This window comes from Molothrus aeneus, chromosome 2 (genome assembly GCF_037042795.1).
Source record: "Molothrus aeneus isolate 106 chromosome 2, BPBGC_Maene_1.0, whole genome shotgun sequence".
Taxonomy (NCBI): domain Eukaryota; kingdom Metazoa; phylum Chordata; class Aves; order Passeriformes; family Icteridae; genus Molothrus; species Molothrus aeneus.
In genome coordinates, this window is record NC_089647.1 from 69,495,711 (window position 1) to 69,567,799 (window position 72,089).

At 39.8% G+C, this 72,089-nt stretch overlaps 1 protein-coding gene and 1 long non-coding RNA gene across 2 annotated transcripts; one reads left to right on the forward strand and one right to left on the reverse strand.

The window, feature by feature from the left end:
• Positions 1-15,204: 15,204 nt before the first annotated feature.
• On the reverse strand, positions 15,205-21,767 carry SPRY2 (sprouty RTK signaling antagonist 2). Its single transcript, XM_066571520.1, has 2 exons — positions 20,954-21,767; positions 15,205-16,979 (listed from the first exon to the last, which is right to left on the reverse strand). The coding sequence occupies exon 2, from the start codon at positions 16,926-16,928 to the stop codon at positions 15,993-15,995; it is 936 nt and encodes a 311-aa protein (XP_066427617.1). The 5' UTR covers positions 16,929-16,979; positions 20,954-21,767; the 3' UTR covers positions 15,205-15,992.
• Positions 21,768-29,045: 7,278 nt separating this feature from the next.
• On the forward strand, positions 29,046-31,179 carry LOC136571185 (uncharacterized). The gene is made up of 3 exons (XR_010785682.1): positions 29,046-29,156; positions 30,434-30,544; positions 30,699-31,179. It is a non-coding gene; the product is annotated as an uncharacterized lncRNA (long non-coding RNA).
• Positions 31,180-72,089: the final 40,910 nt, after the last annotated feature.

Below are 72,089 nucleotides of genomic sequence, written 5' to 3' on the forward strand. Positions count from 1 at the left end.
AGTAGTCAGGCTTCAAAAACCTTCCAGAACAAAGTGATGGACAGCAGTGACAGCTGAACACAGCCTGTCAATGTCATTATAATGCAGAAGGAAAAAATTTTAGGACCAATTTTCTTTACGGTAACATGAATTTGGATGCTTTTCAACAATCTCACCACAGTAAAAATGAGTTACAGCTTTGTGTTTAATTACATCTTAGAGATCATACATCTATTATGAGATGTTGTGATTAACTAGTTCTTAAAAAGACCCTACAGACAAGAAGTTTTTGTGGCTTTCTTCATTTTACAATTCCTTTGACTTCTTAAGCATATTTTAATGATTTGTCTCTTTCTTATATTAAAAAAAAATCAAACTAATATGCTTAAATTCTGTTGTAGTTGATGGAAATATTAAGAATTATTCAGAACTACTCATTTTCCTTAGCATACCTAAGTAAGTATTTTCAACACTGTGGTTTATTCCGGCTTGAAATTCCCCAGTGAAGTCAATAGGAACTCAACACGTGTATCAGAAGTCAAATTTTGCCTCTTTATGATTTCTAGAGCATTTTAAAAAGTCTCTGAAGGAACAACTATATAAAATACTTTCTGAGGTAAGCCCCATAAGGAGAACAAAAGCAGGTATTATTTAACTGCCTCATCAAAATGCACAGTATCTGGAATAAATCAGGAAGAGTTTGGAATGGATTTATTGGAAGGGTGATGCTTCTGTTTAGCTTTCCATTTTTTACGGGAAGAATTAGAAATGTCATTTGGCAGATGTCTATAATGTTTTTGGAACTGGAAGGAAATTTGGCTTTTCCATTTGGTGTGGGTGGATGTTCCTCTAGGCCACATTTAACATGTAAAATGAGAGAGGTGGGTTTCAAACCCATCTTAAACTGAGACCTGTAGCTGCATGTTTTGCAGACTTACCTTAGAAAATCCTCTGCCAGCGACCTGCATACCTGATCCATATATTAGCCCCAGGGAGATGGCCCTAAGCATCAGTTTCACCCTTTTTGCAGCATAAAGATTCGAGCCAAAAAAATCAAAGTATCAGGATTCAGGGCAACAAAAAATCAATAGACCAGATAAACTGGTTTATCCTACTTGCTGCTGTGCAAAGGAGTTATAAACATGACCTAACCAGCCAGATTCCACCAGTGCATCTAACCTTATCTGTATTTCATGCCACTAAGTACATTTTGGGTTTATGCTTGACATTATATATAATGGGTGTCCTCTCTATCCCTCCTGGAGCAGGATGTAATTCTAATCTTTCTGGATTTAGGAGGGGTGGGAGGGAAGGCTACTGCTGATAATAATAATCCTGATTATAATAACTGACACAGAAACAGTGAAAGCTCTTATACATTGCAAGACACTTCAGGAAGCTTCAAAGAGTACCACACTCTTACTGCTAGATGAAAAAACTGAAAAGATACAAACCTGAAGAAGATACAGAGGGACTTGTACATTTTACCAAACACTGAGAGAAAAATATAAATTTATTATGCCCCAATACTGAGGTATGTTTCCCTCCTCATGAGAAGAAACTCCCAAGGTATAACTCAGCTGCTATTCATACATTTGCCTTACAACAAAACAATGACATTGCTATGATTTTTGTACCCTGCATCTTTCTTGATAATTGTTGCAAGAATTTGAGCTGTGAAGACAAGGGAAGCCATCTGGTAATATTTCTTTTTCATGACTTAACAAAAACATTAGCAACCTAATATATGTCTACAGAAAACAGCGAAGGGGCACTGGAAACATATGCACACAGTTAGATAAATTAGCTTTGTGCTGTACCTGAGGGCTCATACTACAGGTAAAAAGCTGCAATACAATCAAGGAATTATGTATCAAAGTAGAGATCAGTCAGTGTACCTTCAATCCTTATAAAGGTACTGAAGTACATCCATAAAAAACAGTTTGCAAGTAGTTGGGATGAAATAAATCTTACCTTCTTTAGTCAGCTAAAAGCTAGATTTAGAGTACAACAGTGGAACTCCTTGCTCAAGGATATTGCAGGCAAACAGGTTAGAATGGCTTGAGACAGTAGGCTTCAGAAACGAACAGAAAGATCATTAAAAGTCATTAAAACACTAGATTGGATGCAGGAAATTTCTTTGTTGAAGAAATACTTTTTTATTCCTTAAATACTGATATATGATTGGTTATATCTTTTTCTGAATGTTCCAGTGATGACCTCCTGGGCATGAATTTTTGCTAGCATCACCCAGCCAACTTGCTAACTTTGCAGAACCATCCATAAGGTTGGTGTTCACATCTGTGTTGGGCCTCCTGCAGGATACCAGATGCAGTTTCTTGTTGACTTAAATGCTTAAAAAGCTGAATTTTAGTGAAAAATCTTCCCTAAGGTGACTGTAGAAAATTACTTTATCAACATATTTAGCAGAAGAATTTTCATCTTTGCCCAGTGTCAGCTATATCCATTCACATTGGAAAAAAAATTCTTAGATCTAGCACCACTCTATGAGTTTTGCTTTTTTGGGTTTTTTTCATTTCTTCTACACATTTTCTAGGAGAATCCAGATGGAGATGCTGGTAGCCACCTAAGCCTTGATAGGCTGTAGAGGACAGCAGCTGACACACAGGCAGTCACTATAATTCCCTTACACCTGCTTCAGGAAAACCCAAGATAGTTCTGACTTGTTATGCATTTCTGTTTCTCAAAAATGTCGTAAGAACACAGGGACTTTCTATGGCCTCAGAAGAGTTGTTCATATAGCCTAGGATGTATTTTCTGATGATGACAAGAGAGATGCTCTTTAGAGATAATGTGTGACGTGGCCACTGTCTGCAGTCCATCCCCTTCCTAGCCCTCACATCCACCACTGTTGTACTGGGATAGCAGACAGTACACCCAAGCTCCCCACTCATTTTACTTTGTGTTCAAGGATCTATGGTTCATAAAGCACAGTTCACAGATACACTCGAAGTGCACATCTTACTTTTAACACCAAATGTACAGAAGTGAACAAGGTTAAGGCTGCCCAGAAGCAGATTGCTGTTGGGCTGTGGAAGCTGGCTATCATTACAGGTGTTGATGAGACTGTGTCTAATTGTGAAGGCTGTTTGTCCCTGAAGATTGCCTTAAACATCTTCTCAACCAGCTCCTGATTATGGATGCATCTCAGCCTGGCTGCCACTTAGCAAGGGAATACAAAATATTAGTTTATTACAGCCCTTAAAAATGTATAACTCCTGAAAAATCTGTTGTTATAGTTCCTGTAAATTGGTAGGAGTTAAATTCAGCTTTTAACCTTGGTCAAGATTCCATTCTGTGCAGGGCAAACAGGAATCTGAAAGCAAAGATGGCTCTTTCACAATCACTCTAAAAAGTAAGGGGAAAAAAAAGTAATTACCAAAAATATTTACGGTCCTGTGGTAAGACTGCTTGCTTACCAAAAGGATGTGTACTCGTCACATCATTTAGGATGCACAGTGATATATGCTCCCACTATTTCTTCCTCTCTGCCACCTGGAGGGGGAATCTCTGGAAATGCTATGCCTGTCTTTTCTGCTTCTAGACCAAAAATCGAACAGATCCTGCTTGGGCAATGAAGTGGTAAGTACCTGTAAAAACTCCTTGCAGCTGGTCAGGAGGAGAAGAAATATTTAGATTTATAAAAGCAAGGTCTCTTGCATTTTGAGAGAAATGCAAGGTGGTTAGTAACATTTTTGAAGGTGTTAACCAGAAGCTCAGGTCTTATCTTCTCTAGAGAAAATTGGTTGGGCAATGGTACTTAGTTGCTCATGTTTTTTAAACAAACATTTTCGACTTATCAAATGTTAAAATCACAGTGCTAAGAGCATGACTGTAGCTTTTGACATGTATTGCTAGAGATGGTAAACATTTTCTTGGTAGCATGAATGACCAAACCACATGCACTGAAATTCCAGCAGCTGTAACCACATGAACATTTTATCTTGTGCTAATGATCATGTGTGAGCAAGCAGTAAAAAACATACACTTTTTTTTCCTTAAAAGTGTGGACACAAAGACAACAGCTTTTTTCACCTAAGATAAATGAATTGAGTTGACAGAATTAAATTAGGGACTACTTCTTTCTTTTGACCTCTTAAGAAAGTGAAGAAAATGAAAACTTCAGAGGCATCACAAATATGAAGGAAGAACTAATTTCCCTCCATCAAAGAAGTCCACAAATTATTTTGAAATATTTTTAAAGCTGTGGGAATATGGTGACAATCTAAGCAGGGAAGGTCAGTAGCTTCTCTGACTGAAACAGCAAAAACTTGGTGGTGAACAGCAACCAAATCCCATCAATTACCTAAAAGCCCTATATTCTGTGGAAGCCAGGCTCTCAGTCAAGTCTCAGGAGCTATTTCTTGCCCTTTAGCTTTGGGTATGAGCTACAAACTCTTCTGGTTTTTAAACTGTTTTATATCCTTGTATATCATTTATTTTATATATTTATTTTATATAATTTATATTCTTGCTTTTAACTGCACTCTACATTAGGCTTGTTTGCAAAATTATAAATGAAGTAAAAAGGAACTTGGATATTGATTGTCGTTTCTTCATCAAATCTCTAATGTAATTCAAATGTTTTACATAAAAAATTGGGAAGTTTGTGTGTAGGCCAATGGCTTTACATGGGTCTAAGGTTCTCATTCTTCTGCAATGTAGTCCATGGTGGGTGAAGTAGCCCACCCACTGTTATACTGAATAATAGCTTTCATAACTCCACATAAAACTACAGGTTTCACTCAAGAGCTGTAGGTAGCTTTCTAGCACAATTAACTCATTGGCTCTTACCAATCAGAGCTGATATTGCCCAAAATTACAGATCATTTCTGATTCTGAATCTCACAGAAATGGCAGAATTACCCCCAAATAGCCCAGCCCAACAAACAAACGAAGACACATCACACCAAAATGAAAGTTTCCATATCAGCAGGGCAGTCACAGTGGTTGTGTAGTTGTTAAGTCAGAGCCTGCAGAGATGCTGCCTCTCACGGATCACAGCTATGTGAGCCTGCCCACTAACCTCCTTCCAAGGGCCCAGGTTTTTCTGCCTCCTTATTTTTCATTTTGCATTTGTCAACATCCCACTATCCCTATCTAGGAGGTAGAGGAGCTCCCTTTTGTTTGATGTGAGCTGAACGCCTGGGGGCACTGAAGGGGTTAAGTGGAGGAAATTCTTGTCAACTTCAATAGAGAATAAGGCATTTTAAAGGATTTTCTGTAAGAAGAACCCAGTATGTCTGACATCAGAGCAACAGCACATTACAGTGAAGGAGTAAAATTTCTACTTAAAGGGTTTTTTATATTTTCAGAGTGGAAAATATTCATATTGTGGTTTCACACTAAAAATAAATTCTTCCATTCACAGCCAGCAACAGGTAGCTGAGGTTAGATCAAACCACTAGCTTGCTAATGACTATGAATTGCAGTATCTATAGAAATGACCAGAATTCAAGGCAGTCTCTAAAATAACCCAGATGAATCATTCTTGAAAAATATTATTCACTCCATAATAAATAGACCCAGCATAAATGCCCACCACACAAAGCATGCTTTAAGTAATTTTTAAAAACTTAAAACACTGTTGCATGTAAATTAAAATGATCGGTTTTCTACCTTTTGCAGTTCTGCTTTTTCCACAACAAGTCTGGGAACACTGAAGTGATCCCAGGATCCTATAAAGTTAAGTGACTGAATTGAAAGCATTTGTTTTGTGCAAGCATCTTGAATGTAATAAAAAAATAGCTCTTCAAGTATTATAAATAAGGAATCTGAACTGTCTTGAGTTATAGTGAAAACTATTGTTCAACAATGATGCAAAAAGAAACAAAAGCTGATAAAATCTTAAGATTATTATTCTACTGTACACCATGGGGTTTTTTTGGTAGTAAGTTATTGGCCAACACTCTGCTTGTGGAAATCAGCAGGCCATTGCTGTCAGTAGTGGTGCCAGGTTGATTTACCCAACTTGTGAATCTGGGCCCCAGTTAAAACCAAATTAAAAACTATTTTAAAATATTAAAATAGTTTAATATTTTAATATTAAACTATTTTAATATTTTAAAATAGTGTAATATTAAAATATTAATATTAAAAATATTAAAACCCAAAACTATTAAAAACCAAAACCTAAGAATCACAAACTTCCCACAATGCCAGCAACCACTGTCCTTCAATGCTGTTACATAGTTTTAGACAGGGTTATGTTTTCACATTTCATAACCAATGCTTTCTCATTAAGGCAAATGCGTGATCTATGATCATAGGACTGGCAGACCCTAAGAGGCCTGAAGAAGACAAGGACTGTTAGCAAAGAAAGACTAAAACAAACAGTGGATAAAAATCACTACAACCACGACAACTTACCGATCTTGCCAAGTAAGTAAATACCAGAACAGCACAAAACTTTAACTTCAACATTCTTTTGGTCTGTGGCATTTCCTTCTCCCAGTAAACCTCATTGTACCTCTCTGAAATTGTTACCAAGGATGACAGGTTGGTTGTTTTTTTTTTTTTCCTTGCCATGAATGCTGTATCCTAATTCCATATACTAACCAGGAAAAAAAAAAAAAAAAAGACCAAACCAAAACCAACAAAAAACCATTGAAGAAAACTATACCTTTCATGCCCTCAACATGAGATGTCTAAATCACACGTGGACAACAGGGACAAATAGGGCTTAAGTCCCTAAATTTAGAAATTTAGAAGTGAATGTTCTTTGTATCTACTTATTTTCTATACTACTGTGGGACTGAATCTCTCAGTTAAGCCCCACCAACAGTGAACCCTTCAGTCATTATTTCATGGCCACTGCTGTTCATGATTGGTTTCCATAGCACATCATATCTGTGCACTCATCCTTCTCTTTATCACTCATCCTGTGATATCTCCTCCCAAAGTAGTAGTTTTGCATATCTGTGCATCTGCCCAAGAGCTGCCTATCAGCTGCTTCAGGAATTGATGAAGGCTTTGAAAGTTGCCATATTTGTATGCTTAGCAATAAGAAAACCTGTATTTTTACCACTCATTTGTCACTGAAAGTACAAAGTGGAAAAAAGCTGTTCTGTTTACTGGACCATCATGCCACACCTGGGAGATTCAATATACAGAGTACAGGGTAGGTGCACTCCACTCTGCAGATGCTCTCTCTCAGGGGTGGGAGAAAGGAGCACCTTTCAAGGTATTGTTTAAAAACCATGGGAAAATGTTACAGCAAAAGCTGATACTCTGGAAGAGGAATATTTGTAACAGTGAAATATGGTAATTCCTCATTCCCCCTAAGAAAGATTTAATTGTGATGTGCATGTATCTATTTATCTATCTCTCTATATATTTATATCTACAGGTGATATAATGCACAATGTAGATATGTAACTGTGACAATATTTTGCCCATCTTAATGGGCATCTCAGATGAAAGCAATGCTAGTACACAGACACTTCTGTCTGACAGCAACTCACTGTACTTCACTTGAAGCATGTTTTCACTCATGTAACTTCAGGTAGGGCTTAGAGCTGATTTAGTAACAGTCACAAAACATTGTGCAGATACTATTAGTATGAATGAGCCTATTCCAATTAACCAGACTGTCAGCTAAACCAAATACTCTCCCTAGACTCTTTTGCAAGAGCTGAGCTAAACTGAATTAAAACTGTTGCAGTTTCAGTATACAAGAATTGTTTGATAACAGTAAGCTGAAATAAAGGGAGAAAGTCTACACACAAGATTTTTCTGCACAAGTCTGTCAACAAAAAGCCTAACAGGAGTTTACAGCACCCTTAATGGAATTATCCCTTAAAACAGAATCCCTCAGCAAAATATAAAAGATTGATGCCTAAAGGAAGCAACTACAAAAATCCTACAGCAGTGGTAGGAATAAATTATCTTAGTAGTAGAGTAAGTTAAGTAGGATCAGAACGAAGGTTAAAAATCCTAAACTAAGATAGCTACTCCTTCATTCAAAAGTGTGTGTCATGCAATTATAAACTTTTTTTATTCCCCTAGGCAGCTGGGATTTTCCCAGGATATCCATTCAAGTGTATGTTCAATCAGTACATATTCAGGAATTCACCTCTTGTCTATACAAAGTTTCAAGGAGGTCAAGGAGAATTTTGTCATTGCCTCCAGTGAGGCCAGGCATTTCACCCACCAATCTTGCAGCTGAAGTGAGGTCTTTGGATAAAAACTATGTGAAATGTAAACAGCAGAAATCTTGGACACATTTAATAAACTGAACAAGATATCTTTTTGTCTAATATTTTAGTTAGCTTAATTTATCAACTTTTTTTTAAAAAAAGAATTTGATATTGATTCCTTTTTCTAAAGCAGAGACCTTAAGGGGTGAATTGTGACATTTCTCTCCAACCACATCCCTCAGACTGCATGTATGCAGAAATAAATTTTGCACACACTTGAAATATTTTAGTAAGATCTGTCCTCTCAGAGGCTAAGCTCAAGTACAATACTTTACACCAGTTTTTCTCCATGAAAGTCTGCTCAATCACTCAGCAATTGCAAGGTTCCATAAGCCACCCATTCTGTAATCTGGGGGCTAAGTGAGCACAGGGCTGAAAGCAATAAAGAGAGAACACTTTCCATATCTTGGGAAAAGATGAAGTTGTAATGATTACCATGAAAGGAAACAATCTTTTGTGACTGTTTTCTTCAGAGATATATGTCATTTCCAAAAGCAAGAAACACCATCTCAATTCATTCTGAAAAATCAAGTGCTGTGACATACTAAATCATACCTTTTAGTGAAAGAAAATATCTGAAAAAGTCTGTTTTTATGACTTGTCAGTACATACTTAAGAAACAATTAAAAGAAAAAAAAAAAAAGAATGCCATTCTCCCAAACAAACAAAAAAATTACTAGTTCGGGTTAGATACAAAATATCAATATATAGTTTTATGTAACTACACTGGAGCAAGCTTTACAAAATTCTAAAAAGTTACCTTGACAGTTGAGATTAAAAAAATTAAATAAATTGCTTGTGTGCGCAATTAAGTTTCTACTTGAGGATTAGATTGTGTCATCTGAACTCATGAGAATGTCTTTGTGAGTGAATTTCTCTTTCTTGAGATGACACTTGTGGGAGGGATCTCTTTCCTCCTGGACGGCAAATGAATCTGTCCAAGAATGTTCCTGGGCACTGTGTTCCAGCTGGCCCCAAAAGGACAGTGTCCATGCTGGGCTACTCCTTTAAGCTCTAAAAGAAGGAGCTGCTGGCAAGCTGACTTTTGGGAATGGCTCCTGAAATGTGGTAGGGAATAGCTTGGGAGAGTTCTTTTTGGCACATAACATAAATTAAAGTCTTAATGCTTCAGTAGCGTGGGCAATTGCAACCCATCGTCCAGGAACATTTCCACCTACTGTCTGATTTAGAGTACAGAGGTGGCCAGAAACACTCTTGCACACTTTCAGACTTTGTACTGCAGTTGTGTGTGTGCAGGAGAGCATAGGTCAGGCACAGCCCTGATGGAAAGTTCACCTTTTATACCATAACCCATGTCTCCTTCCAACCACACTTATTTCAGAATAACATACACAGTCTTTTTTTTCCACTTGGGATGAAGGGATCTGAGGAGAGCCTTCATACCCAAGAACAGTATTGAGAGTAGTAGGCAGTATACAGTTAAGATAACCTTCACATGTGGCTAGTTTGTTGGGTTTTTTTTAAGTAATGGTATTATGGGATCCTCATGCACTAGTTTTAAAGAATGAACACAATGTTTCTCCAAAAAAGAAAAGACACTGAGGCACAAAAACATATACATGATAAACAACTGCATAATCTCTATCTGCAGAGCAGCAGAGGTAGAAGAGAGTAAATCTAGTGGTGAAAGGTACGATGCATCCAATGAGTTCTGCAAGAAGGCAAGATGCTCCTACTTCACCTTACTATTTAATGCAGCTGCACTTAAAGATTAAGTTCACAAAGTGAATTCTTGGTCCCTTAACTGCTGTACTTATATATTTCATACTGCCATATACTTTGGGGGAGTGACTGTCAGGGGGGTGGGGAGAGAGGGAAGGGAATCACAAAACAGCAATCCATCAAATTAGCACTCTGTCTTCAATAATTAAACAAAATTCATAAATAAAATGACCCAAAGCAAATAAAACTATTTCACAATTTCCTCCTCTTTGCAATGCTTTATGAAAAGGAAATGAGAGGGAAGAAAAACTGTTCACTTCGTGCATTTGACAGTTTGTGATAGACCAACTTTTATATGTGTCTTACAAGAAACAAAACTTTAAGTAAATCAGTAATTAATGAAACTGCATTACAGAGGAAGCTGACAAAGTTTTGAGTTGATTTTGAGACCTAAAGCGGAACTGTGTCTAATTATAGTAACAGTTTTAGCATAACCAATTAGTGCATTTTACTTACAGTGCAACTAATTTCGAAACACAGCTTGCTATAGCCCTGATGTTTGCATTCATTTCTGTGGTAAGTTTGGTCATTTAAAGATTTTCCATTCTGGTGTGGTTTTTTGAAGCACACTTTGAGAGCATCAACACATTCTTTCATCATTAAACAGAAGAACAACAACACGATTTATGACTCATTCATATACACCACTTCTAGATCAAAATAAAGTGACAGTAAAAAAGAAAAAGTAAAAACTCCCCTTGCTCAAGGGGCTCTCTATGTCTGTAAGTTGGTGATTCTTCCTAATACACCCTTGTGTACTTGCTCAGACTCTCCAAATGAAACTTGTGCAACTCCTAAATGGCACCAAGTGCTATCTCTTGTAACATATCTTAGGCGCACCAAGTGGTTTGGTAATTACACAGCAGTCTTTCAGGAAAGCAGAGCTCCTCTGATTATACAGTTCCTTACCTTTTAGAAACAGATTATCTCCCTTGGCAAGACTATTTTAAAATGTAACTTAAACCCCCAAGTATTAAAATATCCATAAATAATCCTACATAATAGCAGACTACATTGTCAAAGCTTCTGATTATTCTTAACTTCTACTGAAATGGGAACCAACCCATTTTAGTCTAGCAATTTGAACATTTTAGCCCTAAGCTTCTGTAATCAGCATTCACATTGAAGTCAGAGAAAAAAAAAACATTTCTTACACCACACATAAAGAGAAACTTGAGATATGTAGCACAGCCTCTGTTGCTTTCTCCCAAGGCTGAAAACACTGAACTCCCACTCTGTTTCAAACAAAATCATTGCTACTCCTGTCCAAAAGCAACTACATTGGCTCTCTACTGAACAATCCCTGTGGCAGAGGAACAGCAGCAGTTCATGCTTTTATGGTAGTAACACCTCTTCCTCTTTAACCTGAAACACAGTGCCAGTGAGTTAAAACAAAGACACATAAAGCCTTCTTGAGTAATAAAATTCATACCAAAACAATGAAAATAAGATTTTTCTGAAATAGTGGATTCAGATGTCACGTGAATGGAAAAAAAACCTTTCATATCACTGAAAATGCAGGAAAAATTACTTGCAGCAAGGTAATCAGTTTTTTGACCTTGTCCTAAACTTTCAGGTACAGAATACTAATGAGAATAGCATGTTTCATCCTCCTCTTTCCCCTTTTGTTCTAAGTGGCAATAATGTATTATGTATTATGACTAGGAAAGGTCAAGGAAAGGGATAGGGACCAGAAAGAATAAATGTGAAGAGAAATAACACATAGAGGTTTCCACAGATTGAAACATGAAATATTTTTGAATTGAAAAGTACTATGCATATCTGCACTTTATATGCGTGTGTTTTTTGAGTCAAACTGTCCTGACTTCAATGAGACATTATTTTTTATTTCTAAGATTCCAGTTTAAAATCAGATTGCATAAAGAGGAAAACACCACAGTATTTTCATTGGTAAGGATTTGGTGCACTTTGTCACCTGCAATCCTACATCTGTTGTGCTGTCTACCTGCAATCCCAGTATGCAACTGATTTATTTAAGATGACCCAACAAGACAAATGCTGACATTTTCAGCAAGACATCTATTCAATACTAATCTTACAGACACTACTCAATCGAGCGTGCTCTCACATTCAGCCAATTTCTTTCTGGCGCTCTGCTCCAGTGACTGATTGAGAAATTAGTCTCAGCAGATTAAATCATTATTACTTGCTGTACCTGCACCCATCTAGGAACATCTGAGACAAGACAGACTGTTCAAATCCATCTTTCCCAACCGTTAATTCCTAAAAATGTTCCACTGTAGAACAGAAATGCATTCTGCTTTCTTCCTGCCACCTGAGAACAAGACCTAAGATTTCACTCATTACAAAAATTAATTATTTTGCATTTTACCAAAAGTGAAAATGGTAATACAGGTAATATTGTATCTTTAAATGCTGGGAGTTTAGTAAGAAAGTGTACAAAATCTATTATGTTAATCATCACAGCAACTTAACTACTTCACTTCTGCACTTGGAGAATTTTTGGCTTATGAAGACTGATTTGGTAAATCTGTTGAATGTAAATACTCACCTGAATATGATCCAAATCCTTTAGGAACACATTTCCATCCAAAGCACTTTTTATTCTCTACTTAAATCTGAGTCTCTTTTCCTTTTTTTCCCCCCTATTTTATACTGCTATGATCCCTATCTGAAAAAAGAAATTATAATCAAGTTTCAAACCAATAAAGAGCAAAGTAAGAAAAGAAGATCCCGAGGATATTAATAGAGGAATTTCTAAATGTCTCTAAATTTGATGTATTTATTTGTAGCTTACATCATACAGAAAAATAATTTGAAAAAATGCTATTTGTTTCCATTGTTACTAGTGTCAACTCTCAGTTCAATCCTGCAAATCTCTATACCTTAAACAAACCTTAAGGAATCTGTAAGTTAACAGATCAAAACTCTGAAGCAGCAACACAACAAATGGAGCAATAATAAGGGTTTTGCTCTCTCTCACGACTTCCTAGCAGTCTAAAATTAAAGTCCTATAGGATGTATACCAAGCCTGACTTTCATGGTTATCCCCAAAACCTGTGTATGGAAAATTTTCCTTACTTGGACCTCCACTTTCCTATCTCAAAGGATAAAGTAGGCATGCCCTAATAACATTATCTCAATCCACTTGAAAAGTCCTCTTAATTCTTATTAAAACAATCTAATCTGCTTGAGGCAAGATTTTGGTTTTATTTAGAATACTAAACCTTATCTAATTAAGTGCAATATTAGGATGTTAACTAATATACACAAGCCAGCTTTTAAGAGTCCAGTGGGCACAAACATCAATCCATACTAACTGAAGCCTAGACCCCAGTGCCGTAGTTAGCCCAACAGGCCACACTTCCCTACATCCCTGCTCCCAAGAGTCATACATCCTGCCCAGTTTCTGGTAATGGGCTTACCTGGGGTGGGTGGGACTCCCTATTTTATCCTCACAAGAACCAAGTGGAAGGTCACAACCATTGCTCAGTGTTTAAACCAGCTTCAAATTTCACTGCCAACAAGAAGATGGTTTTTCTTTTCCCTTAGAACCTAACTAGGCAGACAGAGAACTTACTATACTGCAGAAAGAAAACACATGCACAATTTTAGTATTGGACTTTAGCTGGTAGGACTTTTGAGTTGCACCCACTTTGACTGCTGTGCTGCTCAGCCATCCCAGTTTCCCAGTTTTACTTTCAGCTTTCTGTGGAGTTATCTTCAACTGAAACATAAATCATTGAAAAGACTGGGCTTGCCTTCAGTTTTGTCAAGTTCATCAGTCCAGTGAAAACACTGTATTTACTGAAATCAGTTTGACTTGGGGCTTCCAAGACAGAGCCTAAAGATTCTCCTAATGTTTGTTTTAATCAGCAAGACTAGCCCACAACAGTTTAAGCATAAGCACATAACCTAATTCAAGAACTACATTCAGTGAATGGAAACATATGATGGTTATTAACCCCTTCAAGAACGAAATTGCTAAAAACCTCATAATTAAATAATAAAAATTTCTGTTTATCAGCCAAGCACAATCTCATATATACTCAGTTACAGTATACTGATGTGCTTTAAATATGGACAAACTACTCATGTCAGGTAACATAAGCTACCCTCTTTCTGGCAAATTCCACTCAGAAAGCAAAATATATACTGTTCGTCTTTGTATACCAAAGTATCCAGCCAGCTGGTGCAGAAAGTAAACCAGCTTACATTTTTCACCAGAGAGGTAAGGAAAAAAAAAAAAAAAGAGTAAGAGAACAAGCACTTTTTAATTTCACTTGATGATTGATAACCAATATGCACAAACACACAGTGTAAGATTTCTGAGTCCTACAGACCTATGTAAAATCATCCAAACACCAGACCTGAGATGAAAATTAAGGGGCAAAAAGACAGAACATTTACTCAAAGCTCTGGTTTTCAACTTTTAGTGAGTTCTTATTTTATTAGTAATAACTTGTTTATCTTGGAGGGGCTTCAGAAAAGGGTTGGGAGACTTTTTTTAAGCATCAGCTTAAAAATACTTACAACTATTCTTAAATGCCAGCCTAAGAAATGTATAAATAAAATTGAACATTAAGACCTCTAAACTTGGAGAGACATGCTCAGAACAGGAAATGATAGTTTGTTAATAAAGAAAGGTAAATCATTCTCTAGGCTTCCGGTGGGAAACTTGGCAGGGAAAGGATTTTGACCTCAGTGGAAGGTAACTGCCACAAATGACAAATCAAGCAACTTTCTTCTTACAAGTGAGGCAAATGTTTGACATAAGGCTGGACTGCATTCAGATCTATCATTCCCTGTGGCATACTCTACTAACTTTAACAAATAATCCTGCAAGCTTTTTGCATTGACGGTATTAATTATATTTTTTTCCTCCTCTCTCTCATCACTGAGTAAAGCCATGCAAGCCTAACATTTTTTGTGAATGATTACTTATTTCCTATTTGAAGCACAAAAGTTCATCACTTATAGAATAGGTCAAGCTTTCAGTGCCTATTAGTCCTAGTCTGGAATGAATTAATGCATTTTCCTATGTTCATTTTCCTTTTCTCTTGTAGGAACAGTATATGGGACATTTGTGGAAAGGAAGGGAGCAAAAAGCCTGCGCTGTTTTCAGGTGAAGAAGTAAACAAGAACAAAAGAAGACACTTAAAAATCTCTTTTTGGTTTCACATTAGGCTCACTGTGACTATAGCACTGTAACGTTTGCAATTATAAGTATCAATTCTCCCAACTCAGAACAGTAAATGGGAAAAAATGACAAGTAGCCCAGTTTAATTTCAAACGTTAATATATTTTCTATTTTATAGTGAACATATGCATCATTCACCCCTTATTTGCAGCAACTATGACGTCCTCATAAAAAGGGGTGACATTTGTAAGATGCCTCTTAAAATAAATATTTCTTTTTATAAAATAATAAAACTTCAAATAAATATTCTTTACACTAAACAATATGTTGAAAAAATTAGAAAATAAAGGCTGAATTTTACTGTAACTGTACAATATACATGAAGTCCAAAGGGAAATCAAAGTCTTGTAATAGAAGGTTTCCGTAAGACAAAATACAATCTAAAAACATACTGATTGATTCACATTCTTCCGAATGTACAACATATTAGTATAATATTTTGTGACTGTGCCATGTCTTATGACAGCACTTATTTTTCACAGTTGAAAATATTATTGTATATACAAAAATATAGCACATTATCTCTGGCAGAAAACAATGAAAAAAAAGGAGTCATTTGCTAATTTACAAATTTTGCAAGTACTATTCACAAACAATAGAGTTGCCTAGGAGTGTCTGTGTTGCTTTAGCTTATGCAATATGTGGGTCACAATGTACTGCATCCCTTTTTTTTCCCCTGTATGCCACTAGCTGGATTCTAACAAGCGTATCAGTTAAGATGGGACACACACAGAAAAGCATTTCACTGCAAACAGCAAAGTACATCCCCAACCCTTCTACTACAGTGCCAAGACCATAGATGCTTAGTTGGTTGCATATGTACGTTAAAATAATGATCCTTGTTACTTTAGTATTTCTGGCTAGCGATGCTATGTTGGCTTTTCAAAGTTCCTGGGGGGTACGCTGGGAACTTTGCAGCAAACGGTGTTGGAGTGTTTGCAGCGGCACCCAGGCCGATTTACCCGGTCGTAACAGCCCTGGCACAACTTAAGGCAACCCTTGGCTGGTAGGTAACACCACAAGCAAGGCAGAAAGAGGGACACTACACCCATGGCAGACCACCTAGTGCAGCAATGTGACTGACTGCAGGAGCAGGGGTTGTCAGCACAGTTGTCCTCGTCATCATTAGAGCAGTGATAGAAGAGGCCCTTCACACAGCAAACACAAGTCCCGTAATCAACCACATTCTGGGCTGAGCAAAGACACTGCTTGTCACAGATCCAACATGAGGGCAGGGTCCTTGGATAAGTGCACTCCTTACACTTACACTTTCCACAGTCCTCACACCTGTAGCTGTGTGCTCCCAAGTCTTCTTTGCTCAGTGGCTTCAGCTCACTCGGCTTGAGCTCAGACTTGGGCTGCATTCGGACTATCCCATCAGCAACTGGCCCCGAAGATGATCCCAGAAGTCTTTGTTCTGACGAATTACTGCTCGTACTTGTCCTCGTACTGCTCCGTGAGCCCGTGCTGACTGTGCTGATGGACCGCGACAGAGGTGCTCGAGGAGATGCATGTGTTTGTGTGTGCTGGATCCGGCTAAAATGACGATGCTCAGGCAACCCATGGGGCCTTTCATTTTTGGCTTGGGTTGTTACCCGAGGAGAAGCCTTGACCCCCGGCCGTGGAGCCACCGTAGGTCCCTCTGTGTATTCATTAGTGTTTCGGATGGCTCTGATCTGGTCCAAGGACAAGACGTGGACCTGCTGCATCAGGACATCCCGCAGGTCAGGCTCCCCGTGCGGCCTCCCACTGTCACGCCGAGCCTGTAGTAAGGGCTGCGACCCACTGCCGTGCTGAGTCTCCATCAGTGCCCAGAAGCTTGCTCACCCCGCCAGGCTTAGAACACATCTGAAATCCTGGAGCAAAAAAGAGAGGATTCACTATTGAAACACATCTCATGCTCTCTCCAGCAGCTTTTCAAACCTGCAGGACCCCACAGCACCGCAGACAATCAAGTAATGCATCAGCCATTAAAAAAAGGAGTCACGTCTGGGACAAGCACTGGCACCGGTCAACTGAGTGACCAAATTCCCTTGGCCTGTTCTGCCTACTGCTGTGGAGAGCTTAAGAACCTTTAAAAATCCCTAGGAGTCTTTCCTAGGACCATGCAACTTAATTTGTGGCTCTGGAAAGTCTAGGTATTACTCCTGCTGACTGAGGCTTCTCAGGCTATCTTCTGGTTAGACCGTGGCCTTTAAAGTGATTACATTTCAGCCACTTGAAGTGACACTTCTTTTCACATCAGGCTACTGAAAATCTTATAGTCAAAAAAAAAACCAAACTATCCTGCAGGTATTTAGCAAGTGTAATGTGACCTGCTGATGACAGACATATAATTCTCCAATTTTGTTCAAAACTGGATAATATTTTGGTAGGCTAGTCTCTTTGCACATTAAACTTTACATGATGTAAATAGGAAATTCTAGTTTAATACCAATGGTCCCAAGAAAAACACTAAATAGCAATAAAATGTTTGAGGTTAGACATTAAATGAGTTAGTGCTACCAAAAACTTCAACAGCACAAGTAAAAATACCTCTCTCCAGTATTTTAGTGTGTGTCATACTGGGGCACACCACTGTGATTGTCATTTTAAGGCTCAAAACTACAAAAGCAATGTTACCACAGTTGTTTGGTTGTTGTTTTTTTCTATGTGTAAAAAATTCCATAGACTACATTTCAAATTGTAAATATGATCAAGAGTGGCTTGTGGGATAGAGGCATGCATAACATAATCAAATAATGCCAGCATCCAAGATGTCTACTTGATTGTGAATATTACTTGAAAGGATCGTTAACTACAAAGTAGAAATGCAGACTTTAGAATTTAAATGAAAAGCCAGTAAAAGACACAGAAGATGAGAACTTGTAAATAACTTCCACACTCAAATATGCACAAGTTTCAAGTACTGCCCTTTAAATTAGTTAATATTTGTTTTGCCTTCATCATATCTTAAAGTGGCTCCAAAATCCAATTACCTATACAAAAATCCAGAACAATATTCTACAATTAAAACCCAAGCAGGAACCAAACTTCTTACAAGGACCACACAATGTCTTCAATTATACCTAGAAAGAGCACCATAGTGTTACTCTGTACACATCAGTTACCAACAATAATACTGTACTGCAGAATAGTAAAATATAGCCAAACAGTTTAACAAAGAGTACCTCAAGACATAGTCTTTATTCTAACACCAATGCAAAACATTTAACCTTTTAACTCCTGGCTCCCCTCCTTCAAGTCTTTTTTTCTTAAAAAAATTAAAATAAAGACATATAGACAAATCTCTAACTTTTAAGAATGACCACTTATTTTAAATATTGTTAAATCCTGGTTTTGGACACAGGATGTATGTTACAGTGCTCCTTTCCCCCCCCCGCCCATACTCCCCCAAAAAGTCTTGCAAACTTGGCTTGAAGCATTGCTTATCCTTTTTTTTCTTTCAAATTAAAACCTCTGCCATACCAAAAGTTTCAACCAACAGCCTAAGTAGATGTTCACCTCCTCTGAAACTATCTGGAGATAGGAAATAATAGAAAATAAAATGCTTTCCCCCACTCTTCAGAGGAATTGGCAGCCCTATGTCTCCTCCGCGTCCAGGTTTCCACCAGCCCCGGGCAGCCTGGAGGGTACCCCGGATCAGCCCCTGCCTCTCCAGAAATGACAACTCACTGCAAAAGCAAAGCTGACCCTGACCTGAAGGCGCTTCAGACGACCCCGGGATCGGTGGCGGAGCCCCCCTCAGACGCCAAGGTGGGAGCTGGAAAAGCAGCCTCCGCTCTCCTCTTCCCTCCCCGCCTCCAGCTCCGTCTCGGGCGGGGGGCGCGCAGCAGGTGGGAGGCGACAGCCCCTCGCCCGCCGGAGAGTGCAGACAACCTGGAGATAACCAGGAGACATCCTCCGGGCCGGGAGGTGGGAGGGGGCAGCTTCAGCCGCCTTATCAGAAAGTCAAACCCATGTTTCCTTTTAACTCTTCCCCCCTGCCCTCCCCCAGGAGATGCTAAAGGAGCTTCCCCTCCCGGGAAGTGCCAGGCGCCCTGCAGACGGTTCAGACAACACCTCCGGGACAGCTGGGCAAAAGGCAGATTACCCCCTCTCGCCTTGCCCTAAACACCCATTCAACTTCACAAAGCCAGCCGCTGGAAAAGCTCCTCTTATTTTACGCATATTCTGCAAATTGCCTGACCTTCAGCCCGCCCCGCTCCGCCCCAGCCCGGAGGGACCCGGGAGGCATTTCCAGTGGGGCATCGGGCCGAGCAGGGTGCTCCCCGTTTTTTCTCCCCGTCATAGATCCGCTAACAGGACAGGGTGCAAAGAACCAGCACACTTATTTGCAAACCTACATTTGCCTGAAAATCCTGACGGGAGGGCACACCTCTCCCTCCTCTGACCCAGTACTTCTCCCCTTTGCATCCGCCAAGAGCGAGAGAAGCAGATTTGCCTGTGTGTGCATGTGTGTGATAACACTATTCCCCACTTCTAAGAGCCAAAGTCCACTCTCACCGAGCTCAAGTGCCAGGATTGCTAACTTTTCTTTTCTTTCAAACTGGGCTTGGCAAAAGGGTGAGCGAGGGGGACGGGTTTCGCGTTCGGCACATTTGGGGAGGTTTAAAACTCGAGGGGCTTCTTGCCTGCTGTGGAAAAATCCCGTGTACAGCTGGCCGGGGAAGGGCGAAGCCTAAGGGAGAGAAGTCCTCTGCCCGTGAATTTCTGTTTGTGGCCGGAGCCTGTGCAAGGCACCCCCACCCCCATTCCCACCGCACACACACCAACCACCTCCTCTTCTTTCAAAGTGCTTTGAAACCCCCATTAAGGGCCGAGTGTGTGATCAGACTATGGATTAGGGCAAAAGGGACTTTACCATCGGGGTGGGGCAAAGTGACACACAAACAGCTTGCTGAAAACACCAGCAGCTTTTTTTTTCTTTTTTTCTTTTTTTTTTTTTTCCTCTTTTTTTAATGGGGGAAGGGGGCTGTCACGAAGTAAACCCACAAAAGAAAAAAAAAAAAAAAAGTAAAAATTATGGCTTATCCTTCCCCTCCACACATGCTCTCTGCATACAAGAACCTAGGGAAGGACTTTCCTCGTCTTACAGATCGAATTAATTTCATCACAGGAGAAGTATCTAAGCTTACACACACGCACGCACACACACGTATATATTTGTACCAGACGTGCACTCACTTCCGAATCGCACGGATCTCCTGACGCCACTAGAGACAGGCGCAAATCACGCACTGCAAGGCGGGTTGCTCCTTCTCCCCCAGGAGCGGGGCACCAACAGCCCCGGCGCTCGCCAGCCCCGCTGCGCCCTCCCTTCACCTCCCCCGGGGCTTGTCGGAAACCCACGCGTGCCCGGCGAGGCAGGAGCGCGCAGGACCTCCCGTGCCCGGCCCCCCGCAGCAGCAGCAGCAGCAGCAGCAGCAGCACGGAGAACACGCCGGAGCTGTGGCTCCTAGGAGCGCACCCCCGGCCCGCTGGCAGCCCCCGCAGGCATTCCGGGGCGCCCGCGCAGCCCTCCGCCCCCCGCGCAGCCTTCCGCACCCCCGGGGCACCGCGGCGGGGCACGAACGCGGCGCAGCCCGCAAAGCCCGCGGAGGTCCCCCCACCCCTCCCCGGAGAGAAACCGCTCCGAAATCCCACCTCCAGCTCCTCTCTGAGAAAGGAAGGAGAAGGGAAGGGGGGGAGAGGGAGAACCTGTACGAATGGAAAAGGGATCGGCCTCAAACATTTCCACGAGTTTTCTTGGAGCAACCAAAGGAGGGGGGGGGGGGGGTGGAGGAGGTTACTGAAAAGCTTGTTTTGCAAAGAAGGAAAAGGCTCTCACCGTGATCGCGGCGCTGCACCAAACCCCTCTCTCTTGTATTTTCTTCTTCCTGCGGTTTGCAAATAAATCCAGCCCTAAAGCAAAAAAAAATTCTTTTCCAAACTCTGCTTTAGTCCAACTTGCAAATTAGAGTAAGAATGATCACCATGTAAAAAAAAAAAAGTCCACAGCAAAGTTACGTGCCTCTCCCCAGATCGATTATAAATTCGTGTGTGCGTGTATATACTATAATAATAATCAAAACACCTCTCCGGATCGGGGTGGGTTTTCTTTGCTACTAAAAATCACTCAGTCTTACACACACACACACTTTCCTTTTTTTTCCTCAATGAACAGGAGGCCGGATCGCCAACACCAAGTCACTTTTTTTTTTGTTGCTGTTGCAAATTGATCAAGAGGAAAGGGAAAAGCCAAAGAAAACAAAACAAAGTGGATCTAAAATAAAATCCCAGAGCTTTCTTCCACTGAGCTCCTCCAAAAAAGCAGCTTGTGCAATGTAGCCGTTCTGCTGAGAAGCTGCTTGCTGCAGGCTCCTCTCCCCTCTCTCCCTCTTAGCTTTCTCGCTCCCTCTGCGAGCGTGTGTGTTGCAGGCAGTTCTGTGGTTTGCAATCGGGGGGGTGTTTTGGGAGCGCAGCGGATTTGTGGTGGTGGTTGTTGTTGTGTGTTTGGAGGAGGTGGAGGAGGAGGAGGAGGAAGATTTGAGATCTGAGCTGTAGGGGCTCGGCGTTTTTCTGCTCGCTCGCTCTCTCCCTCTCTCTCTTTTTCTTTCCGGAGGAGGTAGGGTGATCTCTCTGCAAAAGCAGCAGTAAATGGCGTCATGTGGATCTGAGGAGGAACAGAGCAGTTGTTGTCCCAGAGGATATATCGCATCCGGTCCCAGCTCATTGGCTCTGCGGGGCTACATTCACTGGCGCTCCCAGCGCCCTGCCAGCACTCAGAGCTGCGGGAGGCATTCAAAAGGGCAGCGCTGCCGCCGCCGAGCCAGCCCGGCTGCCCCGGCCCCGGCCCCGGCCCCGGCCCGTCCGCGGCGCTCCCCGCGCTGCGCGGGGCGAGCGGCAGCCGCGCTCCCGGGGCCTGGCCGCAGCCTGTGCTCACGGGAGGCTGCTCCGTGCGCGGTCTCACGCCGCTCGGGGTTGCTTTTGTGCTCGTGTATTTACTCAGAGGCAGGCGGCGATAGGTTTGCAGGGAAACCGAGGGGAACTCGCTTCTCGCGGGGAGGAAGGCGCGCTCTCCCCGCCGCGGCGGGCGTTCGGGAGACCCGTGTCCGGGTGCTCCCCGTTGCCTCCCACCCGTTTTTCTTAACCGAGTGGAATAAAAGTTTACACTTTCTGCCTCTCCCCTCCCCCGCTTCGCCCTTTCCAGCCGCCGGTCGCCGGCAGCGCAGGGAGCAGGAAGGGTGATTACTTGGGGCATTGTCCCGCGGATTAATGCGATTAGGCGGCGCGGAGGGCGCCCCCGTGCCCGGGCGGGAGCGCGGAGCGGGGCGCGGAGCGGGCGGCAGCTCCCCGCGCCTCGGGCGCTGCCCGCGGGGTGCGCCGCGTCCCTGGCACCAGCAGGGTCCCCTCGCCTGTGCTGAGGGGGGCTGGATGTGTGGGGGTTTTTCTTATAAGTTAAAAAAGCGCTGCAAACTCCCCCCCCCCCCCCCCAACTTTATTTTAGTCAGTTGCCATTCGTGCGGGGGACACGGTCTGCGAGCAGCTCGCGAACGTGACTGTTTGTCTTCTGGGCGTTTCCTGACACGGCCACAGCTCGGTCCCTTTGGTACGGGCTGGAAGCACTGGCGGGGCCACTGCGGCTGGTTGGACGCGGGCATCTTGCGCCGGCACGTATCTGTACGCGCAGCCCTGTCCCCAGGCAGGCGCGCACCGAGCACCAAGTTCCCGTGTCACGTGTGGCACTGCTTAAAATACACACCGTGTGTACGGCAGGAATCGCTGCACTATTCACATGGACAGCCCGCGGTGCAAAGCCCCAGCCAGCCCTCTACTACTCGAGGCGATTTCGCAGGCACTTCCTCTCCTACACCTGCTGGTCACCGCTCTGTGGAGGGGGTGGTCATTCCCCATAAAAACGTGTAAATAACGAGGGCTGTGTCTCACATGGGCGGCCTTCGGGTTTTCGTGGTTTTATGCTCAAGTATCCGTTCTTCCACAGTAATATTCTGAACGTGCAAACTATTTTCCGTACTCGGGTGACAATAAGGTCAGCCGGAGTTAAACGGGGCTCGTTTCTTTCCTTTCAAGCGGCTTCCATCGCTCCCTAGCCCGCACAGAACTGCTGCAGCCCGGCCGTCCGTCCCCTCCCCACCCTGTTCGACCCCCGGCCCGCAGACGGAGCGCTCTCCCGCCGGGGCGGGGGCTGCCCCGGGGCTGGAGCCGCAGCCCGGTGTGGCTGGGTTACGCCGGGGCTCGGGGAGCGGTGGCGGCGCGGCCGCTGTCCCCGGCAGAGGGAGCGCGGCGCCGGGGCGGGGGGCAGCGGGTCAGGGCGGCTCCGCGGGGGCACCAACCCCGGCGCCGGGCAGCGCCGGAGGGAGCCGCAGGCCTGCCCTGAGCCTCCCCGCGGGACGGGACACCCAGCGGCCGGGCGTCTCCATGAGGATGCGCCGGGCAGCGACATGAGCATCCTCGGAGATGTGCCCTGTGTGTAGGCTGCGAGCTCTGTGTCAGCAAGGCAATCCACGGTATTCCGCTGTGGGAGACAAATACGGGTTAAAATATCCGGGAAACAGTAAACACAATATTCCCCTCACTGCAGAAAGACAAAAATTTACTTCCTCCCACATAGCAAAGTCAAAAATAGGTTAAGAACTTTTTGTGCAAACCTATACACATGGGAAAGGTCTGTTAAATTATTTATCATCATTTATATTGAGTACATAAATAGTGTTTTAAGCTGGAAAGTTCATAACACCATTTTAAAATCCTTTGGTCAGTAGTGCAATCATCAATTCCCACACCAGTTTTCAACTACAGGTGTATACACTTAATACAGAGAGTAGTCTCAAAGGCAGAGATAAAAACAGTGAAGCTATTTTTATTTGCACTGCCAGTCATGCGTGCAAAATGGTGAAGCTTCAATGTGTTATAGCTCAAAAAAAAAAAAAAGAAAAAAAAACCAGCCAAAAATAAAGCCAGAAAAACCCCCAAGAATACAGCATCCTGGTACTGATGAGTTTGAAAGAGAAGATTTGTGTGCAAAGATTTGTGTGCTAACTGGCACAAAGGTAAACAATCAATAGTGCACAAATCTGCAAAAAATTAAGTGTGGTCTTTTGTGTGTGTGCTTGTGTTGTTCATGTTGGAGCTTCAATGCTGATTTCTCAGAGTTTTAATCTGATGGTACCTTGGAACCAGCTTTTGGAGGATTTCATGTATCACTCACATTTCTTGTCGTGGAGAATGGCTTAATGCATGTGATTATGTTTCCCCTAGTGGTTTGCTCTAACCACTGCATGATTTTGTTGTGGTTTTTGTTTTTTGGTTTGGGTTTTTTTTGGGGGGGGGTTTTGTTGTTTTTTTTTTTTTTTTGCTTTTAAGCCAAGTAGGCCTTATTTTTGAGACGAGGTTCTTGAGTTTATTCTCAGCAGAGAAATGTAACTGTTGTGTATATATATATATTTGTGTACATACCAACATACACGTGTATTTATGTGTATAGGTGTTGTATGTTCATGATATATGTGAATAGTAGCAATTCCAGTGGCTTGAGGTGAAAAATGGGGAATATACATTTGAAAAGTGTATGACATGACAGACACCCATATGAAATAGCTGAAACTTTTCTGCTTCATCATGAAATTGTCCCACAGGTTTTTGCTTGATTCAATTTTCGGACCAGGACTGGAAAACAAGTGGTTTTCCCCTTTACTTTGAAAAGAGAGGGCAGCTCATTCATAAGGAATTCTTCCTGCAAGGGAATGAAAGTGCAGTACTTTGCTGACTTTGAGAACATTTCATGCATTATCTCATGAGTTAATGCAATGATATGGGAATATTGATTCTTCACATCCTAAAAGGACTAAGTTTGGCTGCACATTGCTTCTAATGCCCAGAAGTTCCATCAAAACTTAAACCTTTAATTGATTATCTTCCATGTTTGTGACTCTGAATAAGCTAAAGTACTTAAAGGAATGACAGAGCTTTTTAAAAGTGTAAAGCTTTTTTTGTCTATTGATATTTCATTGAGGTTCTCAGGGCAGATAAGGCCGTTTAGATAAATTGTAGAGAGAAACAGAGAAGTCAAACACACTGCACTGTAAACAGGTGGATGTACTTATAAAGAAAATTAGGTCCTTGACTCAGTACTGTTAGTTTTGCTTTTGCAATTTTTGTTCTAGTTTACCTGAAGGAAATCCTGGAATTCTCTTTCCCTGAGAAAAGGGGGGAAATGAACACTGAGTTCTAGGAACACAGTCTGGTGGGACAAGGATCAGCACTGTTACACGTGAAAGAACTGATACCTGCCACCTCTGGCTGGGAATGCACAAGCTCTGCAGCTGCTCGGAGATTTAGTCTCCTGCTTTTAGTGATGCTCAGATCTTCTCTGATTAAACTACTATTTTCAGATCTAGCTCATGATAGACACCTTTCTTAAAGATGATATAGGCCAGATCTTGTGTTACTTTATCCCATCTGGTGATTGCCCCAGTATATAGAGGGACAGTTGCCAGTATTTGTTGAGTACCGAATATACTTATGTAAACTTAAAGAATAAACAAAGCTCTTTCCTGTACCTTCTGAAATTATCATGAAGGATACATACATTTAGTACTGGTAATATAATGTGGAGCTTTTGCATGTAAATTGTTCTAATAAAGCTAGCATGTTCTTTGATGTGTCATTCAATGTTATTTGGTTATATTTGTGTCCTCGATAAAATCAGCATTGTTTTTCTTTTTTTTTAATTCAACTTTATAAACCTTTCTAGCTTATACAATGCATTTTATAATTTCTCAAATACCAAATTTTCTTGAGACCAAATTTTCATAAGTTGGACAATTTGGCCATGTATTGGGACTAAGTGAAGTTTATTTGCTAAGCTGGTATTGTAGCAGGCTTTTTATGGTGTATATGGTGTATTTGTTTTTGGTAGGGTATTCCTTCTAATATTTTTGATTTCTATGGTAGAAGTAATTGTAAGAATGACAGCATAGACAGGCCTTGTCTATTAGTGTTTGAAACTCTGCAAACACTCTGCAATTTTCTAGATTCATTCAGTTAGAGGCTTGATAACACTGGGCTTGACTCTACTAGAATTTTATGCAAAATCAACTGATTGTCTATTAAAATGTTAATAAGCACTGGTTTGGGAATTCCCAAAATATTTTATAGCAGGATGCAGGCATTTATGTGTTGACCTGGGATTAAAGTGACTCAGAAGAAATGGAAGAGGTCAATGTTAGAAGTTATGGGAAATTTGAAAGGAGGTTTTATGAAGAGACTTATCACATCTCTGCTGTGGTTTGCAACAGTAGTTTTCAAATTTCTTCAGTCTGTAGACTTTTTCTGTGCTTTAGAAGAGAAAAAAAAAACATAAGGGAAGCATAGACTTTTTTAGAAAATGGTAAATTACGAGACCTCCCATTTAGAAGTGGTCCGTAGGAATTCACAGATCACAGTTAGAAAACCACTGATGTAGAGATACCTGAACTAGCTCTAAACTGCAATAAGTAGCAGAAAGGTAAATTAATATCTTGGGTACTGTGAGCAGTGAAGTTGGAAGAAGCTTACTCTTCTCTGAAGTGCAAGGCAGCCTGGATGGACCTCCATGCTGTGATTGACACTCTGCTCCCAGAACATAAGGTATTTTTCTGTATTGGAGGCTGGAGTTAAAGAAATACTCCTAGAGAAACTCCTAGAGATTAGCAACTGGTAACATAAATCTTTAGTGTCAGTCAAGGCATATGTACAAGTCAGACTTACAGATTTTGCTGGAAAAAAAAAGGAAGCAGATTGAGCAAATGTTTTTTTAAAAAAGTATAATGTTTATCCTTTTACTGAGATTATTTTTGTTTTCTTCGGTTGTGAAAGACTTGTGTTCATCTGAATACAAGCATACAAGTACATCCTGAAAGCAGAGGTGTTGTATGCAGGACAGAATAATTTCCTGGAGATTAATGAATTTTGCACAAAAAGGAAAATAAAAACTTCTGTTTCCCTATCACTTGTCTGAAAATCAGAACACAATCAAAATAAAATACTGTTTACATGGTTACATCAATTAGAAAAAAATAAAACTGCAAAATACCCTGATTCTGCTGTCAGATCTGTGCTTTTTTCCCCCTGATTATAAAAGCAATATCAATGACATGACAATAATTAAACTGCTAGATATTCTATCACAGTTTTCTCCACAGATTTCAAACTAGTTTTCAGGAGATGTTACTGGCCATTTTAGAGGTGAGAAAAAATAAGGAAGAAAGAAAGAGGTAACTTATCTCAAAATAAAGGACTAGGACTCTCAGGTCCCAGTTCAGTCTCTGTGCTGTTTACATGCTGCTTCCCATGAAGGCCCAAGGAGTTAATTTCCTTCATGACCTCCAGTCTTTCTGCCCAAACAAAATTTCAGAATCTGTGTCTGATAGAATCAGAACAGTTTAAAAAATTATGAACTGTTAGACAATTATCTTACTTTGAGAGGGAAGAGGACAAAATGTTTGGTTATCTAAACAAGGTTGTCTCTGCAGGAGCATCCACTCCCACCCCTTGATTAAAGAGTTCCTCTAAACTTCCATCTCTGCATCTGATGTAGTTACTCCTATCTCATTTGTGGTTTTGTAATCATCTTTTCCTGTATTTTAAGCAAGTCTGTTACTTTCATAAGTCCCACAGATACAAAGGCAGAAATTAATAGAGAAGCTGAATCTTGGAGCTGTTCCTCCTAAATAAGCCCCTGACTCCTTCTGGAGCCTGAGTGAAAGTCTTATGTGCTCCAGGCCAGGGAGGGAATCCAGCTGTCCAGTGCAGCTCCTAGGATGGTGTTCTAATTAATGAAAGCTAAAGGAAGCATTGGAAATTGCATTACAAACTTAGACAATAAATCCACTGCATCTGACAGAACAAGCTTGCAAAATAAGCCCACTGGAAAACTTCCTTCATTCTTGAGGTTAAGTGTTTAAACCGTTTAACATATTTTAAGTTTTCTTATTGTTGCTTACTCACAACGCAATTCAAATTGGCATAAATTATATCCAGTCTGACGGTTTACGTTGTGTCAAAGCAGTTGTGTTTTTGAAAGTATGTGCTGTTCAATTTCCATTTTCTTTCTTAGCTTCGTAGATTTGTTTTCTCCACAGGGACACAAATTATGGCTCTATAAAATCCATTTCAGCTAAGGAAATTTCTGTTAATGCCTTATTCGAAATCCCAATGTAGACAATAGAAATAAAGACAAAAACCTTTATTTAGTTGAATAGCTTTTACATCAGGTAAAGTTTGACTTCTGTGAGGATAAATTATTTGCAGAGTTAGAGAATATATGTAAATGTATGTCAAAATTAGATGGTCAGTATGTCAAATTATAAGTACAGATGGTAGATGCTGGGCCCACAGCCTGGGCTAGTAGTTGTACTTTCAGGTTTGGTCGAAGCTGGAGCTTAAGCTGCAAAGGCAAAGTTTTCATTCAGCCCAACTTCAAACCAAAGGATTTTTTCTGTGGTAAAAAGGACTAGGAGAGGGAAAGCGTTTTCTCTGTGGTGAGAGGAAGGCAGGAGGGAAGAGCCTTTTGCTGAGACCCTCTCGGATTTAGCATTGCAGAGGCTGGTTTTGAAGGCAAGTCAATGAAATAGAAACGGGAATTTCCTCCGCTCTCCTTCCTGCTTCTGTCTTTGCCTGTCTCACCTTTTGAGAACCTGATTTGTATTTGTATACATGCGTGTGATCCCGATTTCATTGTTTGCCTTTTCACACAAGCACTTTCACCTACATCCCCCTTCCCTCCCCTCCCTTCCTCTCATTTGGCAGCCAGTTGGGCTTCTTCCTGCCTTGAATACCGCATTCCCTGGTTATTCAAGCTCAGTCATTAGCACCCTGTCCCCCCACTGAAATTATGAATGAAAAGCCTTGTTGTTCTTTACAAATAACTCGGGCTTCCTCAGTCAGTCAAATTCAAATGGCAGTGACTGCCAGACAAAGCGCCTGTATGATGGACAGTCCTCTCAGCAAGCCATCAAGGCACACAGGAAGTTTTTAAAGGCACAATCTAGGTAGCGCAGCCTGGGCGTTCCCCCGCGGGCGCGGGATGGGGAGCGGGATGGGGACGGCGAGCGGGGATGGGGATGGGGAATGGGGATGGGGACAGGGATGGGGAGCGGGGACGGGGATGGGGAGCGGGGATAGGGAGCGGGGACGGGGACGGGGACAGGGAGTGGGGAGTGGGGATGGGAATGGGGATGGGGAGCGGGGATGCGGATGGGGAGCGGGGATGGGGAGCGGGGATGGGGAATGAGGATGGGGACAGGGATGGGGAGCGGGGACAGGGATGGGGAGTGGGGATGGGGATGGGGAGCGGGGGACAGGGAGTGGGGAGTGGGGATGGGGATGGGGATGGGGACAGGGATGGGGAGCGGGGACGGGTATGGGGAGCGGGGATGGGGATGGGGAGCGGGGATGGGGACGGGGACAGGGAGTGGGGAGTGGGGATGGGAATGGGGATGGGGACAGGGATGGGGAGCGGGGACGGGGATGGGAAGTGGGGAATGGGGATGGGGAGCGGGGATGGGGACGGGGAAGGGGATGAGGCTGTGGGGCGGCCGCTGCCCTCCAGCGCCGGGGGCGGCGGCGGCAGCTCGGGGCTGGCCGTGCGGCACCTCCGGCACCCTGTCCCGGCGGGGGCGGCGGGCTCGGAGCGGCGGCAGAGCCCCCCGCCGCCCGCTCATTGTTCGCCGGCCCCTTTCACAACGGGGGAAAAGGTAATTGACAGCCCCATTGTCCGCCCCGGCCCCCCGCGGCTTTAAAACACTCCGGGGCCCCAGTCACACGTTGTCAATGGGAGCTGTCGGAGGTGACGAGTGAAGAAGGGCTGCTCAGGAAACAGTTTGAGCCCTTCAAGTGGACAGGCCTCAGTGACTTCTCCGGCACTCCGGCTGCCACAGGCAGCCCTTTCAAAAATAACCTTAAAGCCATAAATCATACATGTTTCCTGCACTATACAAGGAACAGCTGGTTATTTTTCTGCACTTCCCCTCCCTTTCCCCCCCCCTCTTCCCCCCGCCCTTTTTTTTTTAAGCCTAAAAATTATTTAAGCACAGGAAATCAAGCATGTCAAAGTTTGGCAAAGCGGTTTGGGTGATTTAGCAATTACAACACTTCTTTCTCTATTAGCCAATCCTTGGGCTTTGACTTTTTATCTCCACGTTTCCACTGGTTTCTGCATCTGCTCCAGTGACTGGGGTAGCTCATCCCTTGTCTTCCACGCAACAAGGGAAGTGATCTGCGTGGTTTGCAAGGAAAAGCTGTTCGCTCTGATTCTTCTCTTTCACAGGAACTCTGTGTCCTGGAGTTCAGAAAGATGTCGTGGACTTAGCCCATCGATTATATTTGGGGAATGAAAACCCCGAACCTGAGAATTAATGATGTGTCTCATTGTAGGCAGGTCTGTACCTCTGTACTTTACTTAGTGCCCTTAACTGTCTGATACAGGCAGTATCGATGCGTTACCATGTGTAATGCTTCATATATGATGTGTGTGCATAATAATGTGTTGGATGCATTAAATTTTAAACACAACTACAGCTTTTTCTCCTAAGGCCTCTGCAACCTAAGGCTCTGTTGCTGCAGCTGGATCCACACGGGCCAACATTTTTGTTTGCACCAACCCCCTTTAGGAGCCCACCTGCCTGGATCTTATTTCAGCCTTGGAGCTGTCATTTCCTGCCATCACATGAGGTAGTTAGTGCATGCTAACTAACTACAATCCAGATCTGTTAGACTTAGTGTTGCCATTTAGCAATGCCCAATTCTGCCAATATATTCAGTGCTTGGAACTGATGCTACACTTAGGAAATAAAAAGCAGGGGTCAAATATTCTTTGCAATGTTCTGCAACGTCCGTGCATTGTGACTAAAATGTTGTATTCTAGCCAGAAATGCAACTCTTAAAAAAAAAACTGACAGAAAAGCCAGAGGATGAAGTAGAAAATCAAACTTTTGTGAAGGTTTGGGGTTTGTGAAAATCAAGGCAAAAAAGGAAGAACTAACTAATGTGCAGCTGCATTAAATTCTCCTTACTCACAAAACAGAGGAAATATGTTCTTATTTCTTTATCATGACACCTATTAACAAGATACAAAGAATATCACTGTTGGCTTAAGAGTGGTCAGAGGGTATTTAATTGAAAAAAATGGTCATGAGAAAGGAGGTGTGTGGCAGCAGGTTTAAGTGTGTGATCTGCACAGTTCACTCCATGACATTAACCTATCAATTTAACACCATTGCACTGGTAGGTCAGGCCATGGGAAGAAGGATTTACTTTTTTTTTTTGAGTATTATTACTGTCTTTCACTTGCACTATGATATGTCTGTGTGTTAATATAATTTCATCTTCTTGTGGGTGTAATTTCAGTTCATCTATCCACAGCACATCTCTGCTGTAGTTTAAAGGCTAAGGTAACATAGACTTGCTAAGTGCCTGAGACTAGTTTACAGGCAATTTTAGCCAAACCTTACAGCATGCTGTAAGACATAGCCCTCCTAACTATCTTTTGAAATCTTATGGGAGTAAAAGCTGTTCAAAACCTCAGACCAGATGCTTTGGTAGGATCCAGCCTTTAGCTTGCAAATTACTCCAGGCAAGGATCTCCTTCCTGTTTGGCAACTTCCTAGAACACTTTTGCAGCCGGATACATAAACTGCTTATTATGTTGAGGAGGAGATACTCATCTGGGGTGATTTACCATTGCTCACTTTCATCCTCTGAGAATCCAGCACCATATGGAAGTCAGAGGTTATCCATGTCCTGCAAAGGGAACCCATGATGGAAAGTTTTTGCTGTAAAAACCTGTTTTCTTGCTTTTCTTTACTGTGACCAAGACTTACACATTCTCATATGTCACATTATACCAACTAACCTAAAGTCTGCTCACATAGTGAATAGCAATATCTTGCTGTTAAAATGAATGACATTTTAGAACCTGCCACCTTGGGGGCTTTGAGGCGTGTCTCTTGTGCTGGGGAACAGTATAAAAACGCCCAGCTAATAAATTTGCAATTGCCTTTGCCCAGAAGTGCAAAATGATTGCTTAGCCACCATTAGATCAGTGGAGAAAAAGAATCCCACAACCAAACAAAAACTAGGATGAAAACCTCTGCTGTTCACTGACCTACATGTAAAAGAGCACTTGAAAGCCATCATAGTGTATGTACACTTATTGCCTAGCAGAGCTGAATCCTTCACTTCTCAATTCTTCTCATCTCTTTGGGAAGGCAGAAGAAAAAATCCAATGTTTTGGAACACTGCTGGCAGAGAAACTCAATGTCAGTACTTTCCTGACAGGCTTTTCCTACTCAGCTAAGCTCTTTTTTAATGGGGGATGGGAAGCAAGTATGACAAATATTTTTCTTCCAATGTACAAACAGGTCTGTGAGCTAAGGCTGTGAATCCTGCCATATGAAAATGTGACATCAAGATGGCAGGAAAGCTGACATCATGTGCTGAAAGAGTAGTGACAGCAAGGCTGACAGAGAAGCTTAACTGGGCAGTCAAGTGTGAAGAAAGTTCAGCTGGACAGGTGTCTGTAGATGACAAGATGAGAGAAAAAAATGCCAAGAACTAGTAACTGTCAGAAGAGGGGATCCATTTAATTTATTTATATATTTATTTATATTTTTATTGCTTGCCTTATTGCCCTGGAGAACCATGCATTTTCTCTGGATTGCAGTGAAGAAACTGTTCTTGCTTTTACTTTGCCTTTGCCTCAGTCTTGCAGTCACACTCCCTTAACACTTGTTGTGAAATCTAGGCTCTAATAAAGTCAAAGGGAGTTTTGCCATCAAGTTTAGTGTGGCCAGGATTTTACTCAGTTCATGAGTCTGGCAGTGTCAGCAATGTTGGAATTGCGGAGACCAAGGTTAAATTTGACAACAGGAAGGGAATTTTCCCCACATTTCCCCCCCACTCTCTTCCCACAAGAAAGATGTAAGCCATTGTTGAAAGACAGTTAATGGTCCTTAGTTAGATTGGTGTAAACAGTGTGAACTTGGAAGAAAAACACCCATTCTGCAAAGTATAGGCTAAATACAGCCTGCAAACTCAATTTGTCCAGCTTGTAAGCTATTCCCAGGAGTAGCAGCTTGGGAATGAATTACATAGCAAATTCATGGTTTCTGGAAAACATGGGGCTAGTTTGCATGCCAGCCCAATGGAGAACTCCATGAACACGCTAGTTTGGGCTATGTGAGTTGTAAGTGCTGGGGTAGAAAGCTCCCACTGGCTCTCAAAAGGAGGTATTTGCCCAGACAGCCAGAAAAATTGGGAACTACTGGGAATACTGATTTAGATCACAGTAAAATTTTCTTTTGAGATTCTTGTCAGTGCTTCCACCATTCAACCAGGAAGAAGTTGGGCTGCCAAATGAATTGAGGTTGAAACCTGTTTCTGAGCATATCTCTGGGTTCAGTAGGACATAAATGCAACAGATGAAGTTTTGACTCTTTTGAAGTCTGTAGGAAAACTACCCTTGACTTTGATGAGGTCTGAATTTCATCTTTTTCCCATCACCTTCTTCTTCCCCCTTCATTTAATTCACCTCATAAAACAAAAACTGAGACCCATGTGTGTTTTTGTATAGCTGTCTAGATTCCTTTGAGCCATGCACTAGTGTACAGGCTCCATTTGTATGTACAAAAGCCAGCTATGCATATGCAATTGTAACTGTGCATGAGAAGATCCTCTACAACCTTAGGCTTCAACTTATGAAAATCTGATTCTGGAAGCTTTATGGTTCCAGACTCTTTTAGGGAGAGTCAGGGAGCCAAAGGATGTGTCTGTCTGCTACATTTTGCAATGAGATTTTTACTTGGGAATAAAACCTGCAAGATGGTGAGTGCTGCTGTTTGCTTTAACAAGAGTCCCTTTGAAGGCATGGCAAAGTGGGATCCAATTTTGTGAGAATCCAATAATGAGAATCATGAGGAAAAGAAAAGGCCTTAATTGACTCTGTCTTTAAGTTTTCTGGAGTCCTTTGTGTGGATCTTCTAATGCATAGAAGGGCTTAACACACATTTTCCCTCTGTCTGGAGTCAGGGGGTGAGTAGGCCCTGCTGCTGTCAGCCGCGCAAGCAGCGCAGACATCACGTCTTTCATCCTCAGAAGCTCTGCAGTTGCTTGGCTTCAGACACGTGGAAGTTTTAGTGGAAATTTTACCTGAGTAACGACAGGGAGATAAGGCTCATTAGCTAATTGATTCCCACAACGCCCAGGTCACACCCCTTCCGTAGCTGGGCACAGGAGTGTTGGACACGCAGCTGTGCACAAACATGCCCTGTGCAGAGCAGCATCTCCCCTCCGTGCAGTGGCTGCTGTGCCTGGGCACGTGTTCTGCCCCTAAGTGGGGATGATTTGAAGACACGTTTTTGTTACACAATACAGCCACCGTGCCCTGGGACATTTTAGGTCTCATCTTGGTGAAATTCCCTACCTGTGTGTACCTTGGTGTTCCAGATGCTAGAAGTTAATTGTCCTACAGCAATCTGACACCTGTGTTACCTCACAGCCGTATTTGTGATGCAGAAAAAGGTGCTTTTAGCACGGAGTGTGCCATCATTAAGTTTTAAAAACATTTCAGTGGGGGGGGAAATTGGAACAAGAAGGGACAAAGCTCCCCTCGCAGGTTTGAAGCCCACAAAAAGCAATGCTCTATGCTCCCTCTGCTGGCACCGGGGCAGCCAGTCCTTCCTCTCCTAGGTAGACACTATTTCAGCACGAAAAAACTTATACATTTAGTGGCACTGCTTTTGTTAAGTGTCATAAATAATAAGCCATTTAAGACTTTTTTCCCCTCATTCTGTTTTTCAGAAACAAGGGTTTGAGAAAGAAACAGAAAGCATAGCTAGGCTGCATGATTCTGCATTTATGCTTATGCCTAGCCTGAATACACTGCTTCTTGTTATATAAGCTACAGACAAATAGGGAAAAAGACATACCTAGGGTATCACTGAAAGACAACAGAGAAATAGCATTATATTATTCCTATTTTCAGGTTTTTTGTTTGTTTGTTTTTTCCCATGAGAATCATACCTAGGCTGAGTGTTGCTGTTCTATGACTTCTATTTTTCATTCTAGCTGTTTTGGAGGTTATGTTATTAATATAGGTAACCTATTAATTTAATTATTTAATGAATATTAAGAAAGTCTTTGCTTTTCCTTTAACAAATGGTAATACATGGTAATATTTTACTTTAGTAAATGACCATTTGAACTGGTTTAGTGAGCTGCAATTTATCACAGGCAATTTATTATTTTTAGCTATTGTGACTTTTAAAATCACTCATTTGTGAAATTATATTTATCAATTTTAACTGCCAAATTGCAGAGAAGAATTTTTTTCAAACTAGTTTTTTTTATACAATGCTTTTTGACGATTTTGACAAAAATAATGCCAACACACTATTATTTTATTTATTACTTCTCTTACCTGGATATGCTTTTGTTTTCAGTGGAAATATTGGTGTAAGTGAACAAGAACTATGTTTTTTTCTAACTGTAGCATGGAAACAGTGCAAAACCTTTGGTTGAACAACTCAACCATCACTGGTCAGGTATTCTTGAGGAAGAAGTGCAAAGCTCCCCTTGAGGAGTGGATCAGAAGTGAGAGGAATGAGCAGACATTGGCTCTATAATGACACTTCTGTGCTGTCTTTACTGGAGAGAAGTGATGAAGATGCTGCCCATCAACTGCAGTCCATTGTTCCTATCTCCTGCCTCTTTTTAATCCACTTTGCTTTCTACAAAGGAAGGATATAGTTGGAAGAAGAGCTGTATTGTCAGAGGGGAGATCTTTAACAGCTTTGCTTCAGAAGAAAAAAAAATACAGTAGGGGTTACTTCGGTATAATATAGAGGCTTTGGTGTAGTGCAGATGGGGAAAGCACATCTTATGCAGACAGGCATGGCTGAAGCCAACCTCAAGGTTGGCCAAGGTCAAAATATCAATGTGCACATACAGTACAGATCAAATAACTCTTGGAAAAATTTGGGACACTCTCAGCTTCAAACAATGTTCTCAGCCACAGTCCCAGAATACTATGGCTAATTTTGAAGGTTGTCTTACTCTTCTCTCTCCAAAATCAATGACAATGGTTGACACTACGACCAAACAAATTTCTTGAAACAGAATCTTTATTTAGTACAGAGACATTTCAAAGAAAACACATTTGAAACCAATTAAAGAAATATATGCATATCTAGCTTTTCCCTGAGGCTTATCTATCCTTAGATCTGAAGGGCCTAACAAATTTCAGCACTCTCCACAAATGTATTCTCTCTTTCTCTTTCTCTTTCTCTTTCTCTTTCTCTTTCTCTTTCTCTTTCTCTTTCTCTTTCTCTTTCTCTGTTTCCTTAACAGCTTCTGATAAGCAACTACAGCATGATAAGGAATGTTTTTCCTGTTCCACAGTGGGACGAGACATTTAAACTTATATTCACAATTCAAACAAAAATACTCCTCCCCCTTCTCAAAGATAATTGCTGAATAAATTAAGATTTTACACTCAAAAGATGTAGTAATTTATACCAAGCAAAATATTTTCAATAGGCAAGCACATAGTGCTGGGATTCTTCAAAATGCTGCTCCAGTAGCTCACAAATCAGCCCTGGTATTGCTCTGGCAGCTTCCCCATTGCTATCTGCTCAGGGGATTAGCTAGGACCTAGAAGGACTGAAGGGAAGAACTGCACATCAGTTAAGCAGAGGAAGACAAGGGAAGAGAACATGGTTGGAAGACCTTTTTTGAAGTTATGCAGTTAAAGAATAGTAAAATGAAGAAAAGTGCAGTCTGAACTAAGATTGAGGCTGGTAGAGTATATAACCTAAAGAAAAACATCATAGTATGAGTTTCTATTTAATTTGGAGGATGCAGGCTGATGAAGAAATCAGAACTGGGGTCCTATAAAAGTTTGTCTGCATTTACGCCAAATAATGGACCAAAAAACACAATTTCCTTCAGTAACCACAGGTATAAAGCAATGTGATTGAGGGCCCTGTTCTGAATGCAAAATGCAAAGGGAAAAACTTTGTGAGAGTTCTCTGTTGATAAAGCCTATTGCACAGTCTCAGAGAAGACTGTAGTTCAGCTCCGATGTGTTGAGTTGGGATGTGACAGCTGTTCACAGCAGTGGTTCGAGTTAAGTGAGGTGAGTGGGTGTTTGTGCTTCACTTTCCCATGTACTGGGAGACTGTTGTGTCTCTAGGCAAGAAGCAGCTGATGTTTATTTCTTTCACTTAAATACAAGTAGATTTTATTTAAAGCTGAGAAAATTCCTTGTGAATAATTTGATCAGAAGTGTTACAATCCCACAAAATATTTTCTGATAGGAAAAAGCTCCTTCCCCATTTCTGTCTAGCTTTAACAATATGATCCATGATTATATTTTCTCTCCCCTGTCCAGTTGTGGAGGGGAGTGATAGAGCTGCTTTGGTGGGTTCCTGGCATCCAGCCCGGGTCAGCCCATTGCATATGGTAACTTCATTTCAACAACTAAATTGCAAACATAACTCCCCAAATTATTATTCCCATAATTTTATTTAGCAGCCTGATCAGTTGTACAACTGCCACAGGTACCATTCTGCTGGATCAAATATCAGTCTGTCTCAAAGTTTTGTGCCAAATTTTGGAGGAAACATGATCATACACAGGTTTCAAAGTCAGATAGTATTACATCTCACAAAATTAGACCGAAACCAAAAAATTACCTTTGTACATGCACATTCAGAAGGCAAATCTTCCTCTTCTGGTAACTGGATTTTGGAGTCATTCTGCAGTTTGCTGTAGCTGCTCAAGCATAATCTCAAATAACATGTTTTGCATTCATTGCGCCCAAAGGATCACGAAAATGAATTTTATAGACAATACATTATTTTGTTATGATACTTAATTTAGCATTATTTTTGTGTGCTCATTAGTAGCACCAACTTCATGGAACAAAGCCATCCAACTGATTACCTAAGGGGTATTATGGCCCATGAGCCAGTTCTAGTCTTCAGGACAACTACCACATCAGATAAGAATTATTTTCCTTGAGAAAACATCTGTGATATAACCCATCCCACAGTAGTCAGGAAGTTGGGTAGCATGAAGGTGAATCAGCATTAGGAATCTGAACAGCTCAAAAAATATGCATTGGATGTGCACACTGGAAAAAATAATGGGTTTATAATGGGTAGAATGGATGAAGGATGACTCCAATCCTGCTGAAAATTGTCCTACTAGCTACATCTATGAGAACCCTTGTACAAACATTTACCCAAGTACTGGATTTACACAGTGGTATGCCCAAAACCGAGATCTAAATGTTTGCACACATAAGAAGGAAGTCACTGCTGTGCTAAGGGAGATGGACTGTGACAGCACTTCTGCCTTTCCAAGAACAAGCCTAATATTAGTGATGATGAGGGAATCAGAGAAAGGCTAATGGGTTAAATGAATGTTTAGAATTCTGCATAGTGCAAAGAATTTTTCTATCTTCCTGTCTTTTTTCCATTTTTTCTCCAATTTCAATAGCATAAATAATCTCCTAGACACTTAACCTTATCTGTACCTACACTGGAAAGGTGGAATTTATCTTCAGGAACTTATGATTATTGTTAATGGAGAATATGATTAATGGACAGAAGCATGTCCTTTTAGAGTATTTTAATTGGCTGCTACAGGTTAAGATGAGAGACATCACGCAAGTGCTCTCCAGTAGCTATAAAAGAAACCAGGATGACTAATTTGGGGGTAGATATCTTTAAGTACTGTGATAGCTGCATCACAGAGCTCTCTTTATTAGTTCAGATGTAAATCTTTGTAATCCAACTCCTATCTCTAATTTTTTTTGTAGCCTTGGATTGGGAGAGCACAGATGATAAACTGGCATTTCATATAAACACATTGGATTGCTGAATGTATGCAGTATGTCTGCATAAGACAGAAAAGACAAAAGGTATTTCTTTAAGTTAGTTCCATACCAGGGATACATACTGGAGCAATTAATGTAATCTAGAATAATATTAGAGGAAATAATAATGCAACTGGGGTCATTAACCTCTTCTTTACACCTGCAGATGGAGAAACTGATTAGTCCTTTGGATACTTTTGCTAGATTTAACCTCTGTTCTGCAGGGAGGTTTATCCTTTCTGTATGAGAAACAATGTTGACTTGTGTCGCAGCGTGCTGGCTGCTGGATCAGCTGTCCCCAGTTAACAATGTATAATTGCATACTGCCTACATGAGAACATCCTGTCGCCTGGTCTCCAAGAATAACTTTACTGCAGAGCTCATTGTTCTTCAGGGTCACTGCCAGTGAAGTCATGTGCTGCGGACCTCCAAGAAGAGGAACAGTTACACTGGTCCAAAAATCCACATTTAAAATTAAAAAAAAAAAACAAACAAAAAGCAAAAACCACAACAACAACAAAACAAACAAAAGGAAAAAAAAGTTCCCCCTACCCTCTCCTTCCCCCTCAAACCCAACCAAAAATACCCAAGCCAACAAAGCCCAGCAAAAGAGTCCCAGTGGTGAAAATTGAAAGGAGCAAAAATTAAGCTGCTAAAGTAAAGGAATTTTCTTTTCTTGACAACCTTAACACTCCCTTTATACTACAATTTGTAATCATATGATTACATGCATCTTTTTTTACTCTGGGGCCTCTGACACATTTAATATGCAGCATAGATTATATTCTTTGATTTTCTTCTTGCTTGGCATTTCCTAGGAGTTATTTCACACTGCTGATTATGAATTGTTTGCAAATGGTGGCAGTTGTAGGTGTCACAGCTGTAGTGATTAAGGTCTTGCCTGACTGTAAAGAAATTCAGTATATATTTATGGGTGGGAAGACACTATCATTCATTTTTCTTTCCTGTCTTTTGGGAGATCTTCCTTCTTACCCACAGTGCTGTTACACTGAGACAGTTACTGCCTTAAATATTCTTTTAGAGTTGTTGTAACTAGAAAAATAAGGAGCAAAGAAATAAAAGGGCACTTTCTGTGTATAAGAAAAGAAGTAAGTGTTCTATTTGTAATCGAAAGCACAGATATAAATATAAAAGCTCAGAAATCTATTTTCTCATAATGGTAATTAATTTTAATTTTTCTCTTTGTTTTTCATGGGCTCACATTGCTAATGAAATATATTATTGCCCCAGTACTATTTTATAAACATAGGCACATAGAAATAGACTTTTATCCTTTTTCTGAGTCCATAGTGAAATGGTTAGTTTTAGATTACTGGTTGCTAGTCAATAGTGCTCATCATGAAGGTGTTACCTGAGTTGCAAGATGAATACTGTATGGTTTATATTATAAGTTATCTAGCAAAATAGTATTTTCCTCACGAAATAGAGTTTTATAAAGCTTAGATTTTTTTAAACAGTTATAGTGCTGAGTAATGCAGTGTTCTAATAAGTTCATTTCAAATTGAGCAAAATGCATGAAATGAAAATTTGTAAATTTAGACTGGGTTTCCAAAAGTTGGATGTTACCAATTTTTCTGTCAGATCTGTTGGTAAATGGATTATGTTATCCTTTTCATTAGAAGAGAATGATTGCTGGGAAGATAAAGCAGTTTGCTATGGCATCAGAAGAAAGCATGGCACACACACACACACACACACACACAATACAGCCTCAGTCAGCCTGAGACACGTCTCCTGCACGTTTCTTCCTGCAGCTTCTACCCAGTAGGTTTGCTCCATTTTGGAGATAACAGGGCTCACCATGGTGACAGTGAGTTGGCAGTAATTATATCTTCCAGTAAAATTGCACCACGTTTTCATTTATATTGATGGCTCCCTCGTGTTCCTGTGGTGGTGCCATTAAAGGTGTTAAATCATTTATTTTCTTCCTGCTATACAATACTTCTCAAAATGTATAGCAGGAAGAAAAACTCTTTCAGTAGTTCACATCACTGTGGCACAAACAATCCAAAACATCTGAGAGCAAGGATTGTTTTCCTATTTCATCCCCTCTGATTGAAGAGATTAGACAATGACAATACCTCCTAAGTATTTTATTTTCTTACTTTGCCAATATTAACTTTTTCTACCAATATTGCTATTTTTTCTGTTGTCATAACCAGTCAACATTAGGCATTTCTGGTAAGATATTTATTTCACTTAGATTTCAGAGGGTATTAAAACTCAGTATTTTATGTTTTCCTAATGGTGGACCTGACATTCATCTTTGTTAATATTGTCCTTAAAGAGGATATGCTATTTTTACCATTCACAAAAAACAGACCTAAAATATTGTCATCTGAATTTTTGAATTTTCTATTTTGGAATCAACTTCATGTATCACATGCATGCATTAATTCATCCTTCTAGATTTTGTAATATTTAGAAAGGAAGGGTGACATTTGTCTCATATGACTTGAAGCATGCCCAAGTTAGATCTCTAAATCTAAATTAGGATTTTTTTTATACCCCCAGGAGAAAAGTAGGTATCTCTGGATGTGATGTGTCTGATGTTATTCCAGAAGCTAACATTATTATGCAGAGTTTATGTCATGGTTTAACCCCAGCAGGAATTGAAGCCTCACAGAGCCTCTCACTCACACAGCATTCCAGTGGGATGGGGCACAGAATTGGAAGGGTAAAAGGGAAAACTCATATGCAGAGATAGGAAAAGCAAAAGTTTCACACACAAGCAAAGCAAAACAAAGAATTCATTCATCACTTCCCATGGGCAGGCAGGTGTTCAACCATCTCCAGGAAAACAGGGCTCCCTCGTGTGTAACAGTGGCTTGGTGTTGTGGTTTAACCCCAGCCAGAAACTGATTGCCTGCAGTGACAGGCAGCTGCTCTGTCACTCACCCACCATTGGGTAAGCAAGAGAATCAGAAGAGTAAAAGATAGAAAACTTGTTGATTGGGATAAAGACAGTTTAACAGGTAAAGCAAAAGCCATGCATGCAAGCAAAACAAAACAAGGAATTAATTCACTGTTTCCCATGGACAGGTTTTCAGTCTTCTCCAGGAGAGCAGTGCCCCATCACACATAACAGTGACTTGGGAAGGCAAACACCATCACTCCAAACATCCCCCCTTCCTTCTTCTTACACTCTCACTTTTTTTACTGGGCATGATTCCATATGGTCTGGAATATCCCTTTGGTCATTTGGGGTCACCTATCCCAGTTGTGTCTCCTCCCAACCTCCCAGGCACCCCCAACTCCCTCACCAGTGTGGCAGTATGAAAAGCAGAAAATGCCTTGACTCTGTGTAAGCCCTGCTCAGGAATAACAAAAACATCTCTATATTATCAGCCCTGTGTTCAGCACAGGTTCAAAGCATAGCCACAGACAGCCATTGTGGGGAAAATTAACTCTACTCCAGCCAAAACCAGCACACTTGGGAAGACAAAAGCCATCAGTCTGAACATCCTCCTTTTCTTTCTCCTTACCCTAGCTTTTTATGCTGAGCATGACAGCATATGCTATGGGATATCCCTGTGATCATTTGGGGTCAACTGTCTTGGCTCTGTCCCCTGGAAACTGCTTGTGCACCCCTAGACTACATGCTGGTGGGGCGGTGTCAGTAGCAGAACAGATCTTGAGTCTGTGTAAGTCCTGCTCAGCAATGATGAAAGCATGTATGTATTATTAACATTATTTACAGCACAAATCCAAATCACAGCCTTGTACCAGCTACTGTGGAAAAAAAACCCCAAAAAACCCAACAAAAGGCAAACCTCCATGCCAGCTAAAATCAGGACAGGTAATTTCCTGTTTGTCTACTGTGAAAAACCTAGAGGGACTGGCTCAGAGATATTGGTGCATTTATTGCCCAAGATAGAACCTGTAAACCACACCCAAAATTTCCTACATTCTATGCCAAAGATAGGTCTCTTGATTACTTGAATACTTCAAAAGTACATAAGGGGTCTCAACGTGGTCCTTTTTGGGGCCCGTTCCAAACAGTTGAGGATGAGTTTGGAGGGGTTGGCTCTATATTGCGTATAGTATTTCTTTTCATGCAGAAAAAGATACACAGTTCAAGGTTGTATCTTCTTTTATTTTTCAACTTTAAATTTCATTTTCTTTCATTTTCCTTTCATTGGTAGAGTCTCTTTTGATCTTTGTACTTCTTTTTCCCCTTTGGTAGCTATATAAGTCCTTTTATTCTCCTTTTCCCTTTTTGGCCTATTCAGATTTAAGAGTCCTTGGATTCCTTTCCTACCACTCCTTCCTGTATATGTACTTTGAACTCTGAATAGCCCTTTTGAAGACACTCTGACCATTGATTTGCCTTGTATCTCCTTCTCCTTTTTTTCCCCCCACAGACGAGTTTAATTTCTTTTGCAGTTTCCCCAGAAGTCCGAAATGTTTTTCTCTTTTTTTCATTTTCTTTTTAAACATAAGCATTTATTCATATCCCATATTCAATATTTTATGTTCCTTAAAATGTTTCTGAAAGTGGAGTTGATTCCCTTACACCATTTTTCTCACTGAATTAATTTCTTCCTGTATTGGGTTCAAGTGCTTTGATTTCATAGTTTCAATGCCCCACCTCCAAACAGCTGAAACTTTAACCCAACTCTTCATCTTTAATTTTTGGAATTCACTCTATTTGTTTGACAATTTTGCATCTGTATGCACTATCTAGAGACTTAATCAACTAAAATGCAATCAGAGGTTTGCACCTTCCCTGTCTCTGTTCCAGAGTACTAGCCTAAGGGCTATGCATGAAATTATTGCTGTAGGAGTTTTTTGGTTTTTGTTTTGTTTTGGTTTGGTTTGGTTTTTTTTTTGGGTTTTTTTTTTGTTTTTCTTTTTGTTGTATTTTTGTAATTTTTTGTATGCTTACCTGAGATTTTTACCATTTAATATTGTCACTCTCAAAATGATAAAATATGTGCTTTAAAAGCATTGTATAACATATTTTACACCTCGTGATTTTCTCTACTCTGCCTTTCCCATGCATACTGCATCCTGTCTTTTCAACACCAAGGGAATTATCCCACTAAGTTTCAGTTAGTCTTTCCAGATCGTAATCTCCTTTATTTAGTACAGCACCTTCCAGTTGTTGCTTGTTTCCCCACACATTTGAGGAGGCATTATATTCATGTTATCCTTCATCTTTTGCTTCAGAACAATTTTAGTTTTTTGCCTAATTTGTACGTTGGAAGTACAAGCTGGATTATCCAAATTAAGTGAAAGCTTTCCCTTTCCCTCCTTCTCCTGAAGGTTTGCAGCCTGCCTAGCAGGCTCTGCCAGTTCTGAGCCCAAGAGGCTGGCAACCGGTCTGCATAAGGGGAGACAGTGTAATCCAAACACTTGGCTGTGGCAGCAGGAGGCATTCCAGTGATCTGTGCACTCAAACCCCTCTAACCTACCCCATCGGGTCTTTCCTTGGTTGGTGTCCAGCATTTTACTTTCTTCACCCGTGCTTCACACAGGGAAGTCTTCTGCAAGTTTCTTATCTGCACAGTTCCTCACTGTGCAGATAAGATTTTCTTTTCCTTACTGTCTGAAGAAACAGTTTCTTGTATTTTATATAAATATACTTTATTGGTGTCATTTGTTTCTTTAGGGAATATGATGATTAGAACTTCTGGAGCATTACTCAATAAATCTAGCAACACCTTTGTTATGACAGTCCTTTTCATCCTGGCTCTCTATCATATTTTGCTTATGTAATATTTTGAACTACTTTCCTTGTATGCAAATTAATTGGTTGGGACTGCTTATCCTTTCTGTCTTTCTGACAGGTCTCTTTCAGTGCTTGTGCTGCAGTCATACGTGGTTGGAACTCTTTCTTCATATTGAAAAAATAACACACCTGTTGTAGGTGTTAGCACTGTTTCCACACATATTTCCCATCTGCTTTTCCTGTGGGCTTTCTCAGGATTTTTGGCACAAAGCTTTGCTTTTCTCCTCTACTATATGTGGGGTCTTAATTGCTTCTTCTTTTTTTTTTTTTTTTTTTTCCCCCTGGTAATTTCTTCTCTTGGTCTTTGTCCAGTCCCTGTTTCAGTCTGTCTTTTCCATTTGCACTTCATTTGGCTGTTCCCTTATCATTCATAGAATACATCTATTCCCCACTGGGTTTTTCCATTGAAAGGTCATGGACATAGTTTTGAGCAGCTCTTTCTTCCTGTTCTTCAGGCTGGTTTGCAATGTCACAGCCTTTTGCAAATCTTTCTACATGAGCTGCAACCATCCTATAGCTGATTCCTGACACTGCCCAGTTTTCTGCCTTGGTTTGCCATGCCACCCTTTGCCTGAGGTGATCCTAGCTACATACATGCATATGGCTGGGGGGAAAAGTGGGGAGAGGGGGAAAAGTGGGGGAAAACTATACCCGTGTTTTCCTGAGGATGCAGCACGGTGGGAGACTCATCTTCCTGCTGCAGCCATCTGGGAGGCTGGTCACAGCTTTCTCAGCTTGGGCAGATTTTGCTGCCAAGTGCTGGGAGATTTGTTATAGCCTGAGTAATCAAAGAAAAGGAAAATATAAAGATCCTTTAGCTATGTGTGTATAATCCATACAGTCATCATAATACTTTGCTTTCGAATACTGTTTTCTGGACAGAAATCACGGTCTTGTGGAAGAGGTACAGCCATTTGGTTTGAGGACAGACCACCCCATGCAATGTCATAGGTACAGAATCATAGGATGGCTGGAGTTGAAAGGAGCCTTTAAAGGTTATTTAGTCCAACCCCTCTGCAATGAGCATGGTTCCCCCATGCACCTGTGAAGAAACAGTATGTTTTCTTGGGTCAGTAAATGAAAAAGTAAGGAAAAAGTCCCAGGCACTATTATTCCAGAGCCAGCAGGTTCCTTCTCTATATCGTGCCCTGAGACATACCTCAACTGCTTTGTACCCCTGGAAGTGTTCAGGTGAGAGGGAAGAGCTGCTGCCTGCCTCCCTCTGGAACAGGTCCAGTCCTCTCTGCTTTGACTGTCATCCTTCTTGTACCCTTCTTGTACCATGTATAAATTACCTTGCTTAGGTAATATTCTCCATATGGCTATACTACTGCCACATGTAGCAGAAAATGGTAAAAATATAAGGAACTTCTCCCTGGTTCAAGGCTAATTAGGCTTGAGCAAGCTTTATGGGAAGCAGTTTTGGGGTTCCTGGGGTAGCTCTTTACATAGGTGGGTTATGGGGCCTTCCATAGAAAGTGCATATAGGTCACAGAGGCTCTGAATTCTGCTTTTTGCCCTCCAGATTCTTTGATGTGAACTTGCTGGCATTGACTCCCTTCAGGCATGAATTCCTCACCAGAAGTCATGACATGGGTTAAAAGCACTTTGTTTAAGGGAGATCTGAGCCCATTTCCATGCAAAACAGGTTCCCTAAGGAGACAAAGGTGTTTAGCCTTGTTCTTTGTATAAGGTGTTAATCAGAATATAATTTTCAAAAGACGCTATCTAATTTTGCTATCTTGTATTGTTGGTTTCTGTTGATACTCTGCTCTGTGGATGATATGCATTTTTATTTCATCATGTATTTTCCTCATCTTATGGAATGGCTATATATATTTTACAGGCCTCTCTAAGATCAGGTTGCTGAGTAAGAGTTACTAAAAAGAATATAGCAAACATTTTAGAAGATATTTTTGTCATTTTGTCAAAATGAGCCACAATCAAACATATTTATATTAGGTCAAAAGTAACATTAAAATTGGGGAGAGGGTAATTTTGCAGTCTGCTAGTAATTTTCCATTCTGAAGAAGCAGACTAAGTTTTGTTCAAAACAACTCAATCTCTACTCTCCTCACTAATGTCCATAGAGTGTTTGATATTGCATTTCATTATGTAAACTTTGCTTTAACGCTTCTCATTACTTCTGCTCAAGTAACCCAGAATAAATGTAGTGTCTGGCACAAGATGCTGTTCCTATGGCATTGTTTCAAAACTAGTGCCTTTGTGTTGCACAAGATGGATCTCTCAGTGACATGGCAGAGCCTCCACTTTAAATCTTCAATTTAGGAAAGCTGTTCCATCTAACAAAAGCCCGACATCCTACATGAACTTCTAGATCCCTATCCCAGGGCATCAAGCCAGCAATGAAGGATTAAAACCTTGTTATGAAAAGGTCTTGAAATGAACAGGAACAAGAAAGTTTTGGTTTAGGGACTATATATGGAGAGCTTTAGGAAAAGGTCTTTAGTCCTGTCTGTTTGCAATCTAAAATCATTGTGAAAATGCTTTCTTTACTTTGCTGGCATGGGCAATCAGAGAAGCAGGAGAGAAGGAAGGAAATGAGAGACTATCTAATTATGCTTCTATAAATGTCCTCCAATACCTTGCTAATGTGGCTGGTGGAACTTTTTCAAAACTGAAGTAGACAAATGTGGCACTTGTCCAGCTGAAATGAGAAACTAACAATCACAAGGTTTGGCCAGAAGGCTACAGGAGATCTTGACTTTAAGTGCATAGCCATACTGCATCATTTGCTGCATCAACAGCAACCAACAGAAATGACAGCTGAAACTGTCTATGACATAGCACTGTCTTCTAGGCTCTAGAATCTCAAAGAAATCCTTCATTACACTCCATTGTATCTATATCCTAGGGATGATATATTATAACCACTTCCCACCATTAACAATATTTGGGTAGATGGTACAAATTGCCATTGTGTACTAAATAAAGGAAGGGAGGGAAGTAGAGTTTTGGATACTTTATTGTAGACACTGCTTAACTATTGGCTCAGTCCCAGGCTCTTGGAGGATCTCTCCAAACAACTGTTTCTGAGTCAATATGTGGCAGATTTCTGGGTCTAATTTGTTCCAGGGACTACCCCCAAAAACAGTCACATTTTGTATTTGTCTCTGGCCCTGTTTTATTTATCAGTATAGACATAGACACTGGATGTGGGTTAGCATGTGATATTATGAGACTTTTCATGACAATTCTGTTTCTCAGTGACTTCACCTCATCAAATGTCAGCTTCAAAATCTAGCCTGTCCAAATTTCCATCTGCCCTGTTATATTTCCTCCATCCGGCACATCCAAAGCTCCAAATGTCTGTGATCTTCTGTTTTATAGAAATAATAAATTCTGTTCTTGGTTTTTTTGGATTTGTGGGGGTTTTAGTATTAGCTATGCTTTGATTTTGTTTGTTTTTGTCATTTTTTGAAATTTTGATCTGAATTAAAAAAAACCCAACAGAGTTAAGTTCCTTTTCATACTTCTTTTTCATGTCTGTATGATTTTTTCACTAGCATGGCTTAGCCAGCACAATTATGTGCAGAAGAAAAAGTTTAAAATATATTTCAATACCTTGCCTTATACTAATTTCTATTAGAAACATAAAATGCAATAATTAAGGTTTTCAACTTAAGATGTAGGAATTTTACAGCATCCAGTTATTTTTAATCAAGCAAATTTGATTTAGAGGCAGATCATACATCTCAAAATTTAAAATTATTTTATTTCCTTTTAAAGAAAGTTGAGAAACACATCTTTGATGGATGTAATTGTGCTTTTTGAACGTCGGGAAAGTGGCCTAGTAAGCTCTTGCAATCAGTGATCTTAAAATTATGCATTGGCATAAGAAAACTGTATTATTGTGAGAAAAATAAATATTGATATGGGGTCTATGTAATGGACAGGATAGTTTCCATAATTCTTTTGGGAAAGGAAAAGTACACATGGTAGCATTACCTGTCCTCAGCAATTTCCTGTTTGTGTAGTCATTCATGGCACTGGGATATACAATGGAAAGCATTCACAGGTATTACCACCCTTACAATGTTTTAGGAAAATGTCTTTCTCCAGAATTTCAGAATTTCTTTGCTTGAAATTACACACATTTTCCTTCAGAGAGGGGGGGATGTTTGTCCACTACAGAGGGGATAAGGCTACTCAGTCCATTCAAACCAGGCTTTGAGCAGCATCTGTTTATTTTTGGTATCCTATGGCTGTAGGACTTAACCTGTCTCTTACAGTCATACTTAGTCTAAGGTTCAGCTGCTTTTTTTTGAAGTTTACCATTCTTTGTATTTTCTACTGACCTTTTCAAATGTTATGTTATCTAATGTGCATAGTTCCTTTTCATTTTTGTACTTAGATGGTAATCAAGAATTAATTTGTACCTGTGATAGCAGAAAAGGTTTTCTTACTGACACTTATGAGCACATGCTGGGCAGTAAATATTATGAGGAACATTTTTGAGCTGCAAGTGCTCTTCAGTAGCAAGCACACAGCAATCACAAATATATTCACCAACAATCCACCAAAGCTCTTTTGAACATCATGGCAAATCTCTTGCTTTAATGTAAGTGGGAGGAGTGATCTATTCTTTTGTGCAAAAGAGTTACACTTTGGTCAAATTATCTATTAGTTTGGTTTTGAGTTTTTTATTTCAGAAAATATTTAGGGAATGTTGAGAAATAAACCCTTTTTGACAAAGGTGCTGCGCAGCAAATCATATCCTTCAGGATTTCACACTCAAGAATTTTTTTTTGGATCTGTATTTTACTGAATTAATCATCTGTGTCAAACAATTACCTATCTAAGGAGAAGTATGTGGAGGGATGTGATAGGTTCAAAAGTATTTAATTAAAATATATAAGAATATCTCAAAATCATAGCTCTGGGATTAATAATTGATAGAAATTAATGTATTTCACACATTTATATTCATGGTATTTCCAACCCCAGAATCAGTGTTTCTGCAAGCCATCAACCTTATAAAGTAATGTAAAGGTTGCAATTCAGGTGATATCACTAGCTATCAATTGATCCAAAAGTCAGAACTTTTTTCTGCATAAAGTTTGTATTTTAAAAAGGGCTGGCATTGTGCAGTGTTGACAGCACAACATGGAAAGTCCTGCTGAGCTTGTCTATACCCGTTTTGCTATGGCTGAGCATGAAATTCTTTGCTATGCAACTAAATGAATATCAAAAGAGAATATGAATACATGTAGCAGACAAATGAAGTGGTTTTGAAAGGACTTTCCTCTGATTGAAAGAAAAACAAAGCAAGATTGCCTAAGAATCCACAAGTTCGCTATATTTTTTCCTACCTTGGGTGGCTCCGAGGTTTGACTGGGTGCCAGTTAACAAATTAGTTCATTGATATGTTACTTCTGCATATGGAATAATTCTTGATAACTGTATGGTCTGTCCACACATGTGAGACTATCTTTATTTCCATCATCCTTCTTTTTCATTTGGGGAAAGAGTTTTTGCTGTCAAAACAAAATCTACTGATGCAGATTTCAACCCCCACCTCCCTCACCCTCACCAAATAAGAACAAATGAAAAGGAAAGAGCTTGTCAGAAGTTATTTCATTTCAAACCACCTCTCATCAAAAAGAATAATAAATAAACCTGAAAACTGACTCTCAATCCTCTTAGGCCTGTTATGTTTCAGTTAGAGGAAAAGGACACAGTGTAATTTTCAGTGACAGGTAGGTAAAAAACTTTTCAGAAATTTAAAGAGCTAACCACAATGTATTAAAGTAAATGTATATATATTATTATAAGAATATGCTTATTTCATGGGCCTGGGTTCTCTTGGAGTGTGGAGAACTAAATGCAAAGCTCCAAAATGCTACTGTTAGGATCAGGTAGTGATTTAGAATCAGGCGGTGATTGACACATATTTTGCACAAGATGACTTAGCAGGAACTTAGCTTCCTCCCCCTGCTTTTCAATTTTTAGCATCTACGAGTTTGCCAAATGGTGTGCACTGATGATGTCTACATTTGGCCCCCTTCTTGATCTCCTCCTTTCTCGAGTGTTCCCAGCTTCTCATGTGTTCAGCAGATTTCCAGCCCCCACCACCGGCACCACACAGCCCCGTGCCTCCACACGGCCACCTGGCAGGGAGACAGGCTGTCTCCCATTTTCATCTCCTGCTCCTCCTCTCCCACCCAGATTGACCAGCAAAAGAGGCAGAGAAGGAGAGGGAAGGGGAAGTGGTGGCTGGCAACAGTTCCTATAGGAAGGTCAATTAAAGGCTGAGAGTTGGGAAAGAAGGGATTAAAGAGCTGACTGGGCTGTGATGGTGTGTAGGGAGGAGGGAGTTTGGGATGTCTTGGAGAAATGCAAGAGAAGGGAGGGAAGTGAATTTGGCCACAGGAAGACTGAGCGTGCAGTAGGGAGGATGAACCACAGGAATGGGGACTTTGGAAGCATAGTGAAGGCAAGATGATTGATGATAATAACTGATAATTTAAGGAGAAGGAGGAACAGGAATAGGAGAGCAGAATAAGACAAGATACCAGGATTTTTTATAACCTGTCATATGAGACAGCCCCTGCCATGCTAATCAAGAATTTTGATATAGTAATTCTTGTTTGAATGTCACGTAAGATATTGATAAGTATGTTTTCTGTAAATTATAAGTTAGGTATGTCAAATGGGAAGAGAAGGTACCTTGCAATGGAAAAACTCAAATAAGATGTACACTGCAATACGCATTATAGTGTGTACAAACAGCTTATTTCCATATGCTCTTTTTAAAAAAATTGTCCTTTCAAATCTTTTTCTCATGTAGATGTTGTCAGTTTTTGTACCATACTTTATCTTTAGCATGTACTTTCAGAAGAACAAACATTATTTCTTTGCAGCCAAACAAAGGATTGCCAAAATTGAAGAACTGAATGCTTTGTTGCAAGTCAATACATGTATCTATATATTTATGTATAAATATTTATATTTCAGGGAATTATAGGCTTCTGTGAGAGGGTTGTATAGAAGACTGAATGATAAATCAGGCTTGTTTTAGCCTTTGAAACATGACTTTATTGGATTGGTATTTATAGACAAAGCACACATCAAATGATTAGTTCCTTTTTTGTTTATAATCATTATTATTACATATTCAGAGCAGTTATTCCTTAACAATCCTATCTCAAATTAACCCCTGATTGTCTGCACTAGTTCTTTGGCTCTGTTCCTAACTATGCAAACCTTTCCAAAATACATGTGCTATAGCAAGGATGACACTCTACGAATCTGGGTGCAAGTTAATGCCAATAAAACCAGAGATCTCTCCTTATTTTGACACAGTAGACAGAGCATGGGTGACCTTGGAGAAAAAAACTGAACAAACAGTGAGTTTTTCTGGTTTGGCTATACTGTGTTGGATTAAGAAACTGCCACCCCTAAGAGCTCATTTCTAGCCTCCCTATTGTATTTATTTGTCTAGAGAATTTGAGATTTATTGATCTAGAACAAAAAAAAAAAAAAGCATGATGATTTAGTGTACTCGCCAGAGGATGGGTGTGCTCACATCCTGTCTCTCTTTAAGGCTTGTTTATACAAAGAGTAAAAAAATGTATACTCACAGCAATAGCAATTTCCGCTTCTACATATTGGGGCTAGACTGCAGTTTATTCTCAGAAATAGTAATGGTTTTGTCATCCGGTTTAGTTTCACTTATCTTCCCATTTTTGGAAAATCAGGAAAAGATACTCATCAGCCTTGCTATTTTTGGTTTATTTATTGTTGTTTTGTCCTATAAGAACATTCTTTAATGCAGTCGTAGATGTTTTTTGAAGGGATTGCAAATTACTCAGAATTTATCGTCCAGTGTATCTGCATGAAAAAGCATTTTTACCTTCATTAACGAAGTCACAATGCAAGCTTGTAGTGTTAATGTACAAGGAAACGAAGCATTTCTTCTGACAATGAATAAATACATTTTGGCCAAAAGATCTGTTCTGGGAATCCATACAAAATTATAGACATTCTGTGCAGGGTTTTTATAAATGAACAGTGAAGGTAATTTTTGCCATGACATTTGTGCAAATGGAACTGAACGAACCATGGAGACGCTTCATCCTCCACGTACACTGTCTCAGAAGGGTGTCTTACTCTTCTCACTACAGCTCTGCATTGTCTCATCCCTCCAGGGACACAGCTGATACCAATCTCTCACCTTGTGCTGCAGTCAGACAGAAGCTTTATTAATAATGACAATGGCACATCCTTTGCAGCGTCTTCCTGCTTCACTTGGAGCCTTCTCAGATGTTATCTTCATTGTTTCATAGTAGCTATAAATACAAAACTATTTACAATGAATTGTTTCCAAACAATTAATTACTGAACTATGAACTAAGTTTATATTGGTTTTGTTACTCCCAAACTCAACACTGAGAGCTGAATCAGTTAGATAAATGCAATTCTTCATATTTAGGACATGAATATATCTGTTCTATCATCATGGAGTCATTTTCATGTGCAAAATATGAGGTACCATCTTGGACAAATGTGGCCCTGGATAATTTCAGGTTGGAATACAAGCACTAACTAGAAAAACCAAAATACTTGAATTTTTCTGTTGGTGATTCTATTTATAAATCTAAATCTATAATAACTAACATACATGCTACACCTTTTGTTGTTTGTAAGTCTCAAAGGAGTCTAGAAGGAGAAAACACTAAACATGTCAGACAATGGAGGTGCCAGAGATTAGTTTACAGGCCCAAGTCACATTGCTCTTCAGAAATGGACTGTCAAAATTAGGTCTTTAACTGCTGAGACAGGAAATTTTGACTCTTTTGCTGTTTTCAGGTGATGCTGCTGGGGTTTTTTGGTCATAGGCCTCAACAAAAAGACTAAATATCTTACTAACAGATATGAATGAATACAATTAGGTAAAAGATATGTTTGACTTAATAAGGTCTTCTCTTTAATTTTCACACAGAACTAGAAGCACAAGCTCTCTGAAGATTTGGAAAGTATCAAGTTTAATGTATTGATTTTTAATTCTGTATCCCAGAGTTTATAAATTTGACTAGCACTTAACTAACTATCAAAATTGTCACTGATATATTCCTTTCTGTAGCTCAGCTAGCAATTAGAAACCTTGTTCTGTGAAAATTCTGGACTGTACATACTCTGTAATTGTTCCTTTTTATACAAAAAAATGTGAGAAATGTGAGAACGTGAGAATATTCTAGAAAATACGGTATTCTGCAAAACATGGTATACTACAAAGTAATAACTCAGGATTTTCAGATGAATTTGAATAGCAAAAGGGTTTACTGGAAAGGATATTTGTGTGTAAAATCATGTGCAAGGGGTGATATTCCTAGTATTCTACCAAAGTGAGTTTTCATGTGACGCTCAGTCCATGTAAAAAAGGGGCTTTTTCGTTATGTGACGTAATAGAGACTGAAGTGATGTTTCTTCTTCTGTCATGGTTGTGCTGCTGATCTACTTTGGTTACTCTGAGAAGCATTTTATTCACCATTGAAATGGGAATGCAAACATGGGGAGGAAAAAACTGAAGTTGGGTACTATAGCAGAGTCAGACTGGCACACAAATTGAAGCATTGAGGCAATGGTGATCCCTGCCACTATGTGCAAGCCTAGAAGCCTTTCCTTGCTAGTCATCATGGGATTTTTCCCTCCTTAATTCCTGTGTAGCACATTCATATAAACAGGAGGTTGAGGAGGAAGGAGATTCAGGAGATGGAGCCATCCCAGAGGAGCTATCAGGAGGACAAAAGAGATGATGGAATTACCGAGAACTCCACCTCTCACTCCTTCCACAGACATGCAGTTTTCTGTCTCTCTTTTCTTTTGGGAGGCAGGTTGCCAGGGTAAGGCAATAGTAATTCTACTGCCACTGTGGATGCAAAGCATTGTGTTTCTTGCTTTCACCATGGGAAGGTAAAACTAACCTTCAGTCAAACACTGCGGTTCAATATTTGGTAGAGGATTTTGAGCAAAAGGGTTTTAGCAGGGTCCAGTGATTTTGAGACTGAGAAATATATCCCAAGGTACCAAGCAGCCTTTCATGAAGACAGTACAAAATGTTACTCAGAGCTTCTGTAAGAGGCACAGAAAACCCTTCAGAAAACATCCTTTCTTTCAGCCTCAAACTTTTGGGATCATGAACCAGGGCATGTTAAAGAAGCTGCTAACCTCAAACTACTGAGGGATAAAGTCAGGCAACTGTTAGAATATACACATGAGGAAATGATGTCATGCAGCACAGGAGATATATCCTAACCATGATTGTCTGCATCAGACCCTTCTCTTGAAAACATCAGCATCACCAGCACTTCTTTTAGTTCCCTGAGAAATATTATTGACTCCACAGTGTCAGCCAGAGAGAAACAGAAATCCAATTTCCTGTTCCAAGATGAGGAGCAGTGGTTCAAATGCATTAAGCTCTTGCCTAGATTGTATCTTGCCAAAAACTTAAGATTAATTATTAATTCTTCCTCGTTAAGTGCAGAATATGTGCAGAACTTACAATTAATTGCTTTCAATTTCCATACCTGACCCTTCACAGCCATGCTTTCCTATCCCATTGAAACTCTGTTTGAATGAGCAAGGTAATTTCAAAGACAAACAATTTACATAGAAAGATTCTGGTGGATATTAATATTTAAATTAGAGTTGTCTCAACTGGATATAGAGGGGAGAACTGACATGAATATAACTGCAAAAAACAGTGAATAGAAACATAGGAAAGTAAAACTCTGTAGTTGTATATTCATTGTGTTCGTAAAGTCAGTTCCTGGTTATAATCATTATACTTTGATTGTTTTTTCTGGTTTGTGGGAATAAAGAGAAACTAGATTTTAACAATAGAGTTTGGAAAGAAAATGAGACATCTGCGGTCTCCTTGGGATCTGCGTAAAGCCAGTAGTGCATTTTCCATTAACTTGAATTTAATAGGATCTAAATTTGGTTTAATTCTCAGTTTTCTTTAATGCATTTTATAATGTAGTTTAAAGAGGCTCCAAATTTGAGATGATAAAACATTTCCAAATACAATGCAGCTAATATTCAAATAATACTTATCCCTAGAGGTATGTTACAGTGGTTGATAGAGATGTCAAAACAGCTCTCAAAGCTTGCTGGTATTTAGAATGGCTTGCTGATGTGGCTACTGTGGCTATTCTGGAGCTGCAGCTAAACAGGTCTTTCACTGGCAAAGCTTATACTCATTTTCCAGACACAGGAAGTCATGCTAGAAGAAGATTTTTTTTTATTATTATGCATTATTAGTCAATAACCATTAAGCGTTTCTGATATTTGTTTTGTGTGACTCATGTGAACTTAGTGAAGTTCCTGTGTCACCTGCCACTCTGCAGCTTCAGTAACACAGATATCTCTGGTCTGGACAATGGAGAGTAGAGTCCCACACCAGCTGTGCAAGGCACAGGGTGTCCCCAGAACAGGGAATTGTGTGATCTGGGGGCAGAGTGTTAAGGCTTTCTACAAATATCAGAGAATCCCAGAAGTCCATCTAGAAAAATGCTGCCTCTAAGTGCATCCTCTTACCATTTTCCTACTTTAATTTTATTTTGTAATCATTCAGTGTAGGAAAAAAAAAAGAAAAAAAAAGGAGATCTGTTTATTTTGCTGGGTATAATAAGGTTTCATAGAGATTTAGCTATTTAACTAATAAGAAATTAATAGCTATAGAAAGTTCACCTCAGTAACACAAGAAGTGCAAGACAATTTGAAAGAAAGAGTCTGAGTATGTGAGAGAGGAGCCTGAGTGCTGGTAGTTACATGGAAAGAGAGTCTGATGGAGTTTTGCCGTAGGCTGCAAAAGGAGAAGTGTAGCTGCTGTGAGCTGCAATGTCTTTTCTGACTGAAATAGAGTACTCAGAAAAGTGTGCTGAATCTACTCATGTCACTGCTCATATGTGCTGCAATTGGTTGTGATGTCATAAAAATAGCAGGGAAGTGTGATCCATATCCCTGTCATTCTGCATACATACATTTTGCAATATGCTAAGAGGGAGAATGCAAGCCCACTGGAACCTGGCATATTAAGATTGTTTCATTTTTTTGCTATTTCTGTATAGAGGGTATAAATTCGTAAAAAAAATGCCTGAAAAACCTGTTCTTAAGCTGTAATAATGTGGTAGTGGTAAAACTATTTTGCCTGCTCCTTTTAAAGGAATGCTTTGTTTTAGAATATCGTCAACTGAGGGCATGTTTCTAATGCAATTTTTTTATCCATTTATTTTTTGGGGGACTGCAACATATGTTTTTCCTCTTCCACTTTTTAATATTTTGGTCTCTGGTGAATACACATTCAAAAACTTCCTTCCTTTAGTTAGAGTCCACAAATGAAGAGCTTTTCTTTCTCTGATTGCCGATTAGCCTGCCAAGAAACAAACTCTAACTGGAGAACATCACTTTAATTTATTTATGGGATACAGATGACAAGGAAGACTGTCCTCTTCTCAGGCTTTTTGGAAAGCTTTGGGCTGACCCAGCCCAACAGAGTTCATATGGCAAAGGCAAACTATGCCAGGAACCAAAGCCAATAGTCCCTGCAAACCTCTGAACCAAAACATTCCTTTAGTGCTTGAATTTCCCTATAATTTGTGTAGATTCCCTTTTTGTCAATGAGGCTTGCAGTGGGTAACTAGCTTAGTGCAATCAGACTAAACAACTGTGCTATTCATTCAGCAATTAGATGATAGCAGTAATGCATGCTTTATGGTTTCCGTTGTTCATTCTTTCCTTTCTTTTAAAGCCCTTGGAGACAAACCCTGAGATGTTTGGCAAAGAGGAGGCTCTTGCTGAAAGATATCTTTTCTTTTTTATCCCTTTAGTGTTGTCAATAAGTTATATTCTCAGAAGCAGAATAGCAGATCTACATAGGAAGAAATGATCAGCTGGAGAAAAAGCAGCTCTACAGTTATTTATATACATGAACGTTCGCTTTCATCTATTTCAATGCTGGAGAAGGAATTTTTTCTTAATCGCCATCAGCATACGGCTTAATTTAGAATAAAATAAGTATATTTTGAATGCAAATATTTTAGTAGAAATAAAGTAAGGTATGTTTACTCTATAAATTACTTGGGAAGGGCGTAGTGCTAAAAGTGGAGAATTTTGCTTTTGTTGCAGAAGATAAATCCTCGTGAAAGGGTAGGTTTCAGTGCTTCAGCTTTCAGTTAGAAATTTAAGCTTTGGCCAAAATCAGCTGTGATTTTTACTCTTTCCTTGCTGCGCATAACTTCTCTGTGTTTGAAAAAAAAGGGACATATATTGTGATTAACTCAATTGTTAGTGATCCTATTAACTAAGGGGCAAAGTTTACCTTTGTGTGTAGTAAAAAAGAAAATTTTAACCATTTCAGTATAAATATTATACTGTTTAGAAAATGTTTTCTTCATATAGTTGGAAAGTAAATGGTTGCTTAACTACTACCTTTGCAATTTCTTATTCTGGCGATTCTTCCTTTGTTTTACATCAACTTCTGTGTGACCTCAGAAAGATGAAATAAATTCCCTTTACTGTAGTTTCCTTATTTAAGGCTAATCCAAACCCCACCAAACTCAATGTGGGCACTGAGAGATTAAGTACTGGCAGATTTAGCTGTTGTAGCTTAAAACATTACAGCGCCCCAATGTCTTTGCTATCTCTTTTCAGAGGATTACTTCTCCAACAGGAGGCAAGGAAGGATAGGATATGAGCCATGTGCCAGTTGCTATGGTTTGCTGTACAGAATACTAGATTAAATTGCAATGAAGGTATGTGCTCCTTAATAAACTGAGCTGTAAATGTGACAGTTGAGGCACAGATTCATATCTTGTTCTGTTCTTCTGCAATATTGGTGATGACCTAAGACAGATGACCAAGTCAAAAACATAGGGTTTTTGACTTGGTCATCTCCTCTAGTGATAAACATGAAAGATATCTGCCAGAATTCTGAAAATCCTCCCTGCACACCTCAGGAATGTTAGAAAATGCTGATTTCTTTAAACTGCTTGAAGATCCTGATAAAAGGCAATGAATAACAATAAAGAATCATTGTACATCTCAAGGGAAAATGGTTACATTTAATTTTGAAATGCTGAAAGGAAAAAATATGGAAAAAAGGAATCTCCAGCTGACTCCAAGTACATTGGATTTCTATTCAGACCACTTCATTTTGTTTCCAAATATGCTGTTGTGAAACACCTTTCAGCATAAGGATAGTCAGTTTTCTCACAATGACAATCAGTCATGACAGTATGAATGTTTTTGGGGGCTTGAAATGGAAATAGAGAAAGATAGAGTAATGAGAAGCTAAAGGGCAGCTGGCATTCCAGCATGGTTTGTTTAACCACTGAGTTGAAATACCTTCTTAATGTTGGGACACTCCTCGGAAGCTGCTCTAGTGCCTCTCTAATCACCCACTTGAGTTCAGTGAGCTCAAGGTCACTCCACCTTTTTTAGATATTTAGCTGAAGTGCTCATGATTAGAATCTTGTTGCTCTGGGTTTCCTGTCTTGTCAGTATGTTCAGAATTAACTGGCTTTCTCTCCATGGCGAGTGTTTGAAGAAGGAGAAAGAAGTGACAAGACAAGAGGAAATGGCCTCAAGCAGTGTCAGGGGAAGTTTAGACTGGACATTAGAAAAAGTTTCTTCAGTGAAAGGTGGTTAGGCATTTGAACAGCATACTCAGGAAAGTGGTGGAAGTGTTTAAAACACGTGTGGCTGTGGCATTTGGTAACATAGCTTAGAGGTGAACATGGTGGTGCTGGTTTATGGTGGGATTTGATGGTCTTAGAGAGCTTTTCCAACTTTAACACTTCTATGCAGTATGGGGAACTGGGCTGTGGTTTGCCTTTTCTTTACTGACACCTTAAAACAGCCTTATTGTTACAACAGACAAATTTAAGCACTGTCTTGCCAAAGGCAGAATAGTTCAGAGTTTTTGTTTTCAAGTCCAAAGCTGCAAATTCTTCATATTACTTTTACTTTAGTTGAACCAAATGTAGTGTGATACTGGTAAGAGTAGCAGGGCATAATGTGAATAGTACCAAATCACATAGGGCTAACAGTATAGGATCAATACAATATTGGTTTAGATGTTACCAAAACAAGAGAGAAATTGAACTCCCACTCAACAGAAAATCAATAGAACTAGTGACATCTGCATGTTAATTATTAAGGCCTGCCTTGCAGTAGTGGATGAAAATTAAAAATTTCAGAAAACTGTTACTAGTGACTAGATCATGTACCCTACTTAACCTGAGAGAAAAGAGCAGTTCCAGAACAGAAACAAGTATACAAGTTGTCCCACATGATGACTGTATTTGTTCAGTAAGTACAGTCCTTTAAACACAGGAAAACACAAATTGAACAGCTGTTTCTGTGGGTTGAGGCTAAGGGAAAAAAGAATAAATTTATACAAAATTATCTTATGGGAGAAAAATTAAATGCAAAATGCACACAAAAAAAATCCTCAGTAATATGAAAAAGATACTATTTATTTTACAATAGAAACATTCTTACTGGTAAGAGTATGGCATTGGTTGAGTTCTGGCTGTAGTGAAATTTTGGAAATAAATGTGTGGTTTTACAGGATATAGGCTATTATGCTGTCTTTGAGCTTCGTGTTTTTCACTTCTGGGACATAAACAGTTACCAGTAATACATCATGAATAAATTTACTTTATTTGTACTGCTTAAAGTACAAATTTGTAGTATGTCATTATTTGAAGTTTGGTGTAAGTCTCAATTGAAACATTAAACTTCTTATGAACTGGAAATCTTGGAAATCCTTCAGAGGAAGGCTTTTATTTATGATATTGTAGTCAGTGTTTCCATTATTTCCCCCTGTTTTCAGGAATTTATAACTTAGTTGTAAAAAAATCATTCTGGACTGAAATTTGGCATATGGGATTGAACTCAAAGAATGATGTTTTTGCTCATTTTGAAAGTAAGTCTGATCACACATAAACTGGAAGACATAGAAATTATTAAATGTATTCTTTAGGGGTTGTTTTGCTTTATTATTATGTTGCATTGCATTGTACATTTTCTACAATTAATCCTGTATTAATAACTTTATATTTCATTCCACATTCCTGTTTCTTAGATAAAAAATAGAGTGATTACAGCTGTGTTTACCACTGAAATGTAGTATGGTTGAGTGTTTCTGTAGCCACTAGAAAAAATAGTGGTAACCCCTCCTGAGTAGCATAGCTCACTGGTTTGTTGCATAGATGAAATCTAAGCAGATGAAATGCCAATAGAATGACAACATTTGCCAGCTAGACATTGCCAAAAGCCAAACAGCCAACAATAAATAAATATGTAAATAAATAATTCCCCAAATGAGAAAAGAAAAAAAAAAACCAACCCCAAACCTAAAACAAAGCTCTAGATGGTACTGAATAGCTTAAAGGTAGCATAGCTAAGGCATTCTAGTTTCTGTAGTCAGGTATGGGATAGGGTGAAACTATACATTTTTCATTATTTTCACGATCTCCAGTTCTGTTCCTAGCTCAGAAAATGGTAACCTTTTCACAATCCTGTTACTTTCCCATTGTAACACCACAGTAATGATGATCAAGGAATAAAAAGGCTAGTTTTTGAGATTAGATGGTGTTCAAATCTGTGCAGAGAAAATTCATGTGGCCAGAGCTTAATTAAAGTTGAAGCTGGCCAGTATTGTGGGGGACAATAAAAATAACTTTTTAAAAGAATGTTAATAGCAAAAGACAGTCCAGAGATTACATCGGCCAGTTTCTTGATGAGGATGGTCACCTCACAAAGAGTAACATAGATGAGGATACTAACCTATTAGAGATCATTGAGAGAAGAGCCATTAGAATGGTGAAGGAGAAGCTGTATGAAGAGCAGCTGAGGTCACTTGGTTTGTTCAGCCTGGAGAAGAGGGGGCTGTGGGGGAATCTCATGGTGGTCAGGGGAGGCACCTATCCCTTCTTCCTGGTGACCAGTGATAGGACCAATAGGAAGGGCACAAAACTGTGTCAGGGGAGGTTTAGGTTGGATATCAGGAAAATGTTCTTCACCCTGAGAGTTGCTGAGCTCTGGAACAGGCTCCTCAGGAAAGTGGTTACAGCATCAAACCTGACAGTGTGCAAGAAGTGTTTGAACAATACTTTCAAAAACGTGATTCTTGGGGCTGTCCAATGCAGGTCCAGGAGTTGGACTTGATCCTTGTGGGTCCCTTCCAATTCTGGATATTCTGTGATTCTGTGACTGTTCAGTATTAATAACTTGGGGTAAAATATCTGAATTGATAACTAGATATGTTCAATATCTGTCAAAATAATGAGAAAAAGCTGAAATAGAATTGCAGAAAATCAACACCTAATTTAGATACAAGTCTATGGATAAAGGTATATAAGAGAACAGAAATGTGCACAGAAAGAAACAGGGAAGAAGAATGAGAACAGTAGTATGTGGACTAAGTTAGGGAGGATGTGGTTAAACTGTCAGAGATAAAGGAGTAAAGTTAAGAATTTGGGGAGGGATCAGTTAAGGAAATTAAACCTGTAGTGTTGAAAAGGGAAAAAATGTATTTACCTCAAAAATGTATACCTCAAGAAGTATAAGAAATATCATGCTTGAGAGTGGTTTTATTTAATCTTTTAATTTGTGCTTTGTTGCTAAAGTGAGTCCGATAAAAAATGAGCCATTGGCAACACAGTTAAATGATACAGGCAGAGCTGACAGACTGACAAACCTGAAGGAAAAGGATTCTAATAATTCCTGTTAAAATCTGCAAGATGTCTTCCCGAGAGGGAAGGCAGGATGTGCCAATTAATCTCAGCAATGTGATCCAGTACTGGAAAAGGCATATGACACATAAAATATATCAGAGATACAGCCTCAGATGGGGTTTTGGTGGGGCCTTCTTCACATTACTTACAGTTTTGACCATCCATATGTTTAGAAATGTGTTAAGCTGAAACAAGGAGGCAGGAAAGACAAGATAGCTGGGGAAATGCAGTTTCTGAAAGGAAACTGAATAGACATGGTATTTAAATTACTGAAATGAAGACTGGGATGAGGATTTCATTACTGTCTCTAAATGTCTTAAAGGCTTATTGCCAAAAAGTCAAAAAGCTATGATGAGGGCCAATGTTCATATGAAAACTAGATGTATGTAAAATAACCAGAAATATGTGCAAATCAGAGGAAAGGTTTTAGCTGCTAGAATACTGAAGCTCCAGAACTGAATAAACAAACAACATTCTTTAAATGCAACTTCATAAGTTCATGAAGGATATCCTATGATATGGATGTCTGCAACAGCAGGAAAATGAACCTGATGAACCACAAGGTCCTTTTTCTCTTTGGTAAATGGCCTTTTTGGTAAATGGATTTTTAAAAGTTCTAATTGTTTGAAACTTTTATTGTGTTGTTTTTCTTGATAATATTAATAATTTTCCTTTGAAAGTCTTAGCAGCCAGGACCAGGTGACTGGAAATATTTAGTAAGTTATACATTTAGTCTATTATGAAGAATCTATTTTAGGGCTATGGCAAAGTAAACTTTCAAACACTCATATTATTGCCATGATATATCTGTTTAATTTAATGCTGTGGTTGTTAGCCTGCTTATCTTGCTAGTGCAAGCCATGGAAAGCAAGTGAACAACAAGCTGACTTTTGCATATCATCTAAACAACACTTATGTATTTATTTTCTCAACCTCCATGACTTTCCTTTTACTCTGCCAACTGCCAGCATGTATTTTCCCCCTGAGATGATCAGTGGGGAGCCTTAGCTCGCACCAAATTTTAAATAGATACACATATGTTTTTATTATTTTATTCTAGGTTTGGTGTGGCTTTCATGAATCACAATGCGTATAGTTTTGTACTTACATATTTGAATGACTGATCTTGGCTGGTAGCTGTATTAAGTGTAGCATTAATTTTTTTTTTTTGAGTATTGCTGAAATCTTCAAAAGGTTGTGCATTTTGTCTATTATCCTTATGATATAAGGTGAGACTTCATGATAACAGCTCAGGATGAGAATAAAGTTATGTAGGTTCACTGTGGCTTAAAGGAATAGGGGAAACAAAGAAGAAGAGAAGCTCAGCAGAGAGTGACTGAATTCTCTGTTTTATTGCTTATTACATTTCTGTTGGTGGGATTTGCAATCTGGCAAGCTACCACCAAATTAATGAAGTTCATGGACTGGAATTTCACCCAGAGTGATAGTTATTTGTATTGACATGTATCATTTCCTCTATGCCCTCTGGCATTTTTTTCTGTACCTGTGCTTTCAGGAACACAGTATATATTTTTTCACCAGGTCTGTGAGATCCAATCTACTAAAAAAAAAATTGGTATTCATCCCCTAATATTAGCTTTGATCTGCCAAACATACTTCATATCAGTGGGCAAAAAGAGGAGTGTGGGCTGAAGGTTTTCCACACTGATTTAATATGCCATAAAAGCCTGCACAGACCACTCCTCAGTTCCTGCATAGGCCTGCCTACACTGCAATGAAGTTCTGACAGCTTCTGCCTGGATTTAATACAAGAGCAGCTAAGCAGGTGTTGATATCCTTAGCAATAATTTAAGGTCACAATTTACAAAACCTGGGACAGTGTCACCTGCAATTTGCTGTCAAGGGCTGAAAGGATACTTTGTCATTGCACAATACCTGTTGATATGTGCCTTGATTTCCTCTGTTCCTAGCAAAAATAGAGCCTCAGTTTTGTCTGTTAAAATGTACATTTAGGATTGCCCTTGTTTTTACTTCTTATTTTCATAAGCCTTTCTCATATTAATCCAACTCCTTTAGTCAAAACAGGACCATAATATTGAATCTGTAAAACAGTAATTATTTTTACTTGGTACATTCTGACAGTGTGACCGTTGTACTCATCTGTCTTTTTTTTTGTTTGATTTTATTTTTTGACAGAGGACTCATTTTGAGAAGCACCGAGTAAAAGAGCCTGCTGATTTGTGCCCTAGACAAAGTGACACAGAGTTGCTCACATTCATGCCACCGAAGACCACTCTGAAGTAGATATTTCCTAGGATTAGTGGTCCAAAATGGAGACTGTGAGTGAGCTAACTCTTAATCTGCATGAGCAATCAGCAGTTCAGTACTTGAGTCATTCCCTGGCCCTTTTTCATTCAGCAGTACAGTTATAGCTTTAGGCAACGTCTATATTAGTAAATAATGTGAACCAAGGCCCATCCTCTGGTTCTGGGTGTGTGCATGGCACAATTTGTGCCCATGTAACCAAATATTCTTTTACCTCTGTGGAGGTTGCCTTCATATATAGCAACAACTGAGAGCAGTCTATGGCTTGTGCTAGCCCTAAACTGGGAATGGTCTGCAAGACTTTCATTGAGACCAAAATTCTCAGGGAATGTAATTAGTAATGATTAAGTAGATTGGTTGTGTGATGGTACTTTAGTTTATGTCCTGTCTCTTTGAATTTTACTGTCACACTGATGCAGTAGCCATCAGTCCATCTGCAGGCTGGACCTGGATTTCCTTCAGAAGAAAACACTCCTGAGCACCTACAGCTCTTTTTATCCCATTTCTTTCTATCTCCTTCTGAGTTTGGTGCCATTTGCCATGCCTGTATGCCACTTTCTTTTCTCCTTTTGGCATCTAGTCCAAGATTCCCTTTGTTCCAGGCCTGTCTCTATACTTAATCTCCATCACTCACCTCTTCTGTTCTCCATGTTCAGAATGAGTCTTTCAGCTCTCCTGCTAACTCCTTCCCTTCAGCAAGTTTCTTTCCCTGCTCTCATTGTATTCTGTTTCCATTTCCTTTTTTTTTTTCCCTCACCCTATTCCTCCCAATTTTGCCACATTTCTCCTGTAGTTCTCTTTACCTTGCTTTTTGCATGGATTCCATCCCCATATCTCCTTCTTTCCACACCTCCACATCCCCTCCCAGGTTCCATGGCAGGTCTGTTTTCCTCACCCTGTGGCTTGCCAGTGTGTACCTGGGTGTCCACACACAGCCCCAGCTGCTCCTGCTTTCCATGTCCAAGTTACCAGCACCAAAATTTTTTCAGTGCCCCTTCCTGTATCCACACCTTGCATGGATGGAAGAAACAGTCACCAGGGAGACTCAAGCTGTCCCCTGTAGTTCTAGTTTTCTTCCCTCAGTTCTAGTTTTCTTCCCTCAGGAAAGTACATTTGGATGAGCAGAAAGTATAAAGAGGAGCTGTGCCACATCCAGTGAGGACCCCCTCCATTATGGTCATGGAAACATAATGCCTGAATTTAAGCTCTGCTTTACCTAGCCTAGAGTGCTTCATAAGTCTTTCTGTAATGTTTCCTGTTGGCTACATTTAGTCACAGAAAGTGTGAATTAGAAACAAGTAAAGGCACTTCAGCAGAGATTAGAGTCCAAGACACCGAGCCTACAATTCCCTGCTGAATATGTTAAAAAAGTTGACTCTTGAAAATTTTAAATGCAAAAGTTTCTATGCAGACATACATCACAGACAGAAAGTCAGCTTCCCCCTCTCCATTTTCTTGTCACCCCAAACTTCAAACTTTTACTTTCCGCATAAAAACCACTTGGACTTCTCCAGGAAAAGGTTGCCAGTATTTTTTCAACATTAGTAAAGAACAAATTTTCTTTAACCTCATTCTCAGAAACAGCTGTACCATTTTGGATGAAACTTCCTGAAATATTTCTGCCTCAGGCAGACACCTGGCATGGAAAATTTCAGCCCAAACATTTAAGGTTTGGCAAAGCGATATGCAGCTGAAAAACAGGCTTTATAATGAGAAGTGTTGGGAAACTTTAATAAGAAGCAAAATTACCAGCCTCACCCCAGTACCAATCCTAACTGATGTTCCAAGCTCTATGATAAAATACTTAGTTTAAATGAATAAGTCCTTTCATATCAAAGGACCAAAAATAACTAGGAACATAGTTTTCTTCCAGATACAACAAGCATTTCCAACTTATGGCTTAGTGACATAAAGAGAATGAAGTAGACTAATAACAAAGCATAAAATGTAATCTTGAATTTGTGTCTTTTGGAGAGAAGACTTAAGTGTATGATGTGCACTGACAAAGTATGTAATACCTTTGTTGCTTAGAACTTATGTGTTTGAGTCATTCAAAAGTCAGAAGGGTTATTTACTCCAAAGTTTTAGCTGGAAAACCACTTAGACACTAAGATGGCAAATATAAGTTCTGAACACAATAACATAATTTATTAATCTTTCAGCAAGTCACCCAAAATGTTTAACAACTGCTTTTTCATTTAATTTCCCCTTCCAGTACAAGAAGAACTTAATTTCCTATTTCATTTGTTCTCCTCTCTAAAATATTGCCCTGTCATGGTAGTCATGTTGTTCTTTAACCAAAATAAGTTGATGAATATGAAGACGTAATAAAATTTGTTCTTCTATGCAAAAATACAGTGAAATAGCTCTATAGTTTTCATATCTGTAAAAACAAATTTCATTGCACTTTTAATAGAAATAAATTTAAACAGTATGTATTTATTTATTAAAAGAGAATTTAAGCAAAAAATATAAATAAAGAAAAAGAAAATTGAGTTTAAGGTAATACTGATATTTCATAGCCAGTCTGCATTTAGAGATATTTGGGGGCATGCTTGGAGCGTCTGAATTCTGTTCAACATACAACTTTGGTGGATTTCAGGCACCTACCTCTTATTTCTCTCTCACAAACAGTATGTAAGCTTTAGAGATTCTTAGAAATGTAATAACACCTGGTCCTGTGCAGGGCCAGGAACTGGACTTCAATGATCATTGTGGATCCCTTCCACCTCAGATGTTCTATTCTATTCTATTCTATTCTATTCTATTCTATTCTATTCTATTCTATTCTATTCTATTCTATTCTATTCTTCTTTGTCCTAGAGAAAGAAACTGTCCCTGAGTGTGACCTTCACCTGGGAGAGAAAACTGGGTGCCCAACTGTGTAATTCATATTCCATTTATGCTTCACTGAAGTCAAGAGGCTTCATCTCTTAGATACACTTAAGCCTTCCTCATTCATCAGCCCTGAGTTCAGTTCAGATAATGGGAGATGAAAACCAAGAAGTAGCTTAGTCTGTATCCTGTAAAGAAGAAAGGAGAGTTTGCTCCTTCAGTGTGCTCCTTCAGTTCACAGGGGTTTTTGGATTGGGGAAGAGACGAGGATATGACTCCATGTTTCAGAAGACTTGATTTATTATTTTATGATATATATTACATTAAAACTATACTACTAAAAGAATAGAAGAAAAGATTTCATCAGAAGGCTGGCTAAGAATAGAATAGCAAAGAATGATAACAAAGGTTTGTGGCTCGGGCTCTGTGTCTGAGGCAGCTGGGCTGTGATTGGCCATTAATTACAAACATCCAACATGGACCAATCACAGATCCACCTGTTGCATTCCACAGCAGCAGATAATCAATGTTTACATTTTGTTCCTGAGGCCTCTCAGCTTCTCAGGAGGAAAAATCCTAAGGAAAGAATTTTTCATAAAAGTTGTCTGCGACACTTCAGTCAGTACTGTCCTGTGTCCTGGCTTATGGCTTGTCCTACTGGATCAAATGTACAAACTGCATGGGAAACAGGGTTCTGATTTTCCTCTTTCTCTGGGACTACTCTTACCAGCAGCTTCAGGATGAAAGTGGGAAACCTAAGGCTTTCCTCTTTCATTAGAACTGTGTGTAATAGTAGTAGAGGGAAAGTGATCAGACAAATTAATTAGAAGCCGAAGCTCCATATCTAAAATAAGGGTCCTAAAATCTCATTTTATTTTGCTCTATACTTCATGTGGTAGAAGACTATAGAAGCTGAAAACATGAATTGAACTGCCTCTATGATGTGATGCCTCAGAACCTGCTTTTATCAGTGGAAAGAATATCATCTAGATCTTTCTGTGCAAACAGCCCCTTTAGGTAACATAAATGGACGGTGTTTGTGTCATCTAGATCCACTTAATGCTGACAGTGCTTAATTTCATTTCTGTCAAAAGCTCATTAGATTTGCAGCATGAAGCTATAACTAGTCGTAAGAGATGCTGAATCACAAATCTAACATCTGCAAATTGTGGGCTTTTCCTTTGCTAATAATACCTTTAAGGCATAATGATCAATAGAACTATTTTGAAGTGCATTTATCCTTTAAACACGTACCTTTAGGGGAAAATAAATGTACTTATATTAACTCTTTTTCACTGAGTTAACTTATAGCACCTGTCTTAAGATACTACATTACAAAACACAATGAAACAACCCCATACAGGATTAAGAAGAAAGTACTGGGAGCATTGCACCCTGAGGGAGTCAGGGGAATGCAGGGAACAAAGAGACTCCACATTCTGAAAAGACTGGCTAATGGGAGGGATCACCTGATTGAGAACCATGTCACTGCAGAGAAAAAGGACAAGTCCATGGAATCAGCAAATGGATGCGTCCTGTCCCTTTACAGTGGGGAGGAGAAACTCTCTCTGAGGACTGAGCCGTAATTGAAACACAGTTGTGTACCACATGTAGCCTCATGTATCACATGGTAGTAACACAGGAACTTGTTTTAGGAGTTGATGTTGGGATAGGTGTTAGTCAGCAGGAGAGATACCTTCCCCACTGCTAGGATGCAGTAGTGCTCAGCATCCTCAGGAGGCACCAGGTCAGAGAACTAATGACTAACTTGGATGTTTGTACAGACCTTCTACAGCTTCCATGGTACATGTGAAGTTCAGACAGCACAGACTGAGTGCCCTGCAATCCCACAGACTGGGTAAAAGTGTAAAACAGTTGTTTCTAATGGCATGACTGCAACATGCCATTCAGCAAATGTGACTTGGGGCCTCATTACTGTGTCTCCACTTCTGACATTTATAGTTAAATGATGTTGTTGATTCCGGCAAGAGACGTTACAATTTCTCTAATTAAAGGAGGGGGAAAGAAAACAACCCAAAACAATCTTCTTGTTCCTCCCCAGATTGTTTCCATTTACTGCAAATAAACATGAGTTCCTGCCTGGAAGCACTATCTGCAAACTGCAGTCAGATGTAAAAGAAGCCTAATCAAGCTTGGGAACCAGGCCTTAATTAGACTGCTTGGAAAACAGAGCAGAAGAGCAAATGAAAATTATTAACCATCACTCATGATTCCTGTTTCTAATTTTAAAGAGGAAATCATGCATTAATCAAACTCTAGCCCTAAGCTCAGAGACGCATTTTAGAAGTATCCTGAAACAACAAGAGGAAATCTTTTCAGTGTTTAGAGAAAGCAACTCCTGATCAACTAGTATGTGTAGCACAATATATTTTGACATGAAATAAGCTATGTTTCAGTATGCCTAGATATTGTTGGATCCAAGAAAAACAAAATCAGTACCAACTGAAGTGAAGGCACATGACAACAATTGGGGTTAAGCCTGGGTTTTGTTAAAGTCATACAGAAATGAAGTGTATGCTGTTTTCATGGATAAAGAAAAGATATGGAAGGGTAAGAGTAAAAGGAACAGTGTAGTAACATCACTGCTATTGTGTGCTTTGATCATAGTAAAGAAACTCATTCACATAAGCAATATTTACTACAAATTATTTTATAAGAAAATTTTATAAGAAAATTATTTCTTATAAAAAACAACAAGCATGAGCATAACCTCTACATGTTACCCAGAGTTCACTTGAGATCATGTAATAGGATTTATCAGAACTTACCTCATAGTTTCTGTTATATTTGGACTATAAAGATAATTTTCTATTTTTTTGGCAAACTCATGAGTTTTCTGGCTGTAATTCAGAAATTAGACTTTTCTGGTGGAGTCAGATTGAAGTCTTCAACTTTTGTGGAAATGTCCAGAATGAGGAGAGAAAATGGACTCTAAAACTATATTAAAAATTGCACCCACTCTTGTTGGAAACATCACATTACAACAAATGCTCACTTTTTTTTCAAATACAAATATCCAAGCTTCTTTCTTTGAATTACAAACAATGCTTTCTAAAACACATCAATTTTCCCCCCAGCTGTCCAAGCATTTGCCAAGCATTGCCTATTCAGATTTCTAAAGAAGTGGTTTCATGAAATGGCATACCTAGAAGTGTTGATGGCATGGATGTTTGTGTTGCTATTGTGACTCACAGACCACAGTTACTGTTCTGTGAACAGATTAAAAATATGAATGACAAATGAGAAAAGTACTGGGTTTTTTTTTTTTGTCTATCATGCTGTATATGTCATGCCTTGATAGGAATAAGCAATAGAGTTCAGTGATCAAAGTTGGTGATTTGATTGAGTATTGTGATCTGGAGGAATGGGCATGGATGAGGGTTATTAAGTACGGCATTTTAGTGATAGTTTTGGCATGATTTCTTCTAAAATCTTGATGCGCAACCTCCACAGTTCAGCCCTAAGAAGAAAACGTTTTGAATGAACTGAAGGTTCCATACTCAGTTTGGTGGCATCTCCCTGCATGACATAATATAGATCAGAGCATTTTAGTTTTAATTTAAAAAATTAAATTAGCTTTGTTTAGTTGCTTTGGCTGAAGCTTCCACTTTTTTTTTTTTGGACTTCTAAGCTGCAGCCAATTTGGGTGATGCCCTGGCTGCAAGGATTCAGTTGAAATGCTTTTACTAAATTAAATATGACAGGATTTCAACTCCTTATTTCAGTGGATGACTAAGGACAAGATAGAGCGTGTCTAGTCTAAAAATTGGTGCAGGTGCCTTGGAGGTGAAAGATGAAGGTTTAAATCCTCTTAGTCTGAACAAGGAGTTAGACACACATTTCCCATTTGTGATGTGAGTGCTGTAAATGCCACAGCCACTGTTGTGCAAAACTACAAGTGATAGGAGTATAATGTTTTGTAACAAAGTAGGTGAGACTTCTACCTCGTGTAAGAATGAAAGTTGCCTCTACATGTATTAATTTGCAGCCCTTTAGTTTAGGCTGTGTTCAGAAGCAGAGCTCAGGTGGTAGGTAGGAAGGACATTTGTAATTCAGAACAGCACTTTTCTCACTTTTAGCTTCCTGGAGGGTTTTCATTGCTGTGCCTGGGAAGAATTAATCACTTTGTGGACAATGGAGAAAATACTTTAACACAACTTTGAATAATTATATTATCTTTTTAATACCTGTAGCTCTTTCATTTGTCATCTTTGTCCCTCTGGTTTTGAATTTAATCAATACAGTATAGCCTTTTTTTTCTAAACAGTACCACGATAGTAGAGTCTGCTGATATCTGCCTTGTTTTCATAGTTATGGGAATGTGTCTTGCCAAGTTTTCCTTTCACATTAATACACTATTCTGGGGAATACCATGTGTTAT

Excerpts from the sequence above, each read along its gene's own strand:
- SPRY2 (XM_066571520.1), bottom strand. The coding sequence starts at position 16,928 with ATGGAGACTCAGCACGGCAGTGGGTCGCAGCCCTTACTACAGGCTCGG.